The sequence below is a fragment of the Vigna unguiculata genome, chromosome 7 (assembly GCF_037176805.1).
Source record: "Vigna unguiculata cultivar grain cowpea cultivar isolate G323 ecotype 2 chromosome 7, ASM3717680v1, whole genome shotgun sequence".
In the NCBI taxonomy this organism is placed as follows: Eukaryota; Viridiplantae; Streptophyta; class Magnoliopsida; order Fabales; family Fabaceae; genus Vigna; species Vigna unguiculata.
In genome coordinates, this window is record NC_140798.1 from 43,800,509 (window position 1) to 43,862,529 (window position 62,021).

The 62,021-nt window shown below is 32.0% G+C and overlaps 8 protein-coding genes and 1 pseudogene across 16 annotated transcripts; 5 read left to right on the forward strand and 4 right to left on the reverse strand.

Annotated features, from left to right (window-relative positions):
- Positions 1 to 3,798: 3,798 nt before the first annotated feature.
- On the reverse strand, positions 3,799 to 4,137 carry LOC146884886 (uncharacterized). The gene has a single exon (XM_085676065.1). The coding sequence runs from the start codon at positions 4,135 to 4,137 to the stop codon at positions 3,799 to 3,801; it is 339 nt and encodes a 112-aa protein (XP_085532191.1).
- Positions 4,138 to 6,555: 2,418 nt separating this feature from the next.
- On the forward strand, positions 6,556 to 8,598 carry LOC114192825 (sugar transport protein 13-like). The gene is made up of 5 exons (XM_028082649.2): positions 6,556 to 6,715; positions 6,812 to 7,134; positions 7,227 to 7,351; positions 7,430 to 7,721; positions 7,844 to 8,598. Exons 1-5 carry the CDS (start codon positions 6,583 to 6,585, stop codon positions 8,471 to 8,473), a joined length of 1,503 nt encoding a protein of 500 aa, XP_027938450.1. The 5' UTR covers positions 6,556 to 6,582; the 3' UTR covers positions 8,474 to 8,598.
- A 5,962-nt stretch (positions 8,599 to 14,560) lies between these two features.
- Positions 14,561 to 15,104, forward strand: LOC146884887 (sugar transport protein 13 pseudogene; annotated as a pseudogene).
- Positions 15,105 to 16,772: 1,668 nt separating this feature from the next.
- Positions 16,773 to 20,297, forward strand: LOC114190604 (sugar transport protein 13-like). Of its 3 annotated transcripts, none has more exons than XM_085675662.1 (3): positions 16,773 to 16,957; positions 17,718 to 18,014; positions 19,356 to 20,297. In XM_085675662.1, exons 1-3 carry the CDS (start codon positions 16,823 to 16,825, stop codon positions 20,019 to 20,021), a joined length of 1,098 nt encoding a protein of 365 aa, XP_085531788.1. In that variant the 5' UTR covers positions 16,773 to 16,822; the 3' UTR covers positions 20,022 to 20,297. The 3 variants fall into 3 exon arrangements, with proteins under 3 accessions (XP_085531788.1, XP_027935357.2, XP_085531789.1); XM_028079556.2 differs by having other exon boundaries at positions 16,789 to 16,957; positions 17,723 to 18,014; XM_085675663.1 differs by lacking the exon at positions 17,718 to 18,014 and having other exon boundaries at positions 16,789 to 16,957.
- Positions 20,298 to 22,383: 2,086 nt separating this feature from the next.
- LOC114191565 (chemocyanin-like) lies at positions 22,384 to 23,999 on the forward strand. The gene is made up of 2 exons (XM_028080807.2): positions 22,384 to 22,713; positions 23,508 to 23,999. The coding sequence occupies exons 1-2, from the start codon at positions 22,464 to 22,466 to the stop codon at positions 23,885 to 23,887; spliced, it is 630 nt and encodes a 209-aa protein (XP_027936608.1). The 5' UTR covers positions 22,384 to 22,463; the 3' UTR covers positions 23,888 to 23,999.
- A 1,058-nt stretch (positions 24,000 to 25,057) lies between these two features.
- LOC114191564 (long chain acyl-CoA synthetase 6, peroxisomal) lies at positions 25,058 to 33,448 on the reverse strand. Its single transcript, XM_028080806.2, has 23 exons — positions 33,178 to 33,448; positions 32,028 to 32,088; positions 31,859 to 31,936; positions 31,648 to 31,719; positions 31,476 to 31,557; positions 31,281 to 31,386; positions 31,107 to 31,183; positions 30,743 to 30,787; positions 30,575 to 30,661; positions 30,237 to 30,326; positions 30,015 to 30,094; positions 29,841 to 29,934; positions 29,279 to 29,367; positions 29,095 to 29,183; positions 28,557 to 28,686; positions 28,318 to 28,436; positions 27,486 to 27,609; positions 27,316 to 27,402; positions 26,831 to 26,934; positions 26,643 to 26,728; positions 25,687 to 25,773; positions 25,518 to 25,604; positions 25,058 to 25,430 (listed from the first exon to the last, which is right to left on the reverse strand). The coding sequence occupies exons 1-23, from the start codon at positions 33,296 to 33,298 to the stop codon at positions 25,335 to 25,337; spliced, it is 2,091 nt and encodes a 696-aa protein (XP_027936607.1). The 5' UTR covers positions 33,299 to 33,448; the 3' UTR covers positions 25,058 to 25,334.
- A 4,691-nt stretch (positions 33,449 to 38,139) lies between these two features.
- Positions 38,140 to 45,678, reverse strand: LOC114190873 (cyclin-T1-5-like). 7 transcript variants are annotated; one of them, XR_014983922.1, is made up of 9 exons: positions 45,453 to 45,678; positions 44,312 to 44,870; positions 43,839 to 43,920; positions 43,456 to 43,590; positions 42,996 to 43,171; positions 39,169 to 42,555; positions 39,024 to 39,074; positions 38,772 to 38,917; positions 38,140 to 38,578 (listed from the first exon to the last, which is right to left on the reverse strand). XR_014983922.1 is itself a non-coding variant. In XM_028079937.2 (7 exons), exons 2-7 carry the CDS (start codon positions 44,863 to 44,865, stop codon positions 38,547 to 38,549), a joined length of 1,125 nt encoding a protein of 374 aa, XP_027935738.1. In that variant the 5' UTR covers positions 44,866 to 44,870; positions 45,453 to 45,678; the 3' UTR covers positions 38,140 to 38,546. The 7 variants fall into 7 exon arrangements, 1 of the variants encoding a protein (XP_027935738.1); XR_003605869.2 differs by lacking the exon at positions 39,024 to 39,074; XR_003605868.2 differs by having other exon boundaries at positions 38,772 to 39,074.
- A 6,245-nt stretch (positions 45,679 to 51,923) lies between these two features.
- Positions 51,924 to 53,871, forward strand: LOC114190255 (uncharacterized). Its single transcript, XM_028079066.2, has one exon. The coding sequence runs from the start codon at positions 52,868 to 52,870 to the stop codon at positions 53,624 to 53,626; it is 759 nt and encodes a 252-aa protein (XP_027934867.1). The 5' UTR covers positions 51,924 to 52,867; the 3' UTR covers positions 53,627 to 53,871.
- A 1,516-nt stretch (positions 53,872 to 55,387) lies between these two features.
- On the reverse strand, positions 55,388 to 60,431 carry LOC114191976 (Leucine-rich repeat (LRR) family protein). Its single transcript, XM_028081458.2, has 8 exons — positions 59,635 to 60,431; positions 58,566 to 59,017; positions 57,671 to 57,806; positions 57,496 to 57,567; positions 57,344 to 57,412; positions 57,005 to 57,076; positions 55,961 to 56,032; positions 55,388 to 55,877 (listed from the first exon to the last, which is right to left on the reverse strand). The coding sequence occupies exons 1-8, from the start codon at positions 60,249 to 60,251 to the stop codon at positions 55,838 to 55,840; spliced, it is 1,530 nt and encodes a 509-aa protein (XP_027937259.1). The 5' UTR covers positions 60,252 to 60,431; the 3' UTR covers positions 55,388 to 55,837.
- Between the last annotated feature and the right edge of the window lie 1,590 nt (positions 60,432 to 62,021).

The following is a 62,021-nucleotide window of genomic DNA, read 5'->3' on the forward strand; positions in this document are numbered from 1 at the left end:
GAAGACTTGGTTAGTGGCAATCTGTATGGCTGATTGGTTGTCACAAAATAAGAGAGCAGGTTGAGGATGTTGAACTTGAAGATCCTGAAGAAGATATAAAATCCATTGTAACTCACATGTGGTGGAGGCAAGAGCCCTATATTCAGCTTCAGTTGAGCTCCTAGAAACAGTGCTTTGTTTCTTTGATTTCCAAGCAATGGGAGAATGGCCAAGATAAACGATGAATCCAGTAACAGACTTTCTTGTTTTTGGACACCCTGCCCAATCGGAGTCACTGAAGCCTTTGACTTTTATTTCACTGTTTGCATCAAGAAAAATGCCATGGCCAGGATTTTGTTTGAGATAACGGAGCACTTGAAGACATGCCTGATGATGAACTGTAGTGGGAGCAGCAACATGTTGGCTCAATTGGTGAACAACATGGGTAATATCAGGACGGGTATTGGTCAAATATAACAATTTTCCAACGAGTCTTCTATAGGCAGTGGTATCAGTGAGAGGTTCTCCATTTTCAATGATGTTACGTCTAGAAAACTTCATAGGAGTGGGCATAGGAGCAGAAGCTAACATTCCGGTTTCTTGTAGTAAATCCAGAGTGTATTTCCGCTGGCAGAGATGTATTCCCTTGCTGCTCCTCGCTACCTCGAGACCAAGAAAATAGGTTAGATTTCCCAAATTTTTAATTTTGAAGGATATATCTAACTCGTTTGTTATATTATTGATCTCTGCTAAATCGTTTCCAGCCAAGATTATGTCGTCTACATAAATCAATAGAGCAGTAATGCTAGAATGCTTGGTTTTCGTAAATAAAGAATGATCTGCATTAGCCTGTTTAAAACGGTGAGAAATCAAAAAAGTGGAGAGCTTGTCATACCATTGGCGACTAGCCTGTTTAAGACCATAAAGAGATTTGTGCAACTTGCAAACCTGGTTCGGCTTTGTTGATTTCATACCCAAAGGAAGGTCCATATACACCTCTTTATTCAAATCCCCGTGAAGGAAAGCGTTGTTAACATCTAATTGTTTCAGGTGCCATCCATTTATAGCAGTCAAAGACAACAACAGACGAACTGTGGTCAGTTTTGCAACAGGAGAAAAAGTATCTAGATAGTCCAAACCTTCCATTTGTGTGTAGCCTTTGGCTACAAGGCGTGCCTTGAATCTGTCTACAGTGCCATCAGCTTTGTATTTTGTCTTGTATACCCATCTGCATCCTATAGCAACCTTATTCTCAAGTAGGGTGGTTACGGTCCAAGTGTTATTCTTTTGGAGAGCTTGAACCTCTTCATTCATAGCTGCATTCCATCTTTCATCTTTGATGGCTTCCTCATAAGATGTAGGCTCAACATTGCTATCAATGGCAGAGATAACTTTTCGAAAACTAGGTGAAATTTTTGAATATGAAATATAGGATTCAATAGGATATCTAACATTTTTAGCTAATTCAGAAGCAGCAGAAAAAGTATGGTAATCTTTCAAGTATGAAGGTGGCCTTCTAGCTCTGGACTCACGTTGACAAGTAGAATGATCAATATTAGGTTCAGCCTCATTAGAACTTAAGCTTTCGTTATCAACATTATCAATGTCAACACAAGGGCTTTTAATAATATCTGTCATAATAGAATGGTAATTTTCAGAAACAGGCAAGGGTATATCAGAGGAATTCACGTTAGTATCATCATTGGTCTTTTGAGAATAGGGAAAATAATTTTCATAGAAAACCACATTTCGAGAAACATTAATACTATGATTTTTAAGATCAAGAACAATGTATCCTTTCACATTACTTTTGAATCCTAGAAACACACTAGCATTAACACGTGGATCAAGTTTATTTCTGTTAAAAACAAGAGTGCTATTGTAACACATGCAACCAAAAACACGTATATAACTAAGATCAGGTTGTTTGTTATATAATTTTTCAAAAGGAGAAGCATTCTTTAGAAAAGGCGTTGGTATACGATTTATCAAAAAAACAGCATGACTGACAGCATAGCACCAAAATTGAGTAGGAACATTGGACCTGAAGAGAAGAGCACGTGTCACGTTCATTAAGTGTTGATGCTTTCTCTCCACGATCTCGTTCTGCTCTGGGGTTTCGACACAACTTGTCTGGTGTACGATTCCTTTGGAATTGAAGAAGTCCTTCATGTTAAATTCTGGACCGTTGTCACTTCTCACAATTTTGACACACTTATCAAATTGATTCTTGACAAGAGTTATGAAATTTACCAAATGCTTACGAGTTTCAGATTTATTATTCATCAAGTATAACCAAGTAAAACGTGTGTGATCATCCACAATAGTAAGAAAGTATCTGTATGCATGTAAAGAAGTAATGGCACACGGCCCCCAAATGTCAACATGTATAACATCAAAGGGTTTATCAGCATAGGAATTACTGTTAGGAAAGGGCAATTTTCTCTGTTTGGCAAGGTGACAAGTCCCACAATTATCAGTTCTATGCTTACGAATATAAGAATGTTTCTGATTCAAGACAGCTAATCTTTCATCAGACAAATGTCCTAACCTATCATGCCATAAGTTGGAATTCATGCTATTACAATTTCGATCAAAAGCAGCAACATTCTTTGAACTGTCAAACATATAAAGGCCAGCACTAGTGTTAGCTATACCAATCCTCTCTTTCGTATGTGGATCCTGAACAATACAAGAATCTTGAGTGAAAACAATCTCAATATCGAGGGAAGATAAAAGTTTAGAAATAGAAACCAAATTATATCCAAAAGAAGGTATGAACAGGACATTGTTTAGCAGCAATTTTTCATTTAATTGAACAGAACCAATATGTGTAGCAGTGACCTGAGCATTGTTTGGTAAACTAACGATTATAGGATTGATTTTCTTATAAGATGAGAAATTATTAAGACAGCAAGTGACATGGTCTGTGGCTCCAGAATCGAAAATCCACAGATTAGTCTTCCTGTAAAAGTTAATAATAGGAAAAGATTCACCTTGATGTGTTGATCCGAATGTTACAGTGTTTATCTGACTGTTTTGAGGTTCTGAATTAACACCATCCTTGTTACTAGATTGAAGAAGAGCCATAAGATTTTGATATTGTTGTGGTGTCAGGCGCATTTCCTGATCCGTGGAAGAGCAGTCTCCCTTTGATACAGTTTCTTGTTTGACATCAGTGGTTTTGACAGCATTACTTTTCCCATTGTACAACTTGTGTCCAGGGGGGAAACCATGTTTCCTATAACATGCATCTATGGTGTGTCCATTCCTCCCACAGTGGCTGCAGATCCATTTATTTGCGGGATTCTTGGAGTTTCTGCTATCATTGTTTGGGGGGAAACCATTCTTTCTATAACACGTGGACTCAGTGTGACCACTCTTGCCATAGTAGCTACAAGAAACTTGAACATTAGCAGCATTAACTTTTATATCAGATTCATTAGATGAAACATTTCCCATAACTTGTCGTTCTTGTTGCACAGCATACGAAAAGATTTTGGAGATTGAAGGGATAGGATCCATTAAAAGCACATGAGACTTTATGTTGCTATATTGTTCATTTAAACCCCGCAAGAATTGCATAGCATGATCCTCATTTTTTCTTTTAGAAATCAAAGAAATAGGATTACAAGGACATTTAACTTTGCAATTACAGGTGGGATCAGGTCTAAAATTATCTAACTCATCCCAAATGACTCTCAGCTTAGTGAAGAATTCAGTTACCGTAAGATCTCCCTGTTTTATAGAAGAAGCCTCCATCTGAAGGTCAGAAACACGTAAAAGGTCGCCTTGAAAATATCTAGATTTGAGATCATTCTAGATTTCTTCTGCTTTATTCATCCATAGAATACTTTGGCGTATGGAGGGAGATACCGAATGCACAATCCAGGAAACCACCATATTGTTACACCGTTTCCATGCTTGATAGGTGGCGTCTTTTATGGATGGTTCAACAGTAGTGCCATCGATGAACTCCAATTTGTTTTTCGCACTTAGAGCTGTCATCATCGATCTGCTCCATGCGTGATAATTGTTGACATCAAGAACTGGTGAAACCAGTGAAATAGCAGGATTCTCACCAGGATGGAGATACAAGAAGCTATGAACAGAAACTTCATTAGTAAGATCTTTAACATCTTTTGAATCCCCAGACATGATAACAGAAGAAAAGAAGATATCAAGATCAAAAAGAAAAGCAGAAAAGGAAGCGAAAGAAAAGGAGAAAGCAGAGACGCGCAGCAGAGCACTTCAAAAGAAGTGCTCTGATACCAACTTAAAATTCTCTCTTTGACTGATGGCCACATTCATTGTTTTCACTACTAACTGATAGCATGACAGATGAACAGAACCTTGCATTGTTATCCATGGCATAAAGAAAAAGAACACAAGTAGAAGAAGAGAGCAAGAGAACGAAGAAAAGAAGGAACGTATTATTTCCAAAATGTTTTGTAAAAAGTACATCTAAGAAGAGAGAGAGAAAGAACTTATATAGGAAAAGAAAAGAGAAACAGAAAAACAAAAAACAGAAAGTAAGAAACTGTCACTCCTTTGGAGGCGTGTTATACTTTTGGACACGTGTAAAAGGTGTTAAGCGGTTTGCGGTGGGTGGTAATTACTAATATTTTGAGATATTTATATTGTAATATTTTATAAGTTGATAGTTATAAATAAAAAGCAAATTTATTAATTTTTATTATATTTTTTGTTGTTTTATTGTCATTTATCTTATATTGAGAGGCTGCAAATATACATAAAAATAATGTTTGTCAGATTTACCTGATTACTTATCTTTATTGATAATTTTTTAATGAATTGTTTTAAGACTTTATTTATTAAAAATAATTTCATAATCTTTTAAATGTATCTCTTTAAAAAGGCTCAACAGTTATGATAGGTGAAATAAGCAACATCCTTTAAGCAAAATGGAAAGCAATAAACAAATTGATGAAATCTTAAAAGCCACATAATCAAAGCTCGTATATTTTGACTTTTTTTCTTATGGACCTTGTACCTTCTATTAGTTTTGTATGGTATATATACACACACAGAACCTTATATAGTTTTTTTTAAGAACATTTTTAACCATTAATATTATCATTGGATATAAATCTAAGTTTTCTCCTTACTTTAGGTGCATCTTACCATTTTTTTTGGACCTAGCTTTTACATTCCATATTTATCTATGTTTCTATTTTCTTTTCTCTTCATGCCATGCTATGCTATGTGGTTACTTTAGCTTCTGAATTCCTCAATACATGTTTGATTTATTCTCTATAATCTTCTTAAGGGTTTAGTAGTGCATTAATTATACAAAGAAAATGGAGTAAAATTAGTAGAAGAAATGTTTAATTATTAAGATTCTATATAAGAAGTTAAAATTTGTAGAAGAAAAGGTACAATAGACTCTTCATTTATTTGTGATTTAATAGTATTTTTTATACTTTATTTTAGAAAAAAATATAATAAATTTTGATATTGAGTAAATATATAAAACTTTTGTTCTTTTTTCTTTTGTCATTTTCTTTTAGTAATTGATTGTAATCACACTATTTTTATACTTCCTTGTTAAAACCAGTCCGTTATTTTCATATATATAATAATATTTTATAACAGGTTTTTTATATTTTTTTTTTCAAAAAACGGAAACACTGCATAAAACGTCATAAATATAGGAAATAAAATTAATTAAATTTTTTGGTTGAAAGTTAATAATTTGAAACGATTCCTTCAAAATTTTATAATTAACAATTGTTAACAAATAGTCAATATATTTTAATTTACTCTATTTTGTGTTTTAAATTCCTGAAAGGCATTTATAAATATGTTTAGCTTAGTGGACCAAAATAATGATATTACATAAAAAGAAGTTTACAATTCATGATATTAATATCATATGTTTATTTCGATATAATTTCAAATCAAGTACTTTTTATTTTTTTTCTTAATATTTAATACTGTATTTTTAATTAACGGTGGACATAAATGAAAAATATTCTGGTGTTAGAAATTTTGGAGAGCAAGACAAGTTTTGCACAGCAACAGCTTAATTTTTTAGTATTTTTTTATTCTATTGTTTGTCATTGGGAAGTATTGGTGTTTTGAGTGGAGTACTTGTTAAAGACTCTGCTAATTCATCATAATCTAACTTTTTTTTTTTCTAGTTGGGGGTGAACTTCATCTCTATCAAGGGATTTCCACTTCAAAATCGTTGTATTTCTTAGTTTTTGTTCTCTATTTTTGTGATATATTTGGTAGTTGTTCTTTTATTTGTACATTCTGACAAGTTTAGAAAAATTAGTTCGGGAGCATTATTATTTTATTCCTTTTACAGTGCCTGTTAAAAGATATATTGTAAAAGATATGATGGTGTTTGATCGACCTGTATCCATCATGTATGTGTTGTGCAATAAATGTTTATGCTGTAAAGTGCTTAATTTGAAACGTGGTTAATAAAATTTCCGTAAAGCCCGCAAAAAACAGAGAGGCCATAGATAGAACCTAGGTAGCTACATTCTGACATACATACATATATATATACACCCATACACAAACCAAGAAAATCCATTAAAAATTATCTGTTCCATTGGATAGTTAATTATCATGGCTGGGGGAGGGTTTGCATCGGGTTCAGGAGATGTCCAATTTGAGGCAAAGATCACGTATGCTGTCGTAATATCCTGCATTATGGCTGCTACCGGTGGTTTGATGTTTGGTTATGACATTGGAATTTCAGGTACGCATGGTACATACATAGTGGTTGGTTAGTAATGCAGAGTTATTGTTGTAGTTTTTGATTTGAAAATGGTTTGTGAAATGCATATGAATGCAGGTGGTGTGACATCCATGCCTAGCTTTCTAGAACATTTTTTTCCGGAGGTATACAAAAGGATACAGGAGCATGGAGTGGACAGTAACTACTGCAAATATGACAATCAAAGTCTTCAACTGTTCACATCCTCTCTCTACCTTGCTGCATTGGTAGCTACTTTGTTTGCCTCCAGTGTCACCAGAAAGCTAGGCCGCAAACGCACTATGTTGATTGCTGGGCTTTTCTTTATTGTTGGAACTGTCTTCAACTCTGTAGCAAATACCTTGCTGCTGCTAATATTTGGGAGGCTATTGCTTGGTTGTGGTGTTGGTTTCGCCAATCAGGTCCTTAATATGCATTCCTTTTCGTGCGATGCAAGTGTTTTTCGAGTATAGTAATGTTGCTGATTCTTCACTGATTTTGATTTTCACAACAGGCAGTGCCGGTGTTTCTTTCTGAGATTGCCCCCACAAGAATCCGTGGAGCGCTTAACATCTTGTTCCAGCTTGATATCACCATTGGGATTCTCGTAGCAAACATTGTCAACTACTTTACTGCACAGTAACTTCAATGATCCTTATTACTGATCTTAATTTGCAGGCGCAGGGATTGATTAATGTATTTAACTGGGAAATGCAGGATTAAAGGCGGGTATGGGTGGAGGATATCGTTGGCTTTGGCAGGGGTTCCAGCACTGATGCTAACGATTGGGTCCCTGCTGGTGCATGACACTCCCAACAGTCTTATTGAGAGGGGTTTGGAGGATGAAGGGAAGGCTGTGCTGAAGAAGATTCGTGGTGTGGAAACTGTTGAGCCAGAGTTTCAGGAGATCCTTAAAGCCAGTAGAGTGGCTAAAACGGTCAAGAATCCTTTGAAGAGCCTCATCAAGCGTCACAACCGTCCCCCATTGATCATTGCCGTTATGTTGCAGGTCACACACCTAACTTATATGTTTAAATGCCTCAAAGAGTCCTACACTACTATACTTTCATATGGTTTGTTAATTAATTCATATTTTGACTTTTGCATTTAACATATATTTGTTGTGTGTAGGTGTTCCAACAATTCACGGGCATCAATGCGATCATGTTCTATGCTCCAGTGTTGTTCAGCACCTTGGGCTTTAAAAGTGGGGCTTCCCTGTACTCAGCAGTGATCACAGGAGCCGTGAATGTGTTGTCGACCTTAGTGTCTGTGTACTTGGTGGACAAAGTTGGTCGGAGGGTATTGTTGTTGGAAGCATGTGTGCAAATGTTTGTGTCTCAGGTGGTGATTGGGATAGTGCTAGGGTTGAAGGTCCAAGATTTCTCAGATAGCTTGAACGAAGGGCTTGGGGTGTTGGTGGTGGTGATGGTGTGCACATTTGTGTCATCTTTTGCATGGTCTTGGGGTCCACTCGGATGGCTGATTCCTAGTGAAACGTTCCCCCTAGAGGCTAGATCGGCAGGGCAAAGTGTGACAGTGTTTGTGAATATGCTCTTCACATTCATCATTGCACAGGGTTTCTTGTCCATGATGTGCCACTTCAAGTTCGGCATCTTCTTCTTCTTCTCGGCTTGGGTGCTTCTCATGTCATTATTCACACTCTTTCTAGTTCCAGAGACCAAGAATATACCCATTGAAGAGATGACAGACAAAGTTTGGAGAAACCATTGGTTCTGGAAGAGTTTTATGGAAGATTGATTCCAGGGCCATAATTAACATATATACACACACGCACACACCTATTATATATACACAAGCACACCAATAGTTTTAACATGCCATAACCTAAGTCAAGACTGAGAGAATCAAAATTAAATGAAAAATAGAGGAGTTATCACAACTGTATAGTGAAGAAAAACTATGAAAAGAAAAAACTTCTTACTTACAAAATTGACTTTGTACTATAGTTGAGTTTATGAGTTAATTATTTAAAAAAAAAAGGCTAACATTCCTTATTATAAGACGATTATTTCTAATTAATTAAATAAAGGAAAATAATGTAACTTAAAAAAATTACTTTATCTTTTCAAAACAAACAACACTGTTTTTCTGTCTATTATTTTTTATTAAAAAAAATTATAAGACTAAGTCAATTATTTTTATTCAAAAAATGGTTATTATTTTTATATTTTAAATTTTTTTAGTAATGAATATTTAAAAAAAAAAATATTTGTGCGCTGATATTTTTTAGTTTTGAATTTTAGCATCCATTAAGTGTTTTTCTTAAATATATTTTATGTTTTATTATGAACTACTGGATATCAAATAAATGCGATCGAATATATGTAATATCCTTGAACCACATACTGAGTAAAAACCTTGTATAATATTATATGTTTTGAAGTATTTCTAAAAACAAATTCATTATAATTAACTAGGGGTTAAGTTTCTATATCTAAAGACTTACCCTAATCATATGTTAAATTTATCAAACTGATGATTCGAAATAGGTTTGTTTAGATGAATCACTTAAAAACTTTCACTTATTTTACTTGTAAATATCTAAAAAAAAGTACTATTTTTGGGATTTAATATAAGTCTTTCAAGACTTAAAGGGGTTCTAACAAAAAAGATGAATACTAAGATTTAGTAATAATTATGAGATGAAATATACAACTCACATAATTCCTGACATCCAATAATATTGTATTCCTTAGAGTAGAGCCCAATTGTATAATAAAATAGTTTAGATGCCTAAACCCACAAGGTCCAATTTTAATTCACATATGCCTCATTTACACCGGAGAAAGCAATCCATCTATCTTCGTATTTACTTGAATAAGATCAATAATAACAAAATTTTGAATAAATAGTTATTTTATACTTACTTATATCTTTTATTATAAAAGGAAGAACTTACAGAGCATGTATGTTAACATCTCCATCAGTATGGTTTGAATTAATAATATTTTTTTAAAAAGATTTTATTAACAAAGAAACAAGAGAAAAAAAGAAAGAAATAAAAAATATGAGAAATCACACCAAATTTATAATAAAATCACATCCATATATAATAAAAATATTACATATTATGAAAAAATCTAATATTTTTTTACAAAAATCATTTGAACTCTATATAAAAAGAAAAAAATTCTTAACATATTAAAAATTTTATCATAATTTCACATAAAAAAACAAAATTTAATTTTAGAATGTGTTGTTATTGAAGAATTTAATATTAAAATTTATTTTAGTCTACAAACATGCATGTATCTTTATTATCACTTTGGGATAGAGTTCTTACATAACCTAACTTCTTTAAAAAGGAAAGCAACATGAGTCACACATCTTTTATTTTCTGAACTTCAATATATGTTGGATAATGATAAAAAATATTTATGATAATTACATTAAATTATTATATCATAGTAAATAAAATTTATTTATATAATTATAGTGATAAAATTACATGTATGATAATGAGTTAAAAATAAAAATAATTATATGAAAAATATGAAAACAATATTCTTCATGATAAAAGTAAACAACAAATAAAAATATTAGAAAAATGATAAAATAGAAACAATTAAATAAAATCACACAAAAGAAAATAAATATATATTTAAGGGTATGATAAGATAAAAAATAATTTAGAAATATAAGAAAACTTTTCAAATGCCAAGTCAAATGGTTGAAAAATAATACAAATTATTTTAACGAATAGGGCGAAGATGGAGACGGGATAAATATATACATCTTCATCCCTAATTAAAAAAAGTGAGTATTCTCCATACTCATTATATCTATACCCAACCAATACAGGAATTTTCTCTAAAGGAAAGAACGAATTCAAATAATATCGACGAAGCCGGATTTATTTATAGTCTTTATAAGAGTTGAAACTTGTTGTGTAATGATAAAAAATATCTATTTTTAAAACATCGTTTAAAATCAATATACTTTAAAAATTACCATCCTATTGATGTATATATAGATGTTTTTCTTTTCTGTTTTTTATCTGATGTATATAAAATTATTTATACAAATAAATGTCAAAAATATATCATATAAAATTATTCATTTAAACCTAATTTTTTGAAATAGAGTATCATAAACTTTTATACGTCATTCTAACAATTCAATACATGAATTGAGTCCAGCAAACTTCATATTTGGTTTGATGACGACAACTTCCTATATATTTTTGTGTTAAATTTTGATTCTAAACAGAGACAAGGCTCCAACTACTCGATCTAACCTTTTATGAACGAAAGAAAATAAAATGTTATAAAAGAGATGAAATATGGAATCCAATAAAAGTATGAAGCATTATCTAAACGTAAGCTACATTGCGGGAAAAAGGTGTGTGCCAATCATCAACAAGATTCTCTTCTTGTGAACAATGTATTTGAATATTGAATAAATTTATTTTTTGCTTATAAACTGTTCATTCCAATATCTTAAATTTTCTTCTTCATCACATTTCAGAATTGAATAATAATAACAGGGCAGTGACCAATCGTGATGTCCAACCAATATCTAAGTTTTATAAATACATGAATCATCTTCCCTTTACATTCAACCTCATGCATGCATCTTTCATGGCCCTCCACATATTCTTTTGGAGCTAAGGATCCATTTTCTTTTTTCTATTTCTCTTATATGAAAAATATAAATGCAAAACGATGTATAAATCTTGATTTAGCATGATAATAAATTAGGATACTGGTATTTTGATACCATATAATTTTTACTATCATTTGATATTATTTTTTATTATTATTCATTTTCTCTTTTAAAAGTTCTCTTTTTTTTAAAAGTATAAAAATTAAGTTTTATTAAGACTATTTTATATTTATAAAAATGGTCAAAATGGTTGTCAAATCATGTAAAAAAACTTTATTTAATAGATTAACGATTACAATTTTCTCCTTTACTTAACTATCACTCATTCTCACACCATAACTACACCCTTTTTTTTTCCAACATAATATTTCTCATTTTATTTCATATTTATACTTCTTTAAAATGTAATTGATTTGCCAAATCATCCGCTACAAAACGAAAACATTGTTGAGATTTTCTTATACACCATGTTGAAATTTTAATTTCGATAATGAATATATCTTTGAGCATGTAGAAAAGTTATGTTGAATAAATTATGTTGGTGGGTGAGGCTGTGCAAGTGCACTGTGCACCCTTTTCAATTAAAAAAAAAAAAGATAAGTATTTTTCTTAAATTGCAAATTTATTTTCTTCTTTACTTTTATATTTGAACTCACTGCTTTTTCTTTTTATAACTTTTCCCGATTTACTTAAGATCCTTGATAGGTCATGTAGACTATGTGCATTTGAATTACATGTTTTATTGTTGATTTGCTTAAAATCTCTCATGATATGATTTTACTTTTCATAAAAAAAAATGATGTTACTAAAATTTTATAGTTGACATTGGATTGAATCTAGATTGATTGATGAGATGTATCTAAAATTTAATAAATGACACTGTCTTGAATCTAAATTGATTTGATGATATTTTGAAATATTTAATTCTTAAGTTAAAGGTTGATATAAGAAATTAGTGAATTATAATTAAGAAAAATAATTATGATCTTTAAATATAGGCTTAAATACTTGTTTGGTTCTCATTTTTTAGTGTTTGTTGCGGATGGTTCTCACATTGACATAATATTTTAAATGGTCCTCATTTTTACCGAATGTTTAAAATTGTCCTCATTTTCGCAATTTGTGTTTTATTTGGTCCTTTTATGTAACACCGTTTAAATCATTAACGGAGTATTGTACATGTAACACAGTTTGTATTAGAGTGTGGTGCGGTAAAGTAATACCCCACTGAACCCCACCTACAAACAAATCCCACAATAAAATTACGAAAACCTTAACTCACGAGCAAACACAACCCAGAAAACTCTAAACTCACTCACCTAATGATGATTAACTGAAAAATTGAAATGAAGAGTGTAACTGCAATCCAATGATGAAATGACAAGTATTAGCTGCTTCCTCTACAAATCCGAGCTCAAGAAAGACGAAGATGAAGAAATTTCCCTAATTGCAAAATTTTCTCTAAATTGAAAAATTAACGTTAATTAGCCACATGTACAGTACACGTAACACACCCTAATACAAACCGTACCACCTGTACAATGCTCCGTTAATGATTTAAACAGCGCTACAGAAAAAGACAAAATAAAACACGAATTGCGAAAATGAGGACTATTTTAAACATTTGATTAAAATGATGACTATTTTAAACATTCCGTTAAAATGATGACCATCCGCAACAAACATTACGAAAATGAGGAAAAAAATTGTATTTAAGCCTTAAATATATGTTAAATGTCCAATACATAATAAATAGAATAATTGAAATGTATTATATATAAAAAGGTTTTCAGAAGTTATAGTATTTAAATATCTCTGAACTCAAAATTTAACTAAACATTTATCCCATAAGACAGTAAAGCTTTGTAATAAAACTTTTAAACAAAATTATTTGAGATATCATATTGAAAAAGAAAATGATATTTGAAGTTTAATAACTTGAAATAATGTTAAAAAAATGCAAGATATAAGCTTGTACAAAGATATTTAAAAAAAAATTGAAATACATCCAATGAAAGCTGACAAATACTTCAAAAGTTAAAAGAATGTTTCATAAAGTGGAGAATGACTTTTGAATTTCAAATAAAGAATGAGAAAAATAAATAGTATAATTTGAAAGTAAAAAAAAAAAATAATAAGTAAACCACTATATTATTACCTTTTCATGTAGAAGTTAAGCGACATGGATAGTTTTATGTAATTATCTTTTTATATAAATTTGATGATCAAACCGTAAAGTCTCATGTGGAACATCCCTACAACTACAACTCATGTACACTTACAACATATCATGACTAATGAAATATTGTATGTTTTTGTCCATTTATATCACTTTTTTGTAATGACTTAATCCCTGCTAAAAAAAATTTATATTTACTTTCAATTTTTAAAAAAATTGTATTTACTTTAAATTTTTTAAAAAATTGTATTTACTTTAAATTTTGTTTTGAATTTTTTTTATAGAAAATACTTATAAATTTTGTTATAAAAAAAAATTATAAAAAATTGCTGTCAATTTTTTTATAAAATATTTTGTATAAAATATTTGTTGTAACAAATTTTATAGGAAATACTTACGAATTGTATAATTTTATAGAAAAAATAACAGAAAAAAGTTTTTTCTTACAAATTTTTTTAACAAATTTACAACAAAAAAAATTTATGTAATATGAAAATTTTTAATAGTGTTTTGAAAAATCTAATTTGTTGGTAAATTTTTTCAAATTAAATTATGTTAGCATTTTCAAGTAATTATCAAAATTCTATTTATATTATATAAAATATATAAGAATTTTCTTTTGTTATTTTTTTTCGGTGAAGAAAATACTCTCCAAATGATAAAAAATAACAACTTTTATGCTTTGTCAAAATGAGATTATATTAATTGCTGATCTTTTTTATCAACTATTAAGTTTATTCGGTGTTTTCTATATAAGAGTGAATTCCAAAAACTAGCGAATACAGTATAACCCACAGTGGATTAAAGAGAGTATACTATATTTGGAAGCCTATGATATCATTCCGAAAAAAATCACGGAAATCTGTCTATGGGGTGTGGATAAAAAATTAAAGAAAGAAAAGGCAAAGTGAAACTCTTTCTCAATGGTTATATAAATATAAATCAAAGTGTAAAGGCATGCAAGTGAAAGTAGAAACATTGTTCTTCACTCTCACTCTCTTGTGCATGTGTGTGGGTTTCTTAATTATCTGAAATAAAGTATGACTGGTGGAGGCTTCACAGCAAGTGGCAATGATTTTGAGGCAAAGATAACTCCAATCGTCATCCTTTCCTGCATAATGGCTGCTACCGGAGGTCTTATGTTTGGATACGACGTTGGTGTTTCAGGTAATAATCTTGTCATTAGAAATTTTGATTTTGTAGTAGATGAAGATATTTGAGTTATGGTGAGTTGAATCAGGTGGTGTGACATCCATGGGAGCATTCCTGAAAGAGTTTTTTCCGGAGGTGTACATAAGGACAGTGGAAGAGAAAGAGTTGGAGAGCAACTACTGCAAATACGACAATCAAAAGTTGCAACTATTCACATCGTGTTTGTACCTTGCGGGTTTAACTGCTACATTTTTGGCCTCACACATAACTCGGAAGCAGGGAAGAAGAGCCACCATGCTCATTGCAGGTTTCATCTTCATTGCTGGAGTTGCCTTCAATGCTGCGGCTCAGAACCTCCCCATGCTCATCGTTGGCAGGCTCTTACTCGGCTCTGGAGTTGGTTTTGCTAACCAGGTTCATTTGCTTCAATAATTTCACAAACTAAACAATTTCAATCTACAGAAACTATATGTATAGATCGAATTAATGTTCTTTAAATTTTTTTAAAATTGGTTATTAAATTAAAGTAATTCAAAGTTTTGGTCCTTAATAGTTTGATGACTCATTCAAAAGTTTAGTCAATAATAAGAGAGTATAATTTAAAGAATAAAAATTCTGAATAGATTTATTGTAATAATTTCTCTACCTATGTTCCATGTATTGACTTGACCAAAAGAGAGAGTCAAGGATTTAAGACCATTGCCAAAAATTTATTTTCTCTTCTCACAAGACTTATTTGTAGTAGAATGATGCATCCTTTTTTTCTTTTCGAAATATTCTCAGTGAATTACATGTTTTAATAGAAAATAATTAATGAAATAAATAATGTAAACTTTACTAAGATTTAAAGTACAAGTACTTAATATCGTATTTAACTGTTTAAACTTTAAATATAATAAGGACATTTTTATAATAATAATAATAATAATAATATAATTTTTTAAATAATTAACTAATTTGATTAAAAAGTGTGTGAAATAATTGAAATATTCTTATAAATAGGAAATCTTTATTTACAATCTAAAAAAAGAAGTTGAGGAAAAATTGTTCGTATGGGATAATATCTGTCCAATTGATACATCATGAATCATGGTATCCCATGTGTAGGATAATTGGTTTTGGTTCAGGTTGTTGTCTATAGTTTATTGAACAGAGCTATGGTTTCATTTTCCTGTGAACTTTAAAATCATACACTGACACAAGTATACGTCTTTATCATATACGTGTATGCTTCTAAAATTAATTCAATATAAGTATTTTAGAAAAATGAATGGTAACACTTATATTTAAAACAAGTTAATGAGCGTACCTCGGGATGTGTGGCTGTTATTTATGTTGATATTGACTTTCACACTTATTTTAAATAATAATAACATGTAAAAGATGTTACGAAACGTTATACTTTTTTATTTCAGTAAGATATTTATAAGTTAATTAGTTGAAAGATAAAACCATATTTAAAGCAAAAAAAAAGAATAACTGATGTTTTCTTGAATTTTGAAAATGATACAAGAGTATTTAAATATTATACTGAGGCTCATTAAAAGAGCTTTAACATATAATTAAACTGGTCCTTAAAAATAATTTTAAAATCGAAATCAAAATTTCAAAGTAAGTCCACATTAACTAAAATTAAACATTATTAGCATATCTTAACGTAAAAGAAATATGATTGTTATTTTAGACTTCAGTTTCTTTCCTGAGTTTTTTTATACTTTTTTATATTAAAAATGTACTATTTTGATATTTAGAAATAATTTTAATATATTTAAAATTTTTAAAATTAATAATTATCGGTGTATATGTTGAAAACACAGAAAAACAACATTAAAAAACCAATAAAGAATAGAAACTCGTTATTTTATGAGTAAAGCTGACGTGAGATATTGGCATATAAATCGTGTCCCTCATTAAAGACAAAAATAGGTTCTGTAGTTTTTACTAGGTGTGTAAGTGTATTTTAGTAACCACATATACAGAAGGTGGCCGACATAAAAGAAATATTAAAAAAAAATGCATGATGTAGCAGACATGAATGTCCCCACAATGATATGAATCAGCATGCTTAAATTTAAGTGAAGTTTATAGTAATTAAAAGCAAGAACTGTATAAAGGGTTTGTTGGCACTCTTGTAACTCCTTCAAGTTTTGATGATGTCAGGCCGTGCCAGTTTTCCTTTCAGAGATGGCACCTTCAAGAATGCGAGGAGCACTGAATATACTGTTCCAGCTGAATATCACCCTTGGCATTCTCTTTGCCAACCTTGTCAACTATGCCACCAACAAGTAAGTTTCTTCTGTGCTCATTTTTCCAATTCCATCATTTCAGGGTTTAATTGGAGTTGTTCTCCAAAGAGATTCTGGTGCATAGAAAATCAGCACAATGTACCATTTATATTACTTTCTCTCGCATACCCAAAAGTCAACCACATGCTTCCCCACTCTGATTAGGGTTTTGGACCTTCATAAATGCTTCAAAGAAGAAGCTTCTCAAGCAAAGCAATGGCCTCTATGTTCTTTTCCACAACTCTTGGTTTCGGAAAGGCCTGCTTGCTTGCTTCCTTAGTGTGAAAATTTGCACTGGCCTAGAAATTAGTAAAATATTAAATATATTTTATTATGAAAATATTAAAAATTAGTATTTAACAATTTTAAATCAAGAAACATTTAAAGCTGTATAGTATAAAGATTCATACAAAGATTTTCTTCAATAAAAATATCTTTAGCTAAGATTACAACTATCTGGGTAAATAAGCTTTCGATTATTTAATGCTAATAACTCATGTAATTAGGATTGAATGATGAAACTACAAAATTATGGTGTTGAAAATCTTTTCAGAGATAACAAATGGTCGAATATCTCACGTTATATTCTAGTTTTATAAAATTGATATAGGTTTAAAGTAAACTTTTTACCACGATATCAAAAATTTATTTTAGTAAAATTTGTTGTTAGTTGAATTTTGTTCTGCCTGATAAAGTATTTGTGATCATTTTTTTCTTGATGTTATTTATTGTTGGGTGATGGTGACTATGGTTGAGAAAGAGCAGAATCAAAGGTGGTTGGGGTTGGAGGTTATCTCTGGGTTTGGGAGGTTTGCCAGCATTGTTTCTGAGCTTGGGGGCTTTGGTGGTGGTGGACACCCCAAACAGTCTCATTGAGCGTGGTCACTTGGAAGAAGGAAAAACTGTGTTGAGAAAGATTCGTGGCATCGACAACATTGAGGCTGAGTTCTTGGAGCTTGTTGATGCATGCAATGTGGCTAAAGAGGTCAAACACCCTTTCAGGAATATCCTCAAGCGCAGGAACCGACCTCAACTCCTCATTTCCATTGCCCTGCATGTTAGTGCTGTCTTCTCAAATACTTTCTTATCATCTTCGTGTGTTTAGTTTTTTCTTGTATGATTAAATAGTAACAACTTCTGAAACTTTGTTCATCTTATTCGTCGGGTTGGCCTATTTTGTCTGTCACCACAAATCAATCCATCTCACTTGTCAGTACGGACTGGTCTGTCTCAATTGTGAATTTAGGTTGACCTATCTCATCCATTGGTTTGGACTGACCCGTCTCTTCTATTATTCTGAGCATACTTTTCTCAATTATTTATTCTAGCTCATTTCAGTCATTGGTCTAGGACAGTCCATTTTGACTTTAGGTCCAAACCGGTTTGTCTCGGTTTTTTGTCCAACCTAGCCTAATTGTCCAATCTTACTTTTGGTGTGGGTTAGTCGAAACAGCTTGACTCCATCTTCGACTTATGCTCAAATATTGATTTTTCTTGTATAATTGAATAGTAATAACATCTGAAATGTTTGTCCATCTCAGTGTCGGGCTAGCCCATTTCGTCTGTCAGCACGGGTTAGTCCGTCTTAGTTGTCAGTTCATACTGGTTTGTCTCAATTGTGAGTCTAGGTTGGCCTGTCTCATCCATTTGTTTGGGTTGCCCCGTCTCTTTTGTCATCTGGACTAGATTTTTCTCAATTGTTTGTTCCGGCTCGTCTCACTCATTGGCCTAGGCTAATCCATTTCGACCTTCGATCCAAATTGGCTTGTCTCGATTTTTTATCCAACTTGGCCTAGTTGTCCCGTCTCAACCTTTGATCTGGATCAACTGAAACAACTTGACTCCATCTTTGAATATTTGAATATGTCAAATCCACCTTTGTCCTAACCATAACCCACTTGATAAAGGACATTGGAGATTGGGATTTTTTTTTTGTCAAACCTCTCAAAGGAACTTGGGTGAGGCATTATCAAAATTAACATATATATATATATATATATATATATATGTATATATGTATATATATATATGTATATGTCTGTTTGGGAACTCTTAGATTTTAAGTTTCTAAAATCAAATTCTAAGATAGAATCTATTTTAAATTTTCAAGAGAAGTATTGTCTTACAGACATCAAACATCATGCTTCATGTAAAAAGAGTGCATTGAAAATTATTCAGTCCCGGTAATATAATCAAAATGAGAATACCTGTATCAAGTTTTCATTTTCCTTTTCAAGGAGTGTGTAAAACATTTTCTTGGTGAGTAACCAATTATAGCCTTCACTCTAGAATCTGTTGTAAAAATGACAAAATTGTACATTCACTCTTTTACATATTTGAATCAATGTTATTCTTAGGTGTATGGGTATGACCAATTGAAATTTCCTAATTGAAACAGGTTTTTCAGCAGTTTACTGGCATCAATGCCATTATGTTTTATGCCCCGGTTTTGTTCAACACATTGGGATTCACAAAAGATGCTTCACTCTACTGCACTGTGATTATTGGTGGCGTTAATGTGATTTCCACTGTTGTCTCAATCTATTCGGTGGACAGACTTGGTCGGAGAATGTTGTTATTCGAAGCTGGAGTTCAGATGTTCTTGTCGCAATTTGTTATTGCAGTTATAATAGGAATAAAGGTGAAGGACCACTACGATGACCTATCAAAGGGTTTTGCGGTGTTGGTGGTTGTTATGGTGTGCATTTTTGTGTCCGCATTTGCATGGTCATGGGGTCCTCTTACTTGGCTTATCCCGAGTGAGATCTTCCCTCTGGAGACTCGCTCAGCGGGGCAGAGTATTGCTGTATGTGTCAACTTGCTCTGCACATTTCTCATTGCACAGGCCTTTCTCTCGATGCTCTGCTTCTTCAAGTTTGGAATCTTCTTGTTCTTCTCTGGATGTGTCTTGATCATGTCCACCTTCGTGCTTTTCCTGCTCCCGGAGACAAAAAATGTCCCTATTGAAGACATGACAGAGAGAGTGTGGAAGCACCATTGGCTGTGGAAGAGGTTTGCTGAAGATGATTCTGTTAAAGAAGAGAAAGTGGTCATTGGCAATTGACCAAGTAGAACTAAGATTCTTCAGGGATTTAATCTGCTTCTCAGTTATTAGTTAGACAAATTCTGGCAATAGTTTGGTTTGGTTTCTCAAATGTGTTTGGCCAGATTTGGTTCTTACAGCTTACCATGTTATTGCTCCCCCTTTGTTAGTGCCATGTGTCTGTAACACTGTAATGCCACTTAATTGTCCTGTTATGCAAGTCAAATAACTGTGTACTATGTTTGTATTTTCAAAAAACAAAAGCCTAGTCCTGGTATATTATTTGTCTTTTGCTTATTCTGTTTTTTCTTTCTTTCCTGCAACAGCGAATGACACATGTCACAGTAATTCTGATGCAATTAGAAGTGGACAAATGTAGTGTAAAACTATTAGCAAGCATTAACTTTGACGCATGGTTGGTGATCTGTAGGAGGAGTCATGATGTTATTTTATTACATAGCACCAAAAATGAATTAGTAGTTTTTTATGGAGCCATTTGGTGGAAAAAATACACTAAAATAGGTTATACCAACCTCAACGAGGTCAATATAGAGTGAAGGGAATGCATAATACTAAAAGTATGAAACCTTAATTACATTAATATTACTTGTGAATTCCACACATTTGGAGTTAATGATTGGTGACAAGCAGTGTAGCGAATATTAGGTAAAGTAGGACTCTGGTTGTGATTAGAGTCAGAATTTAATTCTGTGAATGTGATGAGTTTCTTATAGCAATAGAAATCACAAGACACGTAACTCCATTTGAAAAGAACTATTTGGGCTGTTTAATTTACTTTTATTAATTGTCATTTGATACACACAAAAAATAATGTAGCTTTCAGTTGGAGGTTGTATAAAGTTAGTGTCCTGCTTAATGCTTCTCTGATGTGCAAAGTAACAAGATCATCAAAAGAAAACAATATATGGTGGTTGCAGTCTATAATGGCAGTCACCAAATTATTAGTTACCGATTATAATACTATTACTCAAAATTTGATCAAATGTGACTTTCAATTTAGTAAATGGGTATTTTTTATTATGCTATTTATGTTGTTTGTTTATATATATATATTGGTGCACTATGATGTACATATATAATATACTTATATGATATTCACACGTCTAATGTATCAATATATTTATTTTAAAAATAATAGAATAAAATTTATAGTTAATATATATATATATATATATATATATATATATTAAAAAGTCTACAAAATTTTAAATACGTGATAAACATATTTGTTATTATATAAATTAAAATTAAAATTTTATATATTAAAGATTATTAAAATAAAAGATTATAAATTATTTTCATTTTAAAAATACTCATGAATATACTTCACTAATAAATATCATTAAAATATCATACATGCATAATAATTTAAATTGAAGTATGGTACATCAATGAAAGAGTTAACCATGCAAATAGAAAACGAGTAAACAAACTTACTGTATTGTCACCATTTTAAGATTTTAAGGAGTTTACCTAGTAAAAATACCATCTAAATTACCCTGACTCAGCATGCAAGTTTGGTGTTTCTCCCTTCTCCAATTTATTATAAAATGTTATTGCCTTTTGAATATTTATCTAGTTCAAATAAATGTACATAGTTTTCTGCTAATTTAAAGAAATCACAAACGATGGTAAAATCATGATAGAAGCTACTTGTAGTAGTCTATGAAGCTTTAGTTACATCAAATTTGTGCTTTCACTGACATTGTTTTTCTCAATGTTGACATTTATGTTTAATGCTGACTTTCATGTATTAGTTAAATACTGGTATTATAGCTAACAGAACAAATATTTACATATAATTAAAATAATAATAAATAAATTCTCTTGAATATACAAATTATATTATGAATCGTAATAAACAAATATAGTTGAATATATAACATAATTTAAAGATATGAAAAAAAAAACATTATCTTTTGATATAGTTTTTTCTTTATAATTATTGATATTTTTTGAAAAATATCCAAATTTAATCGAGAAAAAAGATTAAAAAAATATACATCTAAGGAATACAAATTATGTCCTGACTTTTTTTTATAAGGAATATAATATGAAAACTCTTTACACGCTCTATGTACTATTTCTAAAACAATAAAGCGCGAACTACTTGTTTGTAACTACTAATGAATGGTAAGTGTTGTAAGGTTTTCAGAGTTTGCAATATAACTAAACACTAAACGTAAAGAAAAGTACTTGGTTAGATTAGCATGGTTAGAAGAATCCACACACTTACTCCATCATAGTTTGGTTTTGATGCCAAAAGAAAAATAGGAGAAGTGAGTGGAGCACTTATTACTGAGACCCACATTTCCCTTTCCCATATACTACTAATAGAGATGAAGTTTTCATCAAACATAACAAACCATTTAATTAAAGAAAAATAGTGGGACCTGTTCATCCACTTTGCCATTCTTCAAGTTCCAACATCTAAGGCCTTCAATGGCAGTTAGTAGTAGTCAAAAGGGTATAAAGACCCCAACCTCAACGATAACAGACACAAAAAACAAGGGCTTCAAAACCATGGGTTTGGTAGAGAGAGTTGTGGCTTTGTTCATAGTTATGGCAATTCTGCAGGTTTCAGATGCAGCTGTGTACAAGGTTGGGGACTCTGCTGGTTGGACTACGCTTGGAAAGATAGACTACAAGAAGTGGGCTGCTACCAAGAACTTCCAAATTGGTGACACTATCAGTAAGTTTCTTCCCTTCAAATCCAATTGCATGCTTTGTTTGTTCTTTTGTGTTGGTTTTTCTTCATTGTTAGCAGATGGAGATCAAATCATACTTCTCACACTTCTGCATTCTGTTCTAATAATGATAAGAATGCAAACAATACTGAAGTTAGGGGATACCCTTTCTTTTCTTCTCCAAACACAGTTTGAATTGTGACCTTGAAATTGGAAAATCATGCATGAAACTCAGTAAATAAGAGAAGAAACTAACAGAAGTTTGTGATTTTAAAGATTTCAGTCCATTATAGAAATATGTGTAAGAAAATACACTGCTACTGTATCTCTTTCTAGCAATGCGGAGTTGGGTGTCGAAAACTTCAATTACTTGTTATCCCACCATTTGCACCTCTATGACTGTTTGTAATGTTAAGAAAATAAAGTATGTATTTAGGGAGGGCCCCTACATAAAAACTCTTGCTTTTTTACACTTGTACACATTTTCGTTTCTTAGTTGTTTTTATTTGTATGTAAGCCTATTATACATCTGTTTCATGACTATATAGTTGTAAACCAGCATGACCCACCACTTCAACTTGCGTTAACCTTTTATACTCCGCTCAAGTTCTTTTGGATGAGAAGACAAAACATGCAATGAGATTGTTGGCCTCACCGGAGACATTTACATTTCTACATTTCATAAACATTCAACTCAAGAAGATCATTACAGAGCATGGATTTTACTTAATTATGATGATTAGTACCAACATAACTACATAACTGAAATTCTGAAATTGTTGGTAATTTGTATTTGTAGTATTTGAATACAATGACAAATTCCACAATGTGATGCGAGTGACGCATGCCATGTACAAGTCATGCAATGCATCATCCCCTATTGCAACCTTCACCACCGGCAATGACTCCATTGATATAAGCACTCACGGCCACCACTTCTTCTTCTGCGGCGTTCCTGGCCACTGTGAAGCTGGACAGAAGGTTGATATAAACGTGCTCAAGGTTTCTGCTGATGCACCTACTCCATCAGCTTTGGCCTCTCCAACATTTCAAGCTTCCAATGGACCAGCACCTTCTCCTAGCAACGCTAATCCATTGATTGCTCTAAAGGGAGCTTTTTCTATGATGAGTTTGGCCATGCCAATAGTCCTATTACTTGCTTTCTCTAGCTATGTTTAATAACAAAGTTTTATGCTTAGTTTGCTTTATGAACTTTCGGTCTTCTGCAGCCTAGATCATTGGCACGTTTGTAAACCATTTTCAATGACAACAAAAACGCATATTAGATATATTAGAAGGTGTTTTTCCTATAATTTTACACATTAAACATCAAGAGAGGGAAAAAAGTAAAGTAAGGAACCTCACGGGGACCAAGTAACGCAACAAAGCGTGCTCTGCGAATAATGTGGTTGATTTCATCATAATTGGTTTGTTAGATACCACTTAAAACCAAGAGGAAAAAAAAAAGTCAATTACTTTTGTCACTCAATTTAAGGTTTTGGCTCTGGTTTTGGCTTTATGAACTATCATTTACATTAGTTAATTGTTAGATACAAGAATTTAATCGCCTAACATAGTAAGATGTAATTGTGTCATTGGACGGCATTGCAAAAGACTTTCAAGGCAACTTTTACACTCTTGCAATGGAACATAAGACAGTTATTTAAATACCAAAATTTGACCATTATTCTATCCTCCCTTCTTGTTTCTTACAGTGAAATTTACTCTAGTCTAATTTATTTGAGTTATATTATTTTGACACCATAAATTTTTACAACCACTTCACATTTTTTTTACCCATCTCTCTTTTTCCTTTTCAATCACAAAAGGTTACTTCTTTAAATGACCATATTATCTTCAAAAGTGATTGTCAAGTGGTGGATGTAAAAAAACATTTCTCTTTTATTTTTCTATCTAAAATGTGTATGATTAGGCATACCTAATATACACTAGAAAAAACAAGAATATTTAAGGTGCACGCCAATGTCCTCAATAATCTTATTCTTACTCCTTAGATCAGCAAAAGAAGAACAAACCATATTACTTACTAAGGTCTATTTTTTTTTCTTTAAAAAATATCTAAAATAAAATCGAACTGCTCCCTGTAAAGAATAATTTTCTTCTTTATCGATTACCTTTTACTTTTGTTCCCCTGATTATTTCCATAAGACAGTAAGAGACATAATGTCAGCATTTTCTAAATTTAACAAAGAATCAAGATCCTTTTTAAAAAATTAGATAATGTCATGAAAGTATTCTTCCGACTCCATTTCATTCAGAAAATTCATAATAACAGTCATTACCATAAAACCCAGGTGCATAACATTAGTTAGTGAAGTCCCACCAAAAGAAAAGAAATAAAATCAAAATGCCACTGAATAGGTATTGAGTGATTCACAACAGCAATAATAATAATGAATATATTAAAAATTATAGTAATATTACTGAAAAATATATATATATAAAAATCACGTATTGGATCTTGTTGGGGTTCTAGCACAACTGTTATCATCAGAAAACAAGTTGCAAGATCGTACCCATTGGATCCTTCTGCTATTGCCTTACGATGGAATGAATCACGATTCTTTATTTATCTGTTGAGGGGAGTGAAGGGAGACCCTCAATTTCACAACGTTTTCTGAGAACTATCAGTTTTTGAGAGCTCACTGTACATATCAGATATTGCTTTTGCGAAATATTCCTTCGCTTGAGGCCTCTTAATCTGAAAAGTTGCACGCAATATACAACATGATTTAGGGCCATATCAGGTTAAAATGAAAAACAAAAAAATTTAGGACTCAAAGCTTGCCTTGAATGTCGGAGTAAGCAGACCATTTTCCAACGTAAAGGGTTCGGTCACCAAAGTGACAGCTTTTACAAATTCAAAACCTCTAAGCTACAATCACATAAAGTTACAGATATTTAATATTATTAAATTGTAAGGTAAACGTAAGTGTAACATAAAATGAATAACCTACCTGAGCATCTCTTCCAGCAGCATCCATCTCAGTCAAGACAACTGCCTTTGCTCTTGGATCATTGCAAAGTTGTGTTAAATCATTATACTACACCCATGCCCAACAACATAAGAGTATCAGTTAACGTTGCAGACTGCTTCGATAAATTAACATCAACTCATTGAAGAAAAATAAGATGATTGGAATAAATTTCTTGAAATTCTCTTGAATTTTAATATAAAATACAGACTCTACTTTCTTGATTTCAAAATTAATCGGGACACTCTGATTTTAAGAGTTCACATAAAAACATCCCTTGTTTTAAACGGTATGATTTTGCCAAGCCTCAAAGGATGAATATCTAATATACTGAAACTAATCAATAGACGAGCTATCATACAAAGAAAAGAGCCACTGCCACATGTGCTAAAATAGATGCAAAGATTGAAAAAACCACAAAAGCATTGTTACTTAAAATCATGCAAAAAGAAAAAAGTTGCAAAAATAGACTGATAAAGGCACTTTTTAAAAGAATAGAGTTGCGCAGACTAAAAATAAAATACACAGGACCAAAGGCGAAAAAGTAAACAAAGATGGAAACACGAGAAGTGTAACTCTAGAGAAAGGTAACCACGATAAGAATAAACCCTAAACCTTAAATCTATGATCACCAATCAAAGAAAAGTTAGTTCACTCGTATGACGAAATCAAAGAAACGTCGGTTGACTCAACTGAAAACGTTCACTTTAGATCAGGTATCTGACAATTTTGTTTTCACAAATTTAGTACCAATTCTTTATCATGTCACATTTATTTTCCAAACTATATTGTAGAGTTATAGTAATATGAATCAAAAATACATTTCAAGATTTCAAGCACAAAGTAAAACCAACTTTTAACCTCTGTCTAGATGGATTTTCAGTACATGTGTCATAGATGGGAATAGATATTAAAACAGTCTTAAAAGTTTATACTACCATTATGCCTTCTGAAGCGGCCCATGCTTTCAAGACATCAAGATCCACTGAGACAACAGCTACCAAAGAAGCATTTAAGCTATCACCTAAAAAAGAAAAAAGAAGCATCAGCAAGCTAGTAAGGAGTAAAGTAAGAGAGAGGATACAAAGATCACACACCAAATTTGTGTGTTGATTTATTTCCTTACCGTATACGAAGCACTGCGCCACAAACTTGCATTTGGCATATACATTTTCAATCTTCTCAGGAGCAATATACTCGCCTTGAGCCAACTTAAATATATTTTTCTTCCTGTCACAAAATTAAAGCTTTCATTCATATGCTTGACAATTTCAGTCAATGTTGTAAAAACTGAGCCGGGAAAGTAGACAGGAAACTAGGGGTGTCAAGATTCAAAGCCCATCCTACTGAAGTTAAATATATAAATTATAAAAGTTAAATGGAGGCAGTATGCAGTTATAACTTATAAGTCTTACAGCAGCAGCACTCATTGAACAAAATACCAATGGGACATAGCAAGTTCACTCTGTAAAGTGCCATTCAAGTCTACTCATTGAATAGAGCATAATTGCGGTCTGATGGATTCAATCTAATGCCAGGTGGTAAGTTAAGAAGCCGTGTGTATCATATTAATCATGGATTAGAATTACAATTAGAATGATGCTATCTCACCTGTCAATAATTTTTAGTCTACCACCAGGTAACCACGTTCCAATATCTCCCGTATGAAGCCATCCATCTTCATCAATGACTTCTCTCCTGCACAATTGGATTGAAAATCAAGTAGTTTTAAATATGATAAGGTAAATTTCATTCAAGCAAATAGCATGAAAGGTAGTTACGTCTGAGTTTCATCTTTGTGATAACCTCGGAAAACAATGGGACCCCTCACACAAATTTCACCACGGGGATTGGGCTGATCCTCAGATGTATAGTTCATTTCTGGAACATCCACAAGTTTTATCTCTGAAACAAAGAACAAAACTCTTGGCACTAGGCATAACAAAGCTTCGGCTGACATAAATTAAATATAATTTCATCTTTTAAATTCTTCCATATAAGGAGAGCTAAGTAGAACACGTTTTTAGGATTATTAGACACAATATCACTGCAAGGGAAAAATAAAATAATTAAAACAGTAAACCCCATTGCAACTAAATTAAAAAAAAAAAAAACAAAGACACGGAGAATAATTATTTGTGGGAGAGAATTGGCTCAAAAGTCAAGACGTGTACAGTTTCTGGGCAGATTTGATATATACTGAGGTTATTAACTTCCAGACTGTGAGATTGAATTGCAGTATGAGAGTCCAAGTGAAATCCTATAATAAGAACCCCCTCAGCAGCCCAATAACACACTGATAGACCTACTCATTCATCAGGTGCATCAAAATCAATCAAGAATTTAACTTTGATGTTTACAAAACTACACACAAAATAAAGAAAACAGCCCATCCCTAAAATTCAATACAAAGGAAAATAACATTTTGAATAACTACAAATGATGAGATGTTGCAACTACTTATTTTTCTAAATAGAAAAAAATTAACCAGTTCATGAACAAGTCGATTGGTACGTCACATACTACCTGAAATGTAATACCAAACAGGTTTTAAATCGCGAATGTACTGCAAGCTATTAGATATATGATGCAGAATTCATACTTAGTACTCACCACAGGCAGGATTAGGAGAGCCAACGTGACCACCAAGTGGGTCACCCTCATCTATGCAGCTTATAACACAAGTACTCTCTGTCATTCCATATCCTTCAGTCACCCGACCACCAAAGCAACTGCAGAATAAGTGCACATATTATTCAGCATGAGAAAATTGATTAAAAATAATAATAATAATATTAAAAAGTGGAATGTCCTCTTTAGTATTGTATACATTAATATTATGCAAAACTTACATCTTTAAAAATTCCATGATATCAGGAGATAAAGGCGAGGCACCTGATGCAATAAACCGAACTCGTCCTCCAAGCTTTTCCTTTATCTTGTTGAAAACTAATCTGTCCCACATTGGAGAAGGGTTCTTCCCTGAAACAAATGGAAATATGGACGTCAAAAGTAAGTTTTCTTTCAAATGATACTAAAACTTTAAAGCCAAAATGATAAGTTACACCTTTTTAGCCATATCTATCATTCTAAGAAAACTTTCCCAGCTATTTAAAAGACAATAGAAGTTTCAGAAAACAAACATGATACTATTGCGGTAAATAAGATTCACCCACTACAAGAAATAATAATGGAGCAGGAGAAGAATCTTGCACATAAACAAGGTGTCTAAAACCATCAATGAACAAAGGATAGGGGAAAACCAAGGTACAAGTACAATTTGATTCAATATTTAGGCCAGAATAGTGATCCACCACCATAAAAAAATCTGGCAAAACAGGTATTTAAATGTATGCTACACAAAGATAAATCATTGTGAATATATTTTACCATGCAATAAAGCCTGCCTTTTAGCATTGTAGGCAGCATTAAATAATCTCTCCTTCAGACCACCAGATGTTTTAACAGCATTAATGATACTGTAAAAAAAAATCCAATTGAATGATACAATGAGCACACAAGAAGCGAAAAAGAGAGTTCTAAAAAGTAAAGCATAAATGTATAAATACTTTACCCAGCATATATTCTGTTATATAGTCGAGGAACACTACAGAAGATAGTAGGTCTTAGGGTGGCCATGTCATCCATTAATTTCATACTATCCTGCATACGAATGTTAAAAAGAAATTTTATGCTAATCTGAGAATATTGAAAAATAAAGTGAAACAAAATTTAGTAAATCTACCATCAACGCATCACATAAGGCAGAGCTCTAAAGTATATTACATGGCCAGAAAAAACTAACAGTCGAGCAGAAAAGGCTGCTATTATTTAGACATTGTACACTTTAGGTTGCATTATAATTTATAATCCATGCATGCATACACGTGTATATATGGAACATAAGAATACTATAATAAAAGACTGCTACTTCACAGAAATCTCTTATGGGTCAATGCAGCATTTCATGAAATAAAGTATGAAAACGAAAATATTCATAAAATATCATATGGGCTCCTTATTGTATAGCACTTGTATATAACATTTTAATTTTTCATAAAAGTATAAGCTCATTCAAAATGAGTAAACATAAATCAAATGAAAGAAATAAAGAGTTTAATTAGTCAAAGGCATACCCCCTGGTAGAATCCCACAGCAATGCCAAAATGTACTATCATGACTTGGTTTGCTCGCTCATAAATGTGAGCCAAAGGGAGATAGGATATATAACTGAAAATTAAAAAAAAAAAATAAGGAAAGAAGGTAAAAAAAATGGAAATGAACATTGTATGCCTTAAAAAATTACTCACACATCAGAAGGGCCAAATTTCTCATCCATAGTACCCCCAGCAACACTTGCAATAAAGTTTCCATGGGTCAAGACAGCACCCTGACCATAATTTGTTGAGCAGAAAGATTAAAACAAGTGCTTCATAAAGCTAATATAAGCAAAGTTAACATTTTATGCGAATAGTATATCATAATATCAATAAGAAAAAGGGTAAACCATAATTCTACTCGAACCTACGCACTTTTGGGGTTCCAGTTGTACCACTTGTATAGCAAATGGTTGCAATGTCATCAGGTTTGGGTGGACAAAAGGGCTGGAGATTGCTGCGTCCCTAAACCAAAACCACATGAACAATGAGGTAATAAGTATAATATATAACAGCATATCAAATTAATAGCAACACCATTTAAAAAAGGATCTTACGAATTATACACTACAATAGATAATTAGAAAGAGAACCACAGAACAGAAATGGAATTTCCTTACTAATTCAAGGAAGCAGATAATATAATGATAGATAACGGACTGTCTATTCTCCACAAAATCAACATTTGTTGACACAGAAAACAATAAGATTACCACATTGAGTAGCTTTGAATATGTAACAATTTGAACTCCGGTTGTTGATGGAACTGATGGAATTTGATCATCCATACCTCCAACTACCTGCACACTAACCAAAAATCAGTATGACTTACTTTGAAAATGAGCATTTAATTTCAAACATAAGCCATAATTCACACATACCACAATTAGACGCACAGTTGGAATATCAGACAAGTAGCTCAGCAACTGCAAGGGCAGGTTATATGATACATAAGTTTTTGAAAAACAAGACCGTAAGTGCTAGCAAAATAACTAAATTAGATATGCACATGGTCCTTAACTCTTTGTTTTAGCGTATCTGAATGATCTACAGAATTTAATCACCCTAGTGTGTGTTGGATTAGCTTATTAAACACATTTTCCAGAAGCCATGGAAAGTATACCCCATGCAGAGTATTTGCATGCGGAAATCCATCATTACACCAAGTTACCAAAGGGGTACTCGTGATTATACAAAGGAACGGAAGGGATATGCAATATTATGAAAAATCTCACATATACTTACTACATTTAATGTTTCAGGTACACAAAATATAACTTGCACGACAGCGTGACTGACAATATACTTGACAGCCTCGGGACCTACATATCAAGCAGTTTCTTTCATGTTAAATCTGAAAGTAAAGCCAAGGTAGATATGAATGACAAAAAACTTTCTGATAAGTTGTAAAAAACATACCAAGAGTATCATACAGAGGCACTGATATAAATGAGTATGCAGAGCAGGCATGATCAAGAATGAGCCACTCCGGTCTATTAATAAAATACAATCCAATACTGGAACCCTAAACAAGAATGCATAAACCAATGGTTACATGATACTTCGTAAAACAAAAAATAATAATCAACCATAAAACTATAATCTAGCATTCACCTTTGGGACTCCATAATAAATCAAACCAGAACCTATTGCTGACCGGGCTGTACCTGCTTCTCCATATGTCATCCATTTGTACCTTAAAAAGTGAAGGGATAGTGGAAATGATGAGAAGGATGTTAAGTGAATTTGAATGAAAAAGCAAAGAAGCCTCAGAAAGCATCATTACTCCCCAACAGTTCCATCAACGCGGACACGTGTTCCCAGATATTTGTAGTCTCGAAAGGTGTCAACTGAGCGCCTTTTATTAGCAGAGTTTGAAAGAACACATCAATTTATTAGACATTTAAAATATTTTTTTATTAAAGCACAGTTGATTGAGATTATCAATCTTCTGAAGTTCAGTGCTAATTTTACATAGAAAAAGGAGTGATGCTCACACGAAATTGTCATGCAGGGTACCAACTTCAGGATGATCAGGAAACTTGCTCACTAGCTGCAGAGGAGATCGTAAAGATCTTCCAGAAAGAATTGAGAATAATATGAGACTCGGACATGGCTCCAGAATGATGTATACAATTAAGATCAAGAACAATGGAAGAGGTATACCTGTAAACATTCCACTTTCCAGTTTGTAATTTCTCAGGGAGTACAACACTATAACCTTGTTCTGTTCAGAAGTAACGATGTCAACAAAAAGAAATTGCACAAAAGTAATGTAGTAATACCAAAAAGCATGGACTAGGAAAATATTCATTAGTCGAGAGAGAGAGAGAGAGAGAGAGAAAATTCCTAAGTTGTGGGAAAATTTGAACAAATGTAACATTATGAATATCACCTGAGTAATATGATTGACAAAGAACAAATTACAGTTTTATGAATATGTTCACCTTTCAGAAACAGAATGCGTTATGACAAATGCCATTCTGATTTGAGTCCTAGCTCCTACCATTGTCTCCAAAAAATGTAAAATGATTCTAAATAAAATTCATAGAGCACTAGACGAGTGACATCATTAAATTTATACGTAATTATCACAGTTAATTAACAATTAAGTACCAAAATTAGTGATGTGATTGCCCAGACCACACAACTCGGAGGCAGGAAGTCAACACACATGATACATGAAGAGTATTGGTACATCAGGAACTAAAACTTTTGCACTACACGGTTCAACCTTCACCTAGCTTCTGATAAATAGCTAAATAAAATTAAAAATAAATAAAGAAACCCGGTGATGATGAATTGGAGAGTTGGAACCGGTACATGAACCATTCAGGTTTATCAAATTAATAATCTCTCCACCAAAACATTTATAGCAACCAAAAACTCCCCCATACCAAATATTTCTACCTCCGTTGAATTTAATTCCAAAAGAAATGGCTACCACCCTATGCCTTTTATTTCTGTAAACATGAAAGAAGGAAACACGTCCGAATGCTTCCCAAATGCACACAAATCGAAGATAACAATAAATAGACTTGACTATATTCATTCATAAAACCTTTCAATCAGCTATAAGTACCCCTAGCACAATATAGGAATCCTCTCGTCCAATCCATTTTTTTTCCTTTTTCTCCAATCTCAAATTCGAAAGCGACAACTCACTACTAATCAAAGACCAAAAAAGATATACACAGAACATGATCCTACAGAGAGAGAGAGAGAGAGAGAGAAATCGAACGTCACTATCATTATCCTGGCTTCGTTAGTGAGGTACGACAAGTGCAATAAGAGCAGACATGAGAGAAGGGAGTACCGGAGAAAAACTCGCCGGCGGTGGGGTTAGATCGGAGGTGGGAGGGAGATTCGTCGGCGGTGGGGGAGAGGTGGTCGTGAACAGCTCGAAGACGACGTTGCGCAGCAGGCGTGTGATCCATGGAATCGAAACGACAATGGACAAGTGGCGTTTTGGTGAGAGAAAAAGACTGAGTTTTGCTTCGTGTTTATCTGAAAGGATGAGAGAAAAATAAGCAAGGATATTGATGATGAACCGGGTTAGCCGAAACAAACGCCAGGCACAAGAAGGTTAAGACAACCTTTTCATTAATATATTAAATCTTTTCTATTTCTTTACTAAAATATATGAAATGTTTTCCATGTTTTCAATTACAAAATATAAATTTTCATTTATAGACTTGACTGATTACTATAAAAGCCATATTATTTATTCACAACCTCATAGTTATTAAACTTTAAAAGTAAATCAAAATTAACATAATTTTGATATTTTTATATGAAATGAACGCAATACCTCGTAAATTGAATTACTATGATATTTTTTGGTCAGTGTGAATTAAGTTTATAAAAAATATATAAAATTTATGATAATATATTAGTTTTTATTGAAAAGTACATTAGTTAAAATCTTGATTTTTTTTTAGGACGATAGGGAGAAAGAAAACGATTGGATACATGAAGTTGATCCATGTATCTATCTATATTACTAAAGGATAAGAAACGGAATCTTTCAAATTTCTATCATTTTCTGGTTCAAACTCACTTTAGTTAACAAGATTAAATTAAATATGTCTTTATAATTAAATAAGAGAAATATCCATAATTTTTAATGGTGAACATTTATTTAAAAATGGCCATCTTAAAGTATTAACTGGCAGTTAAAATTGAATTATTCTGCGTTACTTTAAAGAATAATAATAAGAATGTTAATTAAAGAATCCTGCAGTAATGATTGAAAAGCACAGGTATTATGTAGATTCAGGGAATAAACAACGAAGATAAAGTCAACCTCATCTACTTTTTATGCATTTCCTTTTACATTAAAACCTTTTTTAAACATGCACATAAAGACCTTTTAATCATCACTTTACAAGAGTGAAAGATACTGATATATGATAGTATCAGATTTGTTTATTATTTATACAATTTTTAACATTATTTCTTTAAACAATTAAAATTTCATTTTCTATGCATATGGTATCAAATCAAACCATCATATATTTTCTATGCATGTAGAAAATAGGATCAAATTAACCATCAGCTATTTTCTATGTATTTTCCTTTTAATTATTTATAGAAAAACTTATTCAATTTTCTCTTTCTTTATACACACAGTTTTAAGTTTCTTTTATTTTTTACATATTATTTTTGAAAAAATAGTTTTTATTGTCTAAATTCATAAAAAAAAAAGTATTATAAGAATTAAAAATTAAAACGTATTCAACTACTAGATAGGAGGAACTTTAATAAACTTTCCCACTCACTTTAAAAAAAATAAAAAGTTTAATAAACATGATGAGTTGTATTAAATTTTTAATAATTTATGTAACTTTAATATTGTGTTTAAGTTTCTAAGATTTTATTTGTCAATCTTTTTAAGTGAGTAAATAACACAATTTTTACTTAGATATTCTAAAAATTCAATTATGAACGTTTAGTTTTTGTTGAATATATATTTATTTGAATAACCTCGTATATATATATATATATATATATATATATATATATATATATATATATATATATATATATATATATATATATATTATTGTAACTAATGCATTCGGACTAGATATCTTAATACCGCTAGATAACTTAGTAGCACTTAGAGTTTTCACCTTTTATTATTGTATCGGTTGTAATTGTATCAATAAAATACAAAATTGAATAAACTAATTTAATTAAAGTAATTTTACTTCTAAAGAATAAATAAATATCATTCAACAAATGACAAACATTTTCAAAAGACTCGTATTAAGTGTGTTTTATCAAATGTTAACATTTGATTCAATTAAAATTTCCAATCAATATAATAATCAAGTAATAAGGTGAGTTTCTCAAATTCAAAATTTCTTGAGTTTCTTATGGTATAATATTTTAGTATACATGATATATAACTTTAAGTAAGAGAATACATGTTATATTATAGGTTTTTTATGTAATATACAAATCCAAATATAATTAATAAATCATCACAAACTTACAATTCCAAGTTTCAAACACCTATAATATAACTCGTAGACATTAGATTTAATCATTATAATATCATTCCATGATATAATACATTTTATACATTAATAACATTAAACACTCATATATAGAGATGTCAACGAGACGAATAGAATATAAGTAATAATTCTCTAGTATCCTAACTACTGGATAAACATGTTGCTACTATGTTAAAAATATCAAGTTGTGACTTTTTATGATATCCAAGTCCAATAAAATATGTGTTTATAATTAGATATACAACTCATTAGAATTTTAATCATGTGATATACATAATCTATTATGAGTCATCATGGCACCAAAGTTTTGAAAAATTAACTAAAAAAACTGAGATATTAATTAATTAGATAATTAATCTAATTGATTAAATACAGATCATTAATATAGTTGATTAAAAACATAATTTATCAAGAAATTAATATAATTGAATAATTGTATCCCCATAGTTTTTTAAATCTAAAAACTAGCATTCTATGATTAAGTTTTATCATTGAGCAATAGAATTCTGATTCTCTGGAAAAAAAAAAAAAGACTAAACAGACTTTTTTTTTTTTTGGAGATTTTGGAAGATTCATTTGAAGTTTATCAAGTTTCTACGATATGAATTTTGGCTTAACAAACGCTTATGTTTTCTTAGAATTTTAATAACATGTTTTTCTATTATATTCTTACTTTTACAATATCTTTAAAATCATGTACAGGAATAATTGTTTAGAAATCGTCAATTGATTTTTACAATAACTAGAGTTTATCAATTAGTCTTTTTGTTTGAAAATAATTATAAATTCTAATTCATATGTGGTTTCAGGTTGTGTTTGTCAGGATTTCTCTGTAAATAGGTATGGTTTGTCAGAGTTTAAATTCTTTTAATCTACATGAATTTTGATTTGGTTTTTCCTTCACTCTTTATATTTTAATTTATTGTTTCTATATGAAGACATATTGTTGAGTTTTGAGATGTTAATTTGAAAACTTTAATTTTCTATTGATGTTTTCGGATGGATAGTCCTTATATATTCTTAAAAAAATTATAAAGGACAATTTTTTTTATCCAAATTTAGATTTTGATCTCTTGATTTAATTTATCCGGATCTATTCAAATATGAGAATAATAGTAAAAGGATAAATTAATAGTCTTGACTTAAAAAAAAGACTAGAAAATATAAATTTAAAGAGATGAAAAAAATAGATTAAAAATAAAGTACTCTAAATTTATTTATAAACATTTATTAAAATCATATTTCTCAACTTAAATAAATAATGAGACTTATATTGTAACTTTCATAAATTTAATTTAGTTACTAAAATAAAATATGTGAAAAAATACTTAATTTTATTTCAAAGTATAAGATATGAGATTAAGAACCATCGTGCTCGTATCAGTCCATTTTTGTTTAGCATAGTAATTGAACTTAATTAAAAATGGTGGGAAAACACAGCCAATGAAAACACAGAATTAGTAAAATGTCATGCTCTAATTTTTGTTTTATTTTAAAATAAAAGAGTATACATATTTAAAATTTGCGAACTTTTCAATATTTGAAAAGACTACTATAAATAAGAATGCGGACCGGTCCATCTAGATTTGGTCCGTCCGCATTTGACCAGCAAAAATTGCAAATTTATTATCTGACCCACCCTTTATATCTTATGCATTTGACCTGCAAAAAAATGTGAACTTACTATCTGACCCATCCCCTATATGTTTGGTCCGTGAGTTCACAGGCCAATCCACAACTCGCATAAAAGTTATTTATTTTTTACTATTTTTATTAAGAAGTAAAATTTTAATAACTTATTTTTATTTAATTAAATTAGTAAAAATAAAAAATTCTAAGAATCTATTTCTTAAAAAAAAGTAATATTTAAATTTTATAATTCCTAAATTTTTTTTTAAATCCAAATGTATTGAAAATAAAAATAACTTTGATAGGACAAAAGAAGAAATGTGCACAATATTTTGGATAGACTAGATAACAAACACTATGAACAACTTGCTTGAAAAAAACACATGATATATTATATTAATGTTTCCGACTAGAGATTTAAATCAATACAAACTATATAAACGTTCTATTGTTGACTATACAAGTAATGTTAGATTTTACAGAGAGAACTTAAACTTCTTAACAATACTCAATCTGTCACTTTTTATTGCGATTCTGCAAGCTAGTCCGTTGACCATATTATATCACTCCTCTTTCAAATATTTCGAACCTAACACCAACGCCAAAATCCTTTTCACAAAATCCATTCCCTTCATTTAAATCTTAGATCTCGCTTTGCAAAATGACTTGGTCTAATTCACCTTTGCTGCTTATTGAGGCGAGAAAATTCGCATAAACACAATTTAGTCTAAGCAGAATCCGATTATAAATTTCTTATACTTTTTGTTGGACTTTGTTTTCTTATCGAGTTTGATGTTCCGAATTAATATGTTGTTGAACTTGCATTTCTTTTTTGTAGTATTTTTAAACCTATTTTAACCAAGAAATTTTTTTTGGCCTAAACTACTTAACAGACTGGTGTAAAATACCTGCACGAATATTAGGCTCTGGACACTAGGAATGCCGTAACTATTTTTTAGCTGCTGAATGAACGGTATCTGTGGCTGCAAATGACGAAGATGGTCCGCAACATAATATGCAGAGGGTTACAAAACAATTCCGCAAAGATCCGGTGATATTCCTTTATGTGCCAAGAGCTCAGAAAACTTAACCCAATCTCTGTAACCACCAACATTAACCGTAACTGCAGATATCAAATGACTTTCTTTCATAACATAAAACCAGGGTAAGGGGCAACCAACGATAAATTTAACCTCCGAACTAATTTGCATTTGTTGCACATACAAAGTTAGAAATCTGTGTACTTTCATCGATAGATTCTTCATTGACTAAACTCGACTTGACATTCACAAGGCATCAACAGAATTGAACGCAAATCATGCTCAAGACTTTAGCAGAGGATTCAGAGAAGTCGGCCAAACTTAAAAATCCTTAGGTCACACCCACCATTCTTCTATCTCACCAAAATATATGTCGAAGCTCCTACACATAATGATCTGTACCTCGCCCTTCGGAGTATACGACATTTTGAATTATATATTCAAAATTTACTCTAATAGGAAGGATGCCATAATCTAGTTCTGCAATACTTTCAGAAGAGCTCCATTAGTTGCTGGGAGATATCTGGCATCAATGAGAAAACCAATATTAATAACTAATAAAGGAATATCCAAATTACACGACTATCTTAATAAAAATTGCCCTGCTTGTACTGCACTTGTCTATTGCTATCCTGAACCAATCATTTCGAAACAGAACATTAAATCTAATAATCTTTCTTGATGAAAACTAGAAAAGTGAAGTGGGTGCAGATTACCTTGAAGAATGGTTGGTGTTGTCTGAAACTCTTGCCAGATGTTCTGATAAGCAGTGAGATCAATGTTCAAAAACTTGGCAGCAAGATATGCAGCTCCAGCAGCAATATGATGGGGTTTAAATTGAAGCCACAGAGAACTCCGAAGCCTGCAAAACAAATTCCCATCTTCAATAGACCATACAAGATAGGCACCAGTACAGCCAGAGTATTGTTCAACGCAAATAGAGATAATACATAAATAGTCAAACTAACCATCCGAGGCACCAACTTAGCATATGTTCCCACCATGACAGATCATGTCAGCTATTAGAATGAGCAGTAATATGAACTAGATAATTCAAATAATATTCAACATTCATACCAAGAGGAAAACAAAAATTTATTAACTTTTCCTTACCAACTAGAAAAGCAGCAACTCAGGAAGCATACAATTCCAAGAATCTGTGCAGGATTGCTGATAAGAGTATAACCAAACTATACCAATATCTTATACTCATCTAGAGAATTTATCAGACTTCCAGGCCCAACTCTGCCGTGGGGCTCTAAGCTCCAGAAATATTATGCAACTAAAATGAGAAAGTATGCATGGTGTGCTGTGCTGCATATTACAAACAACTGAATCTTTCAAAGCTAATGCCATATCTCCTCAATATTTTGACCTGGAGAGCCTTGTTGCTACCATGCTCATTGGAATGTTTACAATGAATGCAAACTTATTTAACAAGCTATAGAACAAAATCCAATTGTTGTCCATGTTGCAGGTGTAAAATTAGAAGTTTAAAAATCACTACAAAACATAAAACAAAAACATTCTGCGAAGAGAGAATCGAAGCAGACAGCTAATTGTCATTTTAGTACAAAAGTTACTCTATTTTCACATCAAAGTTGGCATACATTTAAGGCACAAAGAAGTACAAAGTTTGATCATTATGTACAAAAATGTCTCATGTTCCAGCACTTCAATTTGCTGCAAAAAGTGGAAGGTTATTATTGTGAGACCTGAGACGGTAGGGAATGGGTTTAGGCTGCATAGAACCACTACACATCACAACCACCTGAGACCAGCTATCCCCTTTGTAGTACAACAGGGATAAAAGGAGTACGAGAAAAAGAAAAACTTTTTCTCAAATCTTCCTTGTCCTTCATGGTTGAGCAGAGGAGATGGAGTATATTATAATTTTCACACTAGTTGTGCATAGCTTTCTATCAATGCAGGTATTAATTGTAAATCAAATTGGAGAAAGGGTAAGAGGGGCTGCTAGGACCAAACCATAGAACTAGTACAAAACTTCCTTCAGACAAAAGAAGCATACAGTGAGAGCCACTGTCTACAACCCCCACCCATCCAAGAAACGTTTTCAAGTCACGAAAACAGTTGAGCTGTTTAACTCAACTGGAAGCAAAAGCTCGTTACAAAATCAATTGAAAATATAGCAGGCTGACCACACCAATAGATAACACCTGGTACCATTAGTATTCATATTTCATGAAGATGATGAGCTATTTAAAGTATGATAAAGAGCACCCTCTCCAATCATTAACATTTTAAAACTGAGGCTGATCACTACATGCCAAATAATATGAAGAATAAAAGCAAAGTGCGAGCCACCTTCAGTAACTAGGAGAGAGACAAACTAGCATCAAGTAATCACAGAAAGTCACCAGCAACCAAAGGTGAACAGAAATGAGTAAGTAGAGGTAAATGAAGGTGTCTAGTATAGAAAAATAGGAAAGAGATAAATAGGTGAGAAATCCAATAAAAATAATAGTAAATGCCACCCCTTACTTCTCTCTCTTCTCTCAATTCAAGTTTACTAAAACACTTTCTCTTTTTTATTTCTCACCTATTTCTCTCCTCTCCACCGTTTCTCCTTCACTAGACAAAGGGCAAGTGTTTAGCACACAGGAAGAACACAAAAAAAAAACCATGAGTAACATTGCCCAAATATCAATTCATCCCTATTACTGTTAAAACTAAAAATATCACTACAGTGAATTTTCACAATTTTAACATAACAATAAAGCCAGATTCCACTAGGTAGGGGTCAGCTAAAAATTGAGTTTGAAAAATGAAAAAAAAAAAAAAAAAAAAAAAAAACTATTTCAAATGAAAGTAAGATAAATCTTAAAAACTTCCTTCCCATTACAGACTTAATGTCAACGAACAAGGAAACAAAAAAATTTAAAAGAGTGATCTGTAAGAGATGAACAAGGATATTTGAACTTTTGACAAAACATATTAGCTTTTTAAATTAGACCAAAGGTTTACATATATTTTATATGTTCTCAATATAAAAATTTGAACAATATCATCCAATCATTTAGAATGTACGACCTTTCAGATACATCAACAAATTATTGGATAGAGTGTATACATCTTTTAAGTAGGAAATGGAACAAATTCAAATTTAAAACATCTGGAAAAGAAAAATCATGTGACTGAACTAATCCATTGGAGTGACCAAAATACTCAATGTGGGAGACGAGAGGGAGGTTAAGAAACTTTAACAAATACAAAATTTGGCAATTAAACTGACCACAAGGAAAAACTTCTAAAGAGAGAATTTTATCAGCAGATTTATCCTAGAAACAGTTTTCTCCCAAATCAATATATAGACCAAGGAATAGTTTTTTTTTTTTCAATCAAGAAAAAATGAGTAGACAAAAACACTCTAACCCTCTTTAGTAAAAATAAAACAGCAGCGTAGAAAACCCCTATTTTCCTCCACGTAATAGTTGACTCTAGTTGAAAAGCCTCATTATGATCAATGGGTAACCATGAACCAAAACTTGTTCGGAACAAATATTCTTTACACTTTTTAAGACAAGACTGTTTGCCTCTCTCTGTCTCTCTTCTTTAATATCTCTCTTCTTTTTGTTAGTTTCATATTGTATTTCACTTAATTATCTTCTTTCAACCCATGTTACTAAAAATTATGGAGAGGCCTTTGGCTAATGGAAATCAACCCAAGCTACAAGGTATTGAGGATACACAGAAAAAATGAGTTGTGGGGTAGCCAAAATAAAAGTTGATGAGGCATATTCAAGGTAAAGCAATCCATCAGACGTCAGTAGTTCAACTTCAGATGTAAAACTAAACTTTTGATGATATAAGACTGTTTGCCTCTCTCTGTCTGTCTTCTCTTTGTTAGTTTCATATTGTATGTCACTTAAATTATCTTCTTTCAACCCATGTCACTAAAAATTATGGAGAGCCCCTTTGGCTACTGGGAATCAGCATAAGTTACAAGGTATTGAGGGTTACAGAGAAAAACTGAGTTGTTGGGTAGGACTCTAGTGGCTAGCTTGGGTAGCCAAAATAAAAGTTGATGAGACATATTCTAGGTAAAGCAATCCATTAGATATCACCAGTTCAACTTCAGATGTAAAACAAAACTTTAGATGATAAGACCGTTTAAGACAAGACTCTGCTTGCCTCTCTCTATCTGTCTTCTTTTTGTTAGTTTCATATTGTTTGTATGTCACTTAACTATTTTCTTTCCACCCATTTTACTAAAAAATATGGAGAGCCCCTTTGGCTGATGGGAATCAGCATAAGCTACAACGTATTGAGGGTTAGACAGAAAAACTGAGTTGTGGGATAGGGCTCTTGAGGCTAGCTTGGGTAGCCAAAATAAAAGTTGATGAGACATATTCAAGGTAAAGCAATCCATTAGACATCAGCAGTTCAACTTCAGATGTAAAACAAAACTTTTGATGAACAGCATATCAATCCGCCAGCTAAGAATATCATACAGGCCAGCACGCTAATCTTGTGAATATCCTGCAATTATATGGATGCCAAAACAATCAATATTCCATGACAGAATATCTACACACAGAAGTTGGGCTAAAGCAAAATATTGAGAGAATCAACACTATTTGGGAACCAAAATTTAGTAGGGGAGACACCAAGGTATCTTCCTCAGCCACTAGATCTCCAGACCTCAAGACATTCTATTGCTTGAGTTGAGATTTAACACCCAAAGGCCCCATGTCCTGTTCCCTACACTAGGTTTTTTATTTCATTCACTCGGTTAGATAATCGTAACCTAGTCAAAACCAACAAATGGGATACCTGAAGAGGACATCAGCCAACAGCTCAGAACATTTCATACAGATTTGATTTTAGCCAACCACGTTTTGTCCTCAAAAAATGAATGGTATAAGCAAACATCATCACTGAAACCATCAAATATAAGCCTAAAATGTATGAAAACTCACCCTTCGCTGACCAAGTTTAATGCCAGATTCACCATAACAGTCTTTGATAAACCTAATTTGTTAAGAACAGATGTGAGAGATGCATACGGATGTTGCACATTGAGTTCAAAATTCAGAGTAGTAAGTATCAACTGTTCAGCCTCGAACACCCTTTCCCGATACTGTTCAAACCAATCCTGTGAAACAACTCAAATCAAGTTAACATATAAAATAAAAATTACAACAACAATTTAACTAGTATTCAACTAAAAGGTAAATTGGATTTATCCAAAAGAAATTTTGACACATTTGAGTCGATATTCCATTAAAAATTCTGATAACTGTCTAAAATTTTACTTTATGGTGAATATCAAGCATATCAACATAAAAGTTAATAGATGCCAGGCCATTATTTGGTTTGCGTGTCTCCCACAGGTAAAAATAAAAAGAAGAGATTTCAGGTAGTTTGAACTATACTCACAACAGGTAACCGGTAGGAGAACAAAGCAAAATTTTGTTTATTTAGAATTTCACTGGACGCTCTCAATACATTATTCAAAGGGCGTGGAGCTTCCTCTGACTTTGCAGCAAGAAAAAGAGCAGCAGTAGCAATCAACTGCAGCACAGATTAAAGTTAATAGAAAATCAGCTTAGCAACAGAGATGCAACTTGAAGGAACAGTAAGTAACATTACACAATTTCAATAAAATAGCAAGCACTAACTACATACAAATCCATAACAAAATTTCTAAGAATTTATAATTATAATTGTAGAAAAATATTCATGGGTGACACGGACCTCATTGAAGCACATAAGAAAAGTAAAACATGCACTTAGAGCTATCAGGACAAATACAAACTCACAAATCTGTCATGGCATGCATGAGATCGACGAACAAAAAAACGGTGGCACAGAACCATAGATGTCCCAATTATGGTTTGAGGCCTGCAAAAGGAACATGGCGTTATGTTATGCTGGCCAAATATCAATTAATTGAATTAAATACACAAATTAAAATATTACATTAATGTGAGCAGCAATGTTCTTTTTCTAAATATATATACTGAACATATCAGGTCAGAACTGGTAGTTATTGTGAGTTGATGACATTTAATCATAACCATTAGATTAAAATTAAGTATTCAGATTGATTATTTAACTACAGATCTCAGGTGATCGTTTAAAAGCCTCACCTATAACTGTAATTAAACAAGCGATCTGACTTGTCATTTCAATCTAATGGTTATAAATGTTTTTGTATATCACAATAATGACGAGTTTTCGCCTGCTACACCCTCAATGATTGTGGGCTATATGACAAGTAATTGACTCTTACAGCTCAAGACGCATTCCAAGATTCTGAAGGAAAGCACAATAGGAGTACCGCAAGTGTGTCTCATGATGTACATCAATACCGTCTTTCCTAGATGGAGAGTATCTATCAATCTCATCCCTTGACATGAAGACAGGCTTATCATCTTCAAAAATAGAGCAGCAGTTCTTGAAAACAGAAGATGTAGAGGCATCACCATCGGATCTTGTAGGAGGAGCTTGAAAATTACAGGACGAAGGGATAATGTCATGAACCATGGGTGGAACATAGTATCTGTGGCTTTCTTGCCACACAGGGGCTGAATATTTCCTCCTTTTCAGAGATGACGGAACAGCATCATATCTAAGATAATTGGCATGATCGGCCAAGGAAAAATTGAAGGCACAACCATGGTCTCCGAATTTTGTCTGGTTATCATTGTAAACATTAAAACTCCTGGTGTGATAATTGTTTCTACTTCTTTTCCTATTGTTGCGGCCAAAGTTGTTTTCATCATAGGTGGACCAGTAACCACTATGTAAACTACGATCCTCTGCTTGATTCCGCATAAAAGACATAATTCCTGCGAAATCAAATCAAATGACCTTAAAAAAAAGAAAGACATACCATAAAATCCACTCATTTGTAGCCTAACATAATCAATGTTAATGAAAACAACACCAACAGATCATTTGTTGTTTTAACAGAATATTGCTCGCAGATTACAATAAAACTCCAATCTGATCCCAGACCAACCAACAATTAATGTTCAATTAAGAAAGAAAGATAACAAAATTTTAAATTTTAAAATTTCAACCATAAAACCTCAATTATTCCTATGGAACAAAACATTATTTGATATCGATTAATAAACCGTCCATCTAAGCATTTCTATATTCCCGATATAGAAAATGGCGACATAATTGTGATAATCAAGACACTCGGAGATCAAGAACTGAAATTCCAGATTATCTTTCTAAAACAACCGAAAAATGAACACAAAATTACGATTCAAAATATCCGAAGCCACTGAAAACAAATAACACATAATTCGAAGCTAAAAATCCATCAGGCAGATCAGGTGGAACGAGGATGTCGATATTGAAGAATCATAAATTGAAACAAAGTGATCGGCTGGGAGAAAGAACAGAATTGAAAGGCACACCTGAACGGAAGAGCAGCGAAGGCGATCTTGTGAAACGAAATTGGAAGGGAAAGAGGAATTAGGGTTTTGAAAAGGAGCAATGAGATGGGAGATAGCTTGTATTTGAAGTTGAAAAAGCAAGGAAGAATTATCTAAGACGGCAAGCATCATCCACATTTTAAAAGTTGGGTCAGATTGGTTGGTAACCCAGCCCGATCCATGTTTCTTTGGTCTTAGATGCACACACTTCTTTCGTTGTTAGCAAATATTCATATTTTTAGATTTGTATTGTATTAATATTAATATTAATATTAATATTGGACAAATTGTAAATTTATATATGTAAGAAAGAACTGTAATTTTAATTGTCTTGTTTACCTTAAAATGATTTAATATGGCTATAAATTTTTTGTCAAAATATTGATGCAACTATATAGTATTGTTTCTGTTTTGAGTAACAAATACATTAATTCTACAATCCATAAGATTATGAACTTCGTATTGAAGAAATCTATAATTTAAAATGAACATTTAAGCATGATGATGAAAATGCATTTAGGAAATTAATAATAACGGTTAATAACAATATAAAATGATATTAATAAAAAAAAACCATCAATTCCTCCAAAACAAAACACTATTAATGGATAATTAAAATGCAAGCAAGAATATATTTGTGTTTCTTCTTAATTATATGTTAGGAGTTTAAATGTGAGTAAATTCTTTTATTGACCATGATAAAGTTGTAAAGATTTCACAATTTTATTTTTTTTTAAGTTTTTTTTTTCTTTTTGTTGAAAGTGGTGTATATCTTATGTGATTTAATCTAGGTTTGTTAAATCTCATTAAAACGTATGTATTAGTTTTTACTTGATTAATTATGCATCATCAAACATTAAAATATTATATGTACGGTAAAATAATATAAATAATCAACTGTGTATATATCTAAGGGTGTGCTTGTTTTCCATTTTGGAGTTCAAACCCCTATTCATTTTGTATTATAAATAACATTTGTGTTTTACCTTTCATTCGGTCCAAAACCTTGTTAAAATTTCAAAGCAACTTCAAAATATTTTTTCGTTCAACTAGATTTTTCGTTCACCGGAAAAAAAACTTACTTTTCTCCACTGAAATCCAAACACACTATAACTCTCCTTGAATATCGGTTTATCATACAAAATAGTTAAATCATAATTTGAATACCTTTCTTTAACCTCACACAACAATAACAAAATGTATTAATAAAACAACATCAATTAACTCCGAGGTAGGACACAATGTAACTCTATATGCATTTCGTCATAATTATATAACAAATTTGGATGTGTAAAATCATCAGATAACCAAGGTATTATGTTTTAACCACTCTATATGCATTTCAATTTGTTTCATAGTGTGTATGTAACTTTTTTTTTTTATGTATGGTAATTTGCAGGTTCTTAATTAACAATAGGATCTTAATTAACAATTTGAAGAAAATATAAATTAAATATCTCAATAAAACATTAAGTTCAATTGTAAGTTATTTTTCAGGTTAGTAATATCTTATGACTTTTAATTTGGATGTTATTTTTAACTTTTGTGTATAAGGTAAGATTTTCTTATTTTCAATTTTGCTAGGACATTAACCATGACAGAAATAAACTTTATTTAAATATTTTTATATTATATTTTTATTTTAAATATTATTTTATTTGCAATATTTATTTTATTAGTTTAGTTTCAAATCACATTGATAATGATGAATAATAGATCCAATTTATTATTTTTAATATTATAATATTTTAAATATTATATTAATTAACTTAAATGAAACTGTTACATCTATTTTAAAACATAGTTTTCTTTCTTTGTTTTAATTTAAATATCAGTACTGTATAATATACTATAACATTAATAGTAAATGCATAATATTATATATATATATATATATATATATATATATATATATATATATATATATATATATATATATATATATATATATATATATATATATATATATATATATATATATATGAAAATTTGTAATGCAATCTTTTTGTATTTATTAATAAGTAAGTTTAACAGTTTTTTTTAATTAGTACCCAATTATTCGGCAAATTTTGTAGTTAACTTTTGATCTCATTTTTATTTATCTTTCTAACTTAACGTTCAATGCATGCAGGACCGTAACAAACAGTTAATACGATGCTTGACAATTATTTTGTACACACATGTATGTTTATATTGAACGGGCCTAAGCCCAAAGTCGAATCAAAGTACGAAAGATTTAAGCCTTTTGCTATTTGCACTGAATTTATTTTTACACTTCCATTTCCTATACTTTTATTATCAACATAACCTCTCCTTTTTTTCTTTCTTCTAAAAAGTACAAACCTTACTATTTTAAACTCCACTTTGTTTGTCCTCTCAATCATTTCTCCCAATTTTTTATAAATATTTCATAAAAAATGAGAAAATTTTACTTTTAATTTCATTTGACTTAGATTCTACCAAATTCAGTTGTTTATATAAATTATTATTTTCACTAAATTTTTTATTTGGTGTTGTTGCCAGTAAGAATTTGTCCATGCTTTTATCAATAAACCCAATCTCATCAGAAGAGAATATATACTTTCGTTAATCAATTCATAAACCCTTTATTATGAGATTATAGTCGAAATTTCATATTATTTTAGATCTTAGAATTACACAATTAAATCATTACACATACTTCTTGTATAAATCTCTCTTCTATTTCTATATACTTTCAATGTTTTCTTATTTATTTAATTGTCATTTTATAAAGAATCTATTACTTTGAAAAACATGGTTTTGACTTAGTTTGTTGGCAATTTTATTTATAAAGTAATTTTTTTCTAGATCTTTCGTATTTTGGATTTCTTTTTTGTTTAATAGGTTTTACAAATTAAAATAAATTATCTCTGATTTTAATTCATTGATCCAAAACTTCAAGATGATATATTTTTGTTAATAAGGGGTTCCAAGTATTATTTATTGGTTGTTGTCTTTAGTTAGTATAACATTGTTTATGTAACAGTTTTTCTCATTACAAACACTGCCCATCATAATTTTTATTTGGATAATAATATTATTTCTCCCATTTCCTTTATTTTTTAACATAACTTAATGCGAGTCATTGTTAATATATCATTGTTATTTTTTTTTTAAATAATTAATGCTAAACCACATTAAAAAATTAAAAAATAAGATGAAAGTAAAAAATAAAGAGTAATAATATAATTTTCCTTCCTATTCTATCTTTATATTAGAACTAATGTACCTGGACAGTTTTCGTAAAGTCTTATTATTGACTCCTCTACTTCATCATGTTAACTTTTGTCTAGCTGTAGTAGTTTTATTATATAATTTTCTTCGAGTTTAGTAGACTCAACTTTTATTTCTCTTATTTGAAATCGTAAAATTTTCACTTCTTTTTGTAAGTTGTTCATGTTGTTCCTGTTCGTTTAGTGTTCTTTAATATTCTAGCAAAATCTTAAGTCCCAAATTTATTAGTATTTCTTTACCTTTATTCTTCCACATCTAATAATATATTATTTATTTAAGCTAAATATTCATATATTTTTCTTCTACATTTTCTATTTTGTTTATCATTTATAATACAAGTATTTATTTTGAATAAACCATTACAATGACATATACACTCACGATTTATGTTTTTACTTTACTAAAAAAAATATTCAATTTAACCTATTTTATTTTTTTGACTCAAAAATTTTGTAATTCCGTTTCACTTATAAATGTTTTATTTTTACGATTTATACAGTACAATAAAAGTGGATTGACCGAATTTAATTTTTTTTATGGTAGAAAATTAAAGTGTTCACCCAATTATCCAAATATTATTATAAAATAATAGTTGAAATTAAAGTATCAACCTATATTTGTATATAACTTGCCAAATAAATAAATTAAACATCCAAATTATTCAAACACTTTTAAACATCATTCTAGTATTTAAAAAGATTAAATTGTAAATTTATATAATTAGAAGTAGTAAATAATTATAAAAAATGGTAGAAAAATATTACTAAAATGCTATTGGTGGTGATTTATGGGTTAACTCAACTTTAATCCAGTTTAAACATAATTAATTTATAGATAGGTGAGTGGAGTTTAGTTTAATCCATATTTTAAAAAAATAAAAGAATTTCCAAGTCAAACCGGCTCAAAATCTTTAAAGAGTAAAGATAACTAGGGTTAAAACCAACGTCTCTAAATGTCATCTTTTATTAAGATAAATATTGAAATATTCATATTATAAATATATAATTTCACGTGAAATGAATATGTTGGACCCTTGATGTAAAAGTGGAGTATAAAAAAAGAAAATATTTATAAAAAGTATAAAGGTTATGAGTGAAGTCCTAATTTGTTGTCCCGAGGACTCTTCTTGTTGATTTGAATTAGTATTGAAAGGTGTGGTATGCTATGTGACACACTCCTAACAAACAAGCCTAACTCCTCCCTAGTCAACCTTCACCATGAAGCTTAACTTGTACCAATCAAGTTGCATGGAAAATCTCCCAATCAAAACTCACCCTATTATTCTTAAATTAAAACATTTTAATCACCACCTATCCTTATTTATTTCAAAAATTAGGAAACTCTGTCTTCAACTAAATATTCTTTAGTGCTCCATTTTATCTCATTTTTCCTTTCCTTGTTTCAGCTATGACAACAAAAGTACAGACCAATCATTTTCTGCTCCTGTTTCTGAAGGGCAAAAGAGTACAGTTATGCAGATTATTCATAACCTACAACAATCACTAATTAATCAAACAGATACATGAGAGGAGCACTTAATTTTAATTTATTAACAGAAATAACAATCAAGACAAATCCTGTGCTAAGAAAGTAAGGTTATATTTTTCGCTTTTAAAGTAAACAACATGCCAGCTCAGTTTATTATGAGCTCAATAACTTGGGTCGTAGTCAAATCGAAACATTACTTCGTTTCTTTTCTCTTTTATTCATAACAGCTGTGATGGACATGAATCCTCTTTAATTTAATACAATGGTCTTATTGGTCTAAGGTCCCTTTCTCCTAGAACAGTGTAGTCACATTGGCTTGTGTATCATTGCAGAAATTATTATATAGTTTAGAATCATTAAGTGTCCATGTCTCTGACTAATCTATTGGTCTCTAAAAAAAATTGCGTGGTTTAGAATCATTACGTGTTTGTGTTTTCAGTGAATCTCCTTTTTTCTGTATAGGAGTTGCTGCATAGTTCGGAATCATGGAATCTGTATGTGTCCATGTTTGTGTTGAATCTGTATAAACTGTAGATGTTTTTTCCTCTTGAAACGTGCACGGAGCAACGAGTTTTAGTTTCACATTTCAGCCTCTTCATGTTAATTCCACACCAACAAGACAAATATGTGGCCCCTCTTTCTCTCAAAGCAACACATGCCTGGCTATCCCATATATGCTGAATTGGAAGGTACTACTACTAAGTTCTTGTTCTTGTTACATAACTCTTTACTCTTGTCTGTTACTGACGATGTTGGATAGTACATGCATATCAATTCTGAAGGGCCCCACTTGAATGATACAGGTCAAGGTGCCGAGAAGCACTAATCTTTACACTTGATGGTTAGAGGGCTCTTACTATTCCCTTCTTGGTCTTTCTGCAGAACTGTAAAAGGAGATAAAGAAATTGCTGGCACTACAAAGAAACTTGAACTGTAAAGTGTAGTGGGAGTTCAGTTGTTGAGGATAATCACTCGAGGAGCTTGAAAACATGCCATGTTGCTCACGATTTATGGATAAAATACTTTGAACATTAAATGTTAGAACAATCCAAAGCCATGCACTAATTGGTGAAATGTGAAATCTCAGGATGTGGACGTGTTAGAAAAGGTGAAGTATTAAGTGTCCTTGAATTTGGCACAAGTCTCTGCTTTGGGTAAGGATCTGCATAATTAGCACTTTAAATTAATGAGAAATCACATGTTTAAGTCTTTTGTATTTTTTCACACTGCTGTCACTTAACATTATTGTCGATCGCTTCAATAATAGTCCACGGCAGGACCACAGAATGCCCAAGGATAATGTACTTATAAACAAAAGAAGCCAATGTGTAATAATTGAAAGATTTACCCCAATGTTCATTAGCTGTCAGGAATTAATAAGAGCCTGCCCAAATCTTAAGGGAAGCTTTTTCAAGAGCTTAACTCTTGATTTCCTCTGATTAGGACAATAAACTCATTTGCACATTCAAAAAATCACAAACTCAACCAGCTGTGACCAACTTATTTGGAGGGTGACTTGGTCATTTCCTTCATATCTCTTCAATCTTTAACCCCAGTTGTCACATGCTCAGAAACTACTCTCATGTGCCCACATGCTTGGGACTCCTCCATGTTAAGTCCCTGCATGCAGGTGGAGTCAAAATAACAATCCTATCTTTCTTTGACCAAGCACTTTAATTGTAATATATGTGTCATCAGGATCCTTAAGCTTATTTGTCAAGCCTTAATATAACTTCAAATAATTTCATCCCCTTCTGTCTTTTGTGTTTCATCTTCTGTACTGCACAAACCATTACTAAACAATCTAAAAGAAAAAGGCCTACATATGTTCACTTCAAAATCTTTACCATATTCATTCATGTAATCACATGGAGTTGTCATTTTATTTTCAAGCCTTTTCAGTTTTATTTTCCTTTTTAGCAGTTAAGGGAATCCAATGTTTCAAACATCTCTTATGCCAAACTAATTCTTCTGAAATTTCAAGCATTTGAATTTTAGACTTCTTGTTCAACTTCTAACCCCACCAATATCTTCTTGCTTGATCTATATTTGAACTTTCAAGTGACACTGACCACACCAAATCTATTTAGGAGTGTGCAAGTCCTGCATTATTTTATTTAAGCAGATTAAAGACCACAGCACGCCAAAAAAAATTTATGATACTTGACAGCATAACATAACACCCTCCATTGAAAAATATATACTCCTTTCCCTCTATCAATGGAATGGGAAAGTAAAATGGTAAAAAGTAATAATTAAATTTAAACCACTCACTCAGACACACATATTCAAAAAAATATTAAAGCATGCAGACACGGGGGTTGAGGCTTGCATGCAAAGAATTGCCAATGAAAAGCTTTTGTCTTTTACTTCCCAAGGCGTCCATGTGCTGTCCCTATATTCTAAACAGAACCTTAAATCATTTGTTTCGGGTTTACCAGACCATTTGATTATTATAATCTCACCGTCCTGACAGTTAAAAGAAGAGAGATTAAAAATGAAAAGCAACATTAAAGCACTCTTCTCCCCCTTTAAAAATCTCTCATTTCTCATGCATATGCTAGAGTAGAGCCTAAGAGCACAAACCTCATCAGTTGCCAACAAGTCCACATACAATCTCACTCTCCGTACTCTCCAAAAAAAAAAAAAAAACTATGGTTTCCCTTGAACCTATTGATGGCAACCCCAGATCTAGTGATGCACCTTCAAGTCCTAGAATATCTTTCTCAGCAGAGTTCTTGGACGAGAACAACTTCATCTCCATCAGTCCAAACGCTGAGTACGAGAAAGATCAAGAGAAGGAACGTGAGAGAGCGAGGAATGGTGCCGAGTTTGAGTTCCTTTCAAACAACATGAGCAACAACAACACAGTGTTAACTGCTGATGAGCTTTTCTTTGAAGGGAAGCTCCTACCCTTTTGGCAGATGCAGCACCTAGAGAAGCTGAGCAAGATCAGTCTGAAAAGCAAGGAGGGAGAGGAGGAGGAGGAAGAGGAGTTAGAAGAGGAGGCAGTGGTGAGCAACAACAAAGAAGATAGTAGTAGTAATAGTAGTAGAGTAAATTGGTTTGTAGACGATGACCCATCTCCAAGGCCACCAAAGTGCACCGTTCTTTGGAAAGAGTTGTTGAGGTTGAAGAAGCAACGTGCTTCTTCTTTGTCACCCTCTTCTTCTTCCTCGTCTTCTTCCTCTTCCGCAAGCTCACTGGGTGATGTAGCTGCGAAAGAAGGGAAAGAAGGGTCAAGGAATAACAACAAAGAGCAGCAAGTGAAGAGGGTAAAGAAAGGGTTGGAGAGAACAAGGTCAGCTACTATTAGAATTAGACCGATGATTAACGTGCCAATTTGCACACAGGTGAAAAGCAGTGCCTTGCCCCCTCTTTTCCCACTTAAGAAAGGAAAATTAGAGAGGTAAACCAGAGATGTTGCATGCCACCACGCCTATGTTTATTTATTTAGTTTCTATCCTTTGGAATAAGTTTGTTTTTGGTTTTGGTTTTGGTTATTTCTTATATTTGTTCCAACAAATGATGTTGCCATGGTAGATTAGGTGTTAATTTGGGTGGATCTGAGAAATTACAATGTAAATTCTGACTCGTATAATCATTGGATTGTGCATTATTTTGGCCTGGGTTGGCAATGGCATCGGTAGTTTTGATTGATGAAGAGTAACGAGACAGTGAGTTGCAGTGAGATGCAGTAAGATGCAGGGTTCCTCAACTTGCGAGTCCCACATGGGCACCTGTCAGCCACATACATCTCATCGATCGATCAACGCAAGCAATTATTATGCACTGCTAAAATAATACATTTTTTCTGAATAAAAATAAAGAGAAAACAAGAGGGAGAGAAATATCAGTGTTCGCTTCTAAAGATTCACACCACGTTCAGCAATATTTGAATTCCTTCAGGGACAAGTGTCAGAATTTCTACTTCAGAAGCAGATTAAACAATAATCTTTTGAATACTAGGAACGCTGAATTGCAGTAATGGTAGTGGAACCAACCAAGTTCCACTGAAAAGAAGGCGATGGTTACGCCTTCATAAATCTGATTTTGGGCTTCAAATCAAATATACCTTCATGAATCACACCCCACGCTGGATATTTGGATATTACTCAACTAATTTAGATTCTGCTCAATAAGTGTGTGATTATGCTGATAAAAAAAATGTGTCATTATTTTTTATAAGACTGTATAAAATTGATTTATAATAAATATGATTTTCTAAACTTTGTTTTAAATACGATTAAATATGTTTATTTTTTATATTTTAATAATTAACTAGTAGTAAAAATACTATAGAAGGATTTTATTTAACTTAAAACTCCTTAAAAAATTTATTTCTACTAAAATTTAAGTTTCAATTTATAATCAATTTTTTAATGTAAGATTATTTATCTAAAATAATATTGTCTAGTATTTTTATATAATCTTAGATGATGCAACAAACATGTACTTAGATTAATGTGAATATGAAATTGAAACACTTTTAAGTGATTGGATAGTTAATATAAAAACAAGAAAAAGAAATAATATGCAAAAAGGACATATCTACAACTATATAAATTCGAATATACAATTTAGAGAACACGACTCTCATTCTCTGTGACTAATTTATATATTATCAGTATTTTCTTCTTATGTAACTAGAAAAATATTAACCCTGTAAAATCATCGCATTTTAACTTTGTATGTTCATTCGACTTTTTTAAAAACATATTAAACATCTATGAAATTAAATTAAGTGTTTGGATTCAAAAAATGAATTTATAAAATTCTAAATGAAAGCCAAGCAGCATAACTTATGAAGCTACCCCCACCGAAATAAGTAAAAATCGGGTTTCACATTTCACCTGGACCATACATAAAGTAAAGATTGAAACGTGAAAACAAAAAGTTAATTTGGGAATACAAAAAGTTATTTCACCTCCTATCATTCTTATAATGTGAAAGTTGGTTTAAAGTGATTTGTTCCTCATTATCATGCAAGGGGAAACAAAATCTTTCCGTCACTTTTTCTCGCACCCAATTCTCAAGTATCGTCTTTTTATAAATTTATGATTATATTTTCGAGTAAACAGGCCATAAGAGAAATGTTAAGATTCAAATCTCACGTTGGCTAAAAATCGATAAACAAAAAATTATGCTCTTAAATAAAAAAAAAAGGCACAATATGCACGAACAACTGCTTTTATGTCAGGTAAAAATACAAGACACGGTAATTACTCTAATATCAGAGCATGATACAAATCACAGAAGTATGAAAATAGACAAAACAAGTTATGAAAAACAAGAAAAAGCAAAACCAAAATTTTGAATAAACTAATGAATAATTACTATACAAGGATTTGTATGATACAATTTCAAATAACATTCCATTTTGAAAGGAACTGAGACTGAAACGACTGACCAATCTGAAAGTACACTCCAAGTTAATACCAGAAATCCGTATGTCCTCCTCCAGCAAGGGAAGGCTGAGATGAAGTTTGATCTTCAGTTGATGAGTTGACAAAGAAGAGCTTCCACCAGAGAATCAGAATACTCTTCTTAAGCAGTAAAAGAATAAACATTTCTTGAAAAATCAGAATAGTCGTCATCTTTACATTGGAAGGAAATAAAATCACTCAAGATGCCGGAGGGGATAAGAAATTATTTCCAGAAGTTCTGTTGGTAATAAATAAGTACATGTCAGTAAAACAACAACTGTGGTTGATGCTGACAATAAGAAAAGATAGGTCTTTACTTACCTGACATTCAGTCCTGGTTTTCCAATGAGATTTGCTGGAATTGGACCAGTCAAATTATTGTTCTGTAAAAATCTGCAACAAAATGGCGGTGGGGGGGGGGAATCATCAGTTAGCATAAAACAAATATGGAATTGAAGAGTAACTCGCAGATCTTAAGAGGGAATGACCGCCAGAATTCAAAGATACATAATTTACAAATAGCAAGTACATGAGCAATACTACTAAGCTTGTGTCACTGTATAAGCAAATCCTATTTTGTTTAAAAGGACACTACAGTATTGCTTGGTAATCACTCCCTCACTCCAAGTTATCCTCGCGCTAATTTCAGCATTCGATCATGAGAAATAAAATTTTTCCAACAAGAAAGTAAAAAGTTGTAATTTGATGAGGTGCATGGGGGGCCAGGGATGGTAAAATTGGAGTGGCACAGTGTAGACGGAAAATAATTGTAGTGAAACAAATCTTTTAAATTCTCCAGGACATGAGTTGCAAATATAATTTCTAATCGCAATGATAGCTAGAGGTGCATGAAAGAAGTAGTCAGGCATAACTGCAATTAACCAAGTACTAAAGATAAAAAAACTCGAATTCTTTAGTCTACAAATATTAATAAACTAAAGTCTCCTTGTAAGTGAAATTTCATAGATTGATCGAAATCAAAGTATCCGAGGATTGAACAATCAAGTCTCTTATTTCTTCAATAGACGTCAAAAAATCACTTTTTTTTCCTCGGCGTGCTTATTTATCAGGCCAGAGCCAAAACTCACTTAGCTTTGAGTAAATTTCTGTTCTGATTCTTACCAATCTAATCAAGCATCACAAAATAATGAGCACAGATTACTTATATAACTATACCCATAAGGGTCATAATCAATATAGTTTTACAGGTTGACTTAATTTTCTAGACATAACTGAACGCATCAAAACGTAACTGGAAAAAGGAGGCAGCTTGTAGGGAAAATTTTCACGTATTCAAATAGAAAAAAAAACACACACACAATTTGCTTGTAACCTCTGGTAAATCTAGAATAGGGTACAACTTACACTTCTTGCAAGCTGCTGATGTTCCCTAAGGATGAGGGAATTTCTCCACTGAATTGATTGTCTTCCAAGTGCCTAAAAATAAAATAACAATATGCAAATACTGAGCTCCATGAATACATTGAAGTTTTCTTGGATTTCAAACATTTCGATGGTGGAAGTTGCTTCAGAACACGACTACATGAGTTGCTTTATGATAAAAATAACTTGCAAAAATATGTTTGTTTCCATTAAATGAAAAATGGTAGACTAGCTACAGGCAGTGATGAGATAAACCATATGCTAAAAGATAAACTATCATGTCACACTTAAAATACACACACACGCCAAGTAAAAACTTACAGTGTTTCTAACATCTTTAGTGAACTGAGGTCAGGAATCTGCCCCGTTAAACTGTTATTCCCAAGCCAGCTGCAAGAAAGGCAATGATTTACTGATCATAAATTTTGAAATACTAAATTTCATAAAGTGAAATAGTAAACTAAAGAGCCTACATGTTAGTCAGAGCTGTCATATTGGCAACAGAGGGCGATAAAGATCCAGAAAGATCCATGCTTGTCAAGTTTCTGAACAAAACAGGAAACCATAAGTAAGCTATTCATTCACACAGCACAATAGGACTGAAAGGACAGGATACCATGTGCTATAACAACTCAAGTCTGATCTTACAAAGTCACTACACGGATACGTGGTCCTTCAGAGCATGTGATGCCAGTCCATGAATACTGCTGAGGCATACAGGGATCACCATTCCAATCCAGGGGTGGATTTTGAAGGCTGTCTTTTACTTTTTCCAACGCAATAACTGTCAAAAGAAAGTTACCCTTTTACAAACCTTGCATGTCCACAATTAACGTACTAAAGCACTACAAACTATGATGAAAATGTTGGGACTTCAAATAAAGAATAACCAGTTAACCAGGAGCATGTCCTGTTTTTTTTGGGCCGCCAGTGGCATGCTACCATCAAACCCTCACCCCCAGAAAAAGGATTGAGAATTTCTCTTTGATATGTGATAGGGAAAACAACTCGGGTTAAAATAGTGGTAATTGTCGAGCAGTAATGGCATTCATTACACTTCTCACTACAAATTTGTCCAATTTCAAAATCTTTCTTACTAAGCTGGTGCAAGCATGACAATGAAAAATACAATTACAGTGACAGTATACTGATCTATACGATGCTGATCTTCAATTATTCCCATCATTCATAAAAAAATTCGTAGCTCTATCATTCCTTAACTCGTCTCTTCAAAAAAATTCTCCTCCCTTCTCTCTTAAAAAAAAAGTGCAAAGCCAAACTCCTCTAATCCTTTTTCTCTAGAACTTTAGTCAACTGTATCTTAATATGAGACCGTTGTTCATATAAAGTCATTTTAAGATTTGCAATTTTGATTAGTGACATAAAAGACCTTAGGATATATATTGCTAGACAGTGGCACTGGAGGAACATAGTTTCCATCCCGTGCTTAGAAACTTGTATTTTCTTGTTGGCGAAGAAATAATGTCAAGCGTTTCAGAAATGACCCGGAGTTAAGAAAAAAACATGAAATCAAAAGCTATACCATCTCGAGTTGAAGTTCTTCCTTTAAGTGGCAGCAGATAAAAAACTTCACCGGCATTGATTAAGGGGCCCCGGGTTGAACTTGCAACAGGGGTCAAAGTTATTGTAGTAGGACCAGAAAGAGGCCACTGGCTGGCAAATACAACAGTGCCTGATGGGATCACAATCAAATTATGGTAATAAGTAATGCCATTTACGCTTATGTTAAAAACTCTTGATCCAACAGTGTTGTCAGCAAAGTATAGTGCGATGTAGTATTTAGAGCTTGGAAGTAGCGCTGTAGGCCATCTCAGTTCCAAGGACTCCAATTGTTCAGATCCTATGTGCGTCTCGAATATTTTTGCAGGTGGAAGATTCCAAAAACCATAAACAGAAACATTGTGGGTGCTTGCTTTGGCAGAACTACTCTGCTCAAAAGGCACCCATATACGGTCAAACTGATCATCAGGATACCTGAACAACAACAAAAAACCCACAATTCTGCATCAGAGACCAGGGAAATAATGCTTTCAGAATAAAAATGGAAGAGTCCAACACATTATCAGTGATTATTTATATATGAAAATAGTTTAATTAATGAGAGTCCATATGCTACCTGATAAATTTAGAGGTTTTGGTTCAAATAGTTTTGGATGAATGAGTTCTCGTCATGAACTAACTGCACCAAAACTCCTAAATTTATCAGATATTGTAAATTTCTTTCAATTATCAAGTTAAGAAACGGCTCCACTTTTCAGGGTATAAAAAAAATCTCTTAATTACCATTTTCATTTGTAACTGGATAATTTTACAATAAACAATTACATTTTCATTAAATTTGAATTCTAATTAAATTCATAAGAAAAAGTCAAATTCAGTTCGGAATTTAATCCATAAGCTTCCTTAGCTGCCTTAAAAGTTGCATTGCAACCCTATCATAAAGGTTACTCTCTTTTCTCACGACAGAGAAAAGAGAAAAGAAAAGAAAAACTCAACATTAACTTAATTAAAAAAAAAAAAACACTAAATGAACAGAGCTACAAAAGGCACTGGGTTTGAACAGTGAGGGCAATGAAAAAGGATAAACAAACCGAATGGGTGGTCCGGAGGATCCAAAACTGTGGCGCGCAAACAATGCAAGGCCAAAGCTGTTGAAGTCCGTGGTATTGTAGAGAGAATCCTCGAGAATCAAGAATTCCAAAGCAGAGATAAAGGGGTCAGAATCGGTGTAAGTATTGGAACCGATGCAGAAGTTGATGATCTTCCCCTGGGCCATGAAAACGCCTTCGTAGAAGGTGGAGTTTCCGTTGGCGTAATCTGCAGTGGTGTTGACCACGCTCCAGAGGGTCCCATCGAGGATCTGGTCAAAGACGGGTGGCGAAGGGTGATCGGCGCCGTTGACTCCGCCGTAGAAGTAGGTGGTACGCACCAAGTACTTTGCGCCGCGGTACGTGGGAACATTGTAGCAGTGCTTCTTGACTTGGCGAGGGAAGGAGCGAAGGGTTTGCAGGGTGGGGATGAGAACGGGGGAGGTGAGGGTTTTGGGCGAGCCCGAAGAGACGAAGCCCCAATCGGGGAGCCACGTGCGGTCATCGAATTGGGCCCCCGATTGGGCCCCGCAGTTTATGAGTAGACCTCTGGGAGGCGCTTGGGAGAGGGAGAAGGGGAGGAAGAGGAGAAGGAGAAGGAGAAAGAGAAAGAGGGACATGGTGGTTGAAGTGGTTGGAATGAGAAAAATGAAATGAATGAGGTGGTTAGTTAAGATTGTGATGTGATGATGGTGGAATTTGAAAGGGTCTTGGAGTTGGAGTTGGAGTGGTAGGAAAGAAAACACAGAAGAATGGAGAAGAAAAGAATATGAATATCGATTGGTTATTGGTTATTGGTTGGAACGGGTAATGATAACGCGGGAAACAAAGTTTACCGGTCAGACACCACTACTCTAGTTGTTTTGTTGGAGTAGATACACAAACAAAACATTAGTGGGATGCCGTTGACTCTTTCTCTTTCACTCAAACAGACACATTTAAAATTTCTTTTCATATCATTTTTATTAGAGTCTGAAGATGTCAAAATGATCTTGACAATGTAATTAAGCCACGGAGAGAAGGAATTTCTTTACTGAATTGATTATTGATGTGTTCAAATTAAAGGTCCAATGATGTCGTGCGCATGTGCAGTGCCGGCAATAGAGTAAAATTGTAGAATTACTATTTTTTTAGCCAGATATTTTCTTTGAGATAATATTGATAGCGAATATGGCTGCTATTGTGAATTATAGGACTCCATTCCTATATTTAATACACAGAAAGCACATAAACAATAGAAAATTATGAAAAGTATACAATTTAATTTATCATTGAAGTAGTTTGTAAAAAAGTAAAGGTTTTTAATGTTAATGCCAGTTGTGAAAAAAAGTACACAATAACTTTCAATAAAAGTGTATTTTAGTACATTCAATGAAAAAAAAAAAAAACTCATTGAATGAAATGGATTTCCCAATGTTTTCTTAGTCCATTCACAGTTTTGTTCAAGTGACTTAATTGTCCCTTATTAAAAAATTATTTAAAATTTCATTTCAGATTTATCTCTTGTGGACTTCCATTGACTTCATCGTGTGTGAGAAGCCACACTTCCTTGGCCTCTATTGCGTTTATTTAAGATTGTATAATTGAAAGTAAAATTTATATTTTGATTATAATGTGAAATCTAATTTTGAATCTAAAAATATATTCTGAATTACAAAATCCTTACTGCATTATTTTTTAAATATATTTTGGATTATGGAATTCAAAACTTACATTTCACATTTTCCATAATCAATTCTTATATTCTTTATATTATTGTAATATTTTTCATAAGGATTTTGACCTTTGTCAAATATTTTATTTATAGATTTTTGAAGCTCACATCTCTTTAAATGACTTACTAGTTAGACAAGTTATACTCAATTTGTTGGGTGAAAGGATCTTTACTAGAGGAGTAGCTCACATTGGATTAGGCACGTAGTTTTATAATTGATATTATATAATCAATTTTATAAATATTTCCTCCTCTTGACAATAAAATTATGTTGATAATTTTCTTAAATTTTTTTTATATTTTCATTTATTTAAAAATTATTAAATATGTAAACCAAATACTTATTTTTTAAAATTTATTAAATAAAATCTAAAATATCTAAAAAGATAATAATAAAATAACTATAAAAGATAAAAAAAACAAAACAAAATAATATCAATTATCAACCATTAATGTAATATTGACTTTACATACTAAATTTTATATAGAGATATCAAAATGGGTTCAACCCATAAGTCAATCCGGCTCACCACAGGTTCGAGCCGAGTTGGGTTGAGAAAATTTCACTTCTTTAAAAAGTGGGTTGAACTGAATTCAACTCATATAACTCAGGAGCTGAAGGTGGGTTGACCTACTTAATCCATCAACATTTTTTTTGTTATAATTATTTACTACT

Bases quoted from the DNA above. Each gene is read 5' to 3' on its own strand.
- LOC114191565 (XM_028080807.2), top strand. From the start codon at position 22,464: ATGGCAGTTAGTAGTAGTCAAAAGGGTATAAAGACCCCAACCTCAACG. The intron at 22,714-23,507 runs GTAAGTTTCTTC...TTGTATTTGTAG, and splicing joins CCAAATTGGTGACACTATCA to TATTTGAATACAATGACAAA.
- LOC114190255 (XM_028079066.2), top strand. From the start codon at position 52,868: ATGGTTTCCCTTGAACCTATTGATGGCAACCCCAGATCTAGTGATGCA.
- LOC114191564 (XM_028080806.2), bottom strand. From the start codon at position 33,298: ATGGATCACACGCCTGCTGCGCAACGTCGTCTTCGAGCTGTTCACGAC. The intron at 27,610-28,317 runs GTGAGTACTAAG...TCTTTGTTTCAG, and splicing joins CTCTCCTAATCCTGCCTGTG to AGATAAAACTTGTGGATGTT. The intron at 27,403-27,485 runs GTAACTACCTTT...CCAATTGTGCAG, and splicing joins CACAAAGATGAAACTCAGAC to GAGAGAAGTCATTGATGAAG.
- LOC114190873 (XM_028079937.2), bottom strand. From the start codon at position 44,865: ATGTCTTTTATGCGGAATCAAGCAGAGGATCGTAGTTTACATAGTGGT. The intron at 43,921-44,311 runs GTAAGAGTCAAT...TTCCTTTTGCAG, and splicing joins CTTGGAATGCGTCTTGAGCT to GCCTCAAACCATAATTGGGA. The intron at 43,172-43,455 runs GTGAGTATAGTT...GTTGTTTCACAG, and splicing joins TCTCCTACCGGTTACCTGTT to GATTGGTTTGAACAGTATCG.
- LOC114190604 (XM_085675662.1), top strand. From the start codon at position 16,823: ATGATGTCAGGCCGTGCCAGTTTTCCTTTCAGAGATGGCACCTTCAAG. The intron at 16,958-17,717 runs GTAAGTTTCTTC...TGGTTGAGAAAG, and splicing joins GTCAACTATGCCACCAACAA to AGCAGAATCAAAGGTGGTTG. The intron at 18,015-19,355 runs GTTAGTGCTGTC...TAATTGAAACAG, and splicing joins TCATTTCCATTGCCCTGCAT to GTTTTTCAGCAGTTTACTGG.
- LOC114192825 (XM_028082649.2), top strand. From the start codon at position 6,583: ATGGCTGGGGGAGGGTTTGCATCGGGTTCAGGAGATGTCCAATTTGAG. The intron at 7,135-7,226 runs GTCCTTAATATG...TTTTCACAACAG, and splicing joins GTGTTGGTTTCGCCAATCAG to GCAGTGCCGGTGTTTCTTTC. The intron at 7,722-7,843 runs GTCACACACCTA...TGTTGTGTGTAG, and splicing joins TCATTGCCGTTATGTTGCAG to GTGTTCCAACAATTCACGGG.
- LOC146884886 (XM_085676065.1), bottom strand. From the start codon at position 4,137: ATGTCTGGGGATTCAAAAGATGTTAAAGATCTTACTAATGAAGTTTCT.
- LOC114191976 (XM_028081458.2), bottom strand. From the start codon at position 60,251: ATGTCCCTCTTTCTCTTTCTCCTTCTCCTTCTCCTCTTCCTCCCCTTC. The intron at 57,568-57,670 runs GTAAGATCAGAC...TGTTTTGTTCAG, and splicing joins CGTATCCGTGTAGTGACTTT to AAACTTGACAAGCATGGATC. The intron at 57,413-57,495 runs GTAGGCTCTTTA...CCTTTCTTGCAG, and splicing joins ATGACAGCTCTGACTAACAT to CTGGCTTGGGAATAACAGTT.